This window comes from Manis pentadactyla, chromosome 10 (assembly GCF_030020395.1).
Source record: "Manis pentadactyla isolate mManPen7 chromosome 10, mManPen7.hap1, whole genome shotgun sequence".
NCBI classification, from domain to species: domain Eukaryota; kingdom Metazoa; phylum Chordata; class Mammalia; order Pholidota; family Manidae; genus Manis; species Manis pentadactyla.
The window spans coordinates 48755255-48827343 of NC_080028.1; the positions used below are offsets into that span (position 1 = coordinate 48755255).

The 72089-nt window shown below is 37.7% G+C and overlaps 1 pseudogene; it reads left to right on the forward strand.

Moving 5' to 3' along the window:
• The first annotated feature begins 19836 nt into the window (after positions 1 to 19836).
• On the forward strand, positions 19837 to 40879 carry LOC118931230 (olfactory receptor 6C2-like; annotated as a pseudogene).
• Positions 40880 to 72089: the final 31210 nt, after the last annotated feature.

Sequence of the window (72089 nt, forward strand, 5' to 3'; positions counted from 1 at the left end):
GAGAGAGAAGCTAACAACATACATTTATCACCAAGAATGTGCCAGGCACTATGTCTGGAGATTTAGATAAATTTCCTTATTAACATATGCAGCAACCCTCTTTGAGTAGAATGTTACTCTCTCCACTTTCATGAGAAGGAAATCTAGAGTCAGATTGGAGTTTTCTGGAATATATATCTAAACCCCAGCTTTGTAACAAAAAGTTGATGAATCTTTAATAAATATAAATGCCCAAGACACTCAAACAACTGTTTGAATATTTTTGGTGAGATTTAGATATTTGTTTTTATACAAAGTTTACAAGTTCAAAGACAAATGAGGAAATAACTTTGTTTGTAATTCAGTTGGGCCCTGAACTCCAAGTCTTTTAAGTACTAAACCTTTGCTGTTTTTAATTTTACCTTTTTAACTTTATCATACTGAATATTCATTAAAAAGTCCTAGCCTTGAGACATGGATAGATTTTAGAATGTTTATGAATTCACTTAAATAATCCTATGGTAATTGTGTATGAAGAGGGCATGCAATTTCCTTCTAAAAAAGGAGCATTTAACACACAATATGTGTAGAACTCAGTACAACCCAGGCCAACTGGATGGCAAGTCAGAAAATTGCAAATGGAACCTGAAAGATACAGAATGTAGTCATAATATCATAGAGCTAAAAGAGGTGTCATAGATCATTTGTCCAATCTTGTACATAAAGGTAAAATCCTTTTACAAAATTAAGGAAGGTATCTATTTATCCAGGTTACTTTTAAAATTGCAGTTATAATATTTGATAGCTTTTAAGAATAAGAATATCTTTGCAACATAAATATAAATAAAAGTCAGAAATCCTTTGTAAATGAAAAAACATACACACTCTTGCAACCACATTTCAAATAGGGGTTTTCAACTGCTTACACATTTTAGAAATCAACTACATTGTTTATAAGAACTTTATTAGGAATTTCTCTTTTTTTCCTTCTTCCTCTTCTTTTCTGTCTCCTTCTTCAGAATGTTTTATGAACTAGATTGCAGATCAATTAGACTATTTCCTTATTGAGTTTATCATTAATATTTTCCCTAAAAGACAAAAAGAGAGAAAGGAAGAAAAACCCACAAATAAGTCAAAGAATATATATTCTCTCCTTTAGAATTATCATTCTTGGTAATGAAGAATTTTCTATACAGAAAATTAAAAATCAAGTGGATATGAGACAGGTTAACAGGAGAAAAAAAACCCTGAAGTTAAATTATGTACAATTTTTTAATAAAGTACAAAAAATGTTTGCTAACAGACCCCAATTTGAATTTGTTAGAAATTAATTTTAACAAAACCAATCAGAGATAGGAAAATGTCACATTTACAATACACACACACACACACATACACATAAAAGTAAAGACACATGCAAACTAATATCTGTGGAGATTTTATTTGCCCAGTTCCTAAAATCTCTGTGTCCCTCTCTATCTCTCATTTAATTTTCTCAGATGAGAAACTACTCCTAAGACTTTGAATTTCAAAGACTGACTATTAGGTCCTAGAGCAGATGGGGGAAGAAAATCTATATCACAAAAGCACAGAGAAACTATGCAAGTTTTTGTTTTTTAAAAAAGAATTTTATGGTAGTTGTTTTAATTTTCTTTATTTTCTTAAGTACAGGACAATTTTATTCCAATGTCCTGATCTTTTATTACATCTACAGGCACTTTGAAATGATGGGGAGGTCTAGAGATTGGTAAAAATAGGTAGACATTAAATTGTTTCTAGAGCTCCAACCTCTACCCTGTGGAGATTAGATTTGCAAAATAAGGACAGCTCTTTTTAAATCTTGAAGAATTGTTTTTCCATCTTCATAACAAAGACTGACACCTCCATCCATGTTGAAATGTTATTATTTCCCTCTGTGTACCTTTAACTAAGGGGAGAAAACTTATAAAACATTTCCTTCAGTCTCTATCAATGTGAACTTGACACTGATTTTTTTTTTTCATAAAGTTATTATATCCTTCTAAACATCTTGTCAGGTTTCAAGTAAATATGCTGGAACAGTAAATATTTCTGATAGTATCAAATAACCCCATGGAGCCAAGAGGCATCCTAAAAGAGAGTGCAAAACTATTTAGAAGATCTAGAGTGACTCCCAAAGATCACCAAGGAACAAACCTCGCCTTATGAGGCCCAGGCAGGCAGAAAGCCAAGTCGAGGTCCTAGGATGCAAAATGAGACAAGTCAGAGAGAAAGAGTTATTCCCAGGAGAGAAAGTATCAATAAACAATGGGTTTGGATTTGCAAGGGAAGGGACATCATGAAACTCGATTTCCCTCCTCTGCTGTTCCCTGGATATTGTCATCAGTTTATCATTTATAGGAGGGAGGAACAGAAAGTTTAGTTATCAGTTTCCTCTGGGAGGGGTTTGTGAATGGTCACTAATAATTAGAACACCTCTACAAATTTGAGGGGAGGTCCTGAAAATTCAGGTAAAGAGCTATATTAAAAGAGCTTCTGCTGTCCATGGGGCATAAAAAATTATGTTTTTGTTGAGTAGTTTAGAATAAATCTGCAAAGGACATTGCATAACAATGGCTGAAATTGGCAGAGCAAATACAGAGCCCAGCAAGGTGGAAGCAAAACAAGCACAACCTCTGGAGCTTTGGTTAAATTCCTTCTCTTGCTTTCAGCATGTATACGAGTGACCTGTATTCTTTGGGTGTAGATTTAGGTTGGTGTATTATTTATAAATATATTGGGAAAGGAAGTGAAAACATGTAGATGGGCCAGATTTTAAAAAGGGAAATTTATGTTGGATATGGACATTACTTTGTGTTCTAAGCCTAATTTCTGTTCTTTTATCTTATCAAGGGAATTCCTAAGGCTAGCTGTTACAATACAACAATAGAAAGCTCTCTAAAAAGAAAAATGAGATCACATACAAAGGAAAGCCCATTAGGCTATCATCAGACTTCTCAGCAGAAACCTTACAGGCCAGGAGAGAGGGGCATGATGTATTTAATGCAATGAAGCAGCAGGGCCTGGAACCAAGATTACTTTATCTGGCAAGATTATCATTTAAATTTGAAGGAGGGATTAAACAGTTGCCAGGTAAGCAAAAGTTGAGAGAATTTACCTCCCACAAACCATCTGTACAGTGTATTTTGGAGGGACTGCTATAGAAGAAAGTGTTAATAAGGTTTAATAGCTGTCACAACTGGTGATAAAACCACAGTAAAGAAAGTAGAACAGCTAATTATTACTAAGCAAATGCAAAATTAAATAAAGTCTCCCCAAAGTCAATCAAGGGATAGACAAAGAGTACAGAATATGATACCTAATATATAAAGAATGTAGGAGGAAGAGAAAGGAGGAGAAAAAAAAGAACCTTTAGATTGTGTTTGTAATAGCATATTAAGTGAGTTAAGTTAAACTCTTAGATAGTAAGGAAGTTAACCTAGAACCTTTGGTAAACATGAATCTAAAGTCAGCAATGGCAGTAAGTACACACTTATCCAAAATCACCCTAAACGTAAAAGGACTGAACGCACCAATCAGAAGACCTAGAGTCACTGAATGGATGAAAAAACAAGACCCATTTACATGCTCCCTGGAAGAGACTCACTTTACACCCAAAGACATACACAGACTTAAAGTGAAGGGATGGAAAAAGATATTTCATGCAACTATTAGGGAGAAATAAGCAGGAGTTGCAGTACTTGTGTCAAACAAAATAGACTTCAAAACAAAGAAAGTCGCAAGAGACAAAGAAGGACATTACATAATGATAAAGGGGTCAATCCAACATGAAGAAATAAACATTATAAATACCTATGCACCCAAAACAGGAGCACCTAAATATGTGAAACAAATACTAACAGAATTAAAAGGGGAAATAGAATGCAATGCATTCATTCTAGGAGACTTCAACACTCCACTCACTCTGAAATAAAGATCAAGCAGACAGAAAATAAGTAAGGACACAGAGGCACTGAACAACACATTAGAACAGATGGACCTAACAGACATCTAGAGAACTCTCCACCCAAAAGCAGCGAAATACACATTCTTCTCAAGTGCACATGGAACATTTTCAAGAATAGATCATATACTAGGCCTCAAAAAGAGCCTCAGTAAATTTAGAAAGATTGAAATTGTACCAACCAGTTTCTCAGACCACAAAGGTATGAAACTAGAAATAAATTACACAAAGAAAATGAAAAATCGCGCTAACACATGAAGGCTTCACAACATGCTCCTAAATAACCAATAGATAAATGACCAAATAAAAACAGAGATCAAGCAATATGTGGAGACAAACGACAACAATAATTCAACACTACAATATCTGTGGGATGCAGCAAAGGATGTGCTAAGAGGAAGGTGTATTGCAACACAGGCGTACCTCAGGAAAGAAGAACAATCCCATATGAGCAGTCTAAACTCACAATTAATGAAACTCAAAAAAGAAGAACAAATGAGGCGCACAGTCACTAGAAGGAGGGATATAATAAAGATTAGAGCAGAAATAAATAAAATGGAGAAAAATAAAACAATAGAAAGAATCAGTGAAAGCAAGAGGTGGTTCTTGGAGAAAATAAAATAGATAAACCCTAGCCAGACTTATCAAGAAATCAAGAGAATCAAGAGAGTCTACTCACATAAACAAATCAGAAATGAGAAAGGAAAAATCACGATGGGCACCACAGAAATACAAAGAATTATTAGAGGATACTATGAAAAATTATATGCTAACAAACTGGATAACCTAGAAGAAATGGACAACTTTCTAGAAAAATACAACCTTCCAAGGATGACCCAGAAAGAAACTAACAATCTCAACAGACCGATTACCAGCAATGAAATTGAACTGGTAAAAAACTACCTAAGAACAAAACCCTGTACCAGATGGCTTCACCACTGAATTTTATCAAACATTTACCCATACTCCTTAGTTTTCCAAAGAGTAGAAGAAGAGGGACTACTTCCAAACTCATTCTATTAGGACAGTATTACTCTAATACCAAAACCAGGCAAAGACACCACAAAAAAAAGAAAATTACAGACCAGTATCCCTGATGAACATAGATGCAAAAATACTCAACAAAATATTAGCAAACCGAATTCAAAATACATCAAAAAGATCGTCCATCATGATCAAGTAGGATTTATTCCAGGGATGCAAGTATGGTACAACATTCAAAAATCTGTCAACATCATCCACCACATCAACAAAAAGAAAGAGAAAACCACATGATCATATCTATAGGTGCTAAAAAAGCATTTGACAAAATTCAACATCAATTTATAATAAAAACTCTCAACAAAATGGGTATAGAGTACAAGTACCTCAACATAATAAAGGCCATATATGATAAACCCACAGCCAACATTATACTTAACAGTGAGAAGCTGAAAGCTTTTCTTTTAAGATCGTGAAGAAGACAAGGTTGCTCAGTCTCCCCACTTCTATTCAACATAGTACCAGAGGTCCTAACCATGGCTATCAGACAACACAAAGAAATAAAAGGCATCCAGATTGGCAAGGAAGAAGTTAAACTGTCCCTGTTTGTAGATGACATGATATTTTACATAAAAAACCCTAAAGAATCCACTCCAAAACTACTACATCTAATATCTGAGCTCAGCAAAGTTGCAGGATACAAAATTAATACACAGAAATCTGTCGCATTAATATACACTAATGATGAAAAGCAGAAGGAGAAACCAGGAAAACAATTCCATTCACAGTTGCATCAAAAAGAATAAAATACCTAGGAATAAACCTAAGCAAGGAAGTGAAAGACCTATACTTTGAAAACTACAAGACACTCATGAGAGAAATTAAAGAAGATACCAGTAAATGGAAACACAACCCAGTCTCTTGGATAGGAGGAGTTAATATTGTCAAAATGTCCATCCTGCTTAAAGCAATCAACAGATTCAATGAAATTCCTATCAAAATACCAACAGCATTCGTCAATGAACTAGAGGAAATCATTCTAAAATTCATATGGAACCACAAAAGACCCCGACTAACCAAGGCAATCCTGAGAAGAAAGAATAAAGCTGGGGGGATTATGCTCCCCAACTTCAAGCTCTACTACAAAGCAACAGTGATCAAGAAAATTTGGGACTGGCAGAAGAACAGACCTGTAGACCAATGGACCAGATTAGAGAGCCCTGATATAAACCCAACCATATATGGTCAATTAATATTTGATAAAGGAGCCATGGACATACAATGGGGAAATGACAGCTTCTTCAACAGCTGGTTTTGGCAAAACTGGACAGGTACATGCAAGAGAATGAAACTGGATTATTGTCTAACCCCATACACAGAAGTAAACTCAAAATGGATCAAACACCTGAATGTAAGTCTTGAAACCATAAAACTCTTAGAAGACAACATACACAAAAATCTCCTGAATATAAGCATGGGCAACTTCTTCCTGAACACATCTCCTCGAACAAGGGAAACAAAAGCAGAAATGAACTCATGGGACTACATCATACTACACAATTTGTGTATGGCAAAGGATACCATCAACAGAACAAAAAGGCATCCTACAGTATGGGAGAATATATTTGTAAATGACATATCTGATAAAGGGTTAACATCCAAAATATATAAAGAACTTACAAGCCTCAACAACCAAAAACCAAATAACCCAATTAAAAAATGGGCAGAGGATATGAAGAGACAGTTTCCAAAGAAGTTCAGATGGCCAACAGACAGATGAAAAGATGCTCCGCATCACTAATCATTAGGGAAATGTAAATAAAAACCACAATGAGCTATCACCTCACACCAGTAAGGATCGCCACCATCCAAAAGACTAAAAACAACAAATGCTGGTGAAGATGCAGAAAATGGGGAACCCTCCTACGCTGCTGGTGGAATGTAAAATAGTTCAGGCATTGTGGAAAGCAATATAGATGTTCCTCAAAAAACTAAAAATAGAAATACTACTTGACCTGGGAATCCCACTCCTTGGAATTTACCCAATGAATACAACTACTCAGATTCAAAAGACATATGAACTCCTATGTTTACTGTAGCACTTTTTAAAATAGCCAAGATATGGAAGCAACCTAAGCGTCCATCAGTAAATGAATGGATAAAGAAGATGTGGTACATATACACAGTGGAATACAATTCAGTGATAAGAAAAGAAACAAATCCTACCATTTGCAACAACGTGGATGGAGCTGGAGCACATGATGCTCAGTGAAATAAGCCAGGCAGAGAAAGACAAGTGCCAAATGATTTCCCTCATTTGTGGAGTATAACAATGAAGCAAAACTGAAGGAACAATATAGCAGTAGGCTCAGAGACTCCAAGAAAGGACTAGTGGTTACCTAAGGGTAGGGGTGTATTAAGGTAGGTGGGGAAGGGGTAGAAGGGGATTGACTGGTACTATATTGTGTACACATGGAGTGGGGGGTCACATGGAAAACAGTGTAGCACAGAGAAGGCAAATAGTGAATCTGTGGCATCTTACTTCACTGATGGACAGTGACTGTATTGGGGTATGGGTGGGGACTTGATAATATGGGTAGATCTAGTAACCACATTGTTTTTTCGTGTGAAACCTTCATAAGAGTGTATATTAATAATGCTTTAATCAAAAATTTTTTTAAAGAAGAAAAAAGAAAGCTCTCTGAAAAGATTTTGTCTTTTATCTATAGCCATTTCAAAGGATCCATCTTCTGGCCATTTATGAGTAAGATCTTAATGGCATCTCAAACCTATATACCTTTTATGAAAAGAACTAGAGGCAACTTTCCAGATTTAAATATGCACACAAGAAATGTCTCTGAAAGGCATAGATGAAGCAGCCTCCATGATCCAAATGTTCACTCCCGCAAAGAAAGCAAAGTGTTTGTAGCACATGTGGTAAGGATAGTGTAGTGTAAATGGTGTCTCCATTCTCCCATAAAAATGTGAGATGACTCTAGTCAGTGACCCAGGGATCTGTGACACCAGGCAGACTCTCCTGGAAGGGGACTTTTCCAACACTTACAAGCAATGAAGCTTGGGATGACAAAAGTCCCTGGGAGTGGGACCTCTTATGATAAACTGTTCTGAGAGCTGGGATAGTTGGAGCCTTCTGATCTATAACTTGTCAGACGCTCCTCCAGATGCATGCCAGTAAGTGCATCCTCTGGGCCACAGAGACTAGAGATAATGCTTTCACCAGTCACAAAGCAAACCTCTCAGGACATAGCAAGACAAAATGTGACCTTCACCCAGTTTCTTCATACATCCAGTTATTTCAACAGCTTTAGCTAAGCCTTGGACTCTCAGAAGCCAAACTAATACCTAGGATGGTGTGTCCCAGGGTTGGGATCATGTAATGTTTTACTGTCACCTCATTGCACAGAAGTTTTCTTGAAATCAGTGGGTGCCTAGTGTCAATCTAACCCATTCCGTGACTGACTTATCCTGAGAGTCTTTGAGTTAGATGGTTGCTCTGACAGCTCTTTAGTGCTCGACCTGTGCCCACCAGTTTTGTGGATTTGATTTCCAATGTGTCCTCTAGCCATAGCCTTTACCCCACATACACATTTAATAATGAAAGAAAAGACACACACTAAGAAAACACATCGTCTCTGGGAGGTAAAAGTCAGCTTATCCAAGTGTACTCAACCAAATTTACAAAGACTCACCAAGCCTGAGGAGCTAGTTCCACCAACATTTTCTCCTGCTAATTTAAATTTAGAAAGTGAGAAAAAGGACTCTCACCATTCTTGTTCCATCAGACCCCCACAGATAGAAATTCTGGGCGCCTAACATGGTAAGAAATCTTACCTTCCTCTGGCTGTCCATCAGATATCCCAGAATCTCTCAACTGCAGCAGCCTTGAAGCAAGCAAAGTTCAGCAAGATATCCTGCCAAGTACACCGCCTGTGGGGGAGAAAGGATTTTCCCCACCCTTCAAGGCTCTTCCAGCTGGTCTAAGAATTGAATTTACATGAGACAGACTAACAGGAGAAAAAAAAGCCAAATTTTAATTATGTATGTATGGAGAATCCATAGCCATGAGATTCAAAAGATAGTCATGGAAAATGAAGTACAGATGTGATGCTGAACTGAGGAGGAGGGGTGGGGTCTGGGGCTTCGCAGGAAAGGAAGGCAATTCACGGGCATATGAATGAGTGAATGTCTGGTACCAAACACAGGTTTGCTGGGCAGAAACGAGGGGACATGGAGAGGAATTTTAATAAATACACTTTGCTAAATTCCTCCCGGTCTACCATGCCCAGTTTATATTATAATGTAGTTATCTGTGGTCATAGCTCTATTCCTGGAGCAGCTGCTCCATCTAAAATCTTTTATGCAGTTGGGGCAGTTCACAGGGATGGAGGTCAGGATCTTTCTGAGTCTTTTGGGTTTTGACTGCTTTTAGCTCTGACATCATTTTTGTGCCGAAGTGGCACGTAGTGGGATGGCCTGCCTGTGGCCCCTACGTCTTTATCAGCAACAGTGGACTGCTGGTGATAATTCTCTTTCCCAGGATGGTCAGCCTTTTGACTGTCTTTTAAAATCTACTATATATACCTAACATTTTTTTACCACTTTATGTTTTATTTCTTTTTCTTAGTTCCTGTGTCAAAATTTATACCTCCCCAGAATAATTATGTATTACTCCTGTAATAGTATCTTCCCACTTTGATTTTAAAATGTAAAATTTTACTTAGTCCAGAGGGTTTTTCTGACTATTAGAGTCATTTCCAAAAAAGTGGGAAAGGATTTAGGGTAATTCATGATACCTTCTGTCTAAAACTGCTTTCTGTTTATTGGATGCAATGTGTTCTTTTTCACATCTGTTCTTTGCAATCAGCATCCTCATAACTTTTTCTTTGTAACTAGTAAATGGAAAAATATCTCTCTAGGAAGATGTAATCAGACAATAAGAATTTGATAGCTAAAATGTGGCAAAATAATGGCCATATAGTAAAGATTTTTTTCTTTCTAGAGATTTCATTAGTCTTCTTTTCTGAACTTACACATTGCTGTATTGAATTTATATAATTAATAAAAAGGCCATGGACAGGTTAATTTGCATGTTTGAATAGGTACCCTTTATACAATTTATATTGCTATACCAGAAAAAAATTAAAACAATCATAAAGCAAAATAAGTCAGACTACTTATAAATTTCTGCTTTGTGAAAAATAAAAATTCCAAACTCTAAAGCACTTACCTTAGTGCCTATATTTTCCTGTATTTTCTTGTAGGGTATATGAAGGGAGTAAAAAGAACTACTAATGGATTATGGATGTTGAAGTCTAGATAATATTATTCTATCAAGAAATGGAAAGAAAAATGACTTTTAAGTTCCCACTTCATGTAAAAAGATGGAATGTATGCTGTACTTCTGTAAATTTACCACCTTCCACCTCACCCTTATACGTAAATTTAAACCTAGGTCAATGTTCTGGACTTGGGTCCTGTAAACTACTGTATTGATTTTGTCCCCAGTAAGGTAAGTTCTCTAGCTTTTACTGTAACTATTTCCAAATGATCTCACATCATACAGTGAAATACATTATTTTTTAAATTTACATTTGGAAATGGAAATGGAAAAAATCCAGAAATATCTCATAAAATTGTTATTATCATATCCCCCAAGTAGGGAGATATTTCTCCATTAATTTCACATTCTAAAAATGTGAGTGTTCCTTTTATCATTTAATAACTATGTACTCAAGAGATTCTACTGAGAAGAGAAAAGAAACAAAATAACACAAAAGAAAACTTTCCCATGAGATTAATGCGCAGAGGGCACTAATGATATACAACAAAACCAACTTGTATAGCATATTGCAATAGAATGTGATGGTCAGTACACACAAGGACATATGAATTTATTAAATATCTGTAAGGGGACAAGAGCAATAGGTGGGTCATGATCATCATCATTATGTTATTCAATATTCAACTTTAACATTTCAAGTTAGAGGTATAAAATCCCATTATATTTACCACATTTAGGAAATTATTTCACTCAAAAAATCCTTGTTGAGATGTTTGGAAAGTTACTCATTTTATTGTGTGTTGTGGCATGTGCCAAGGTAATTGATTTGGGGTTAGGTTGCCTGAGTAAATAAAGTCCAACATAAGGAGAGCAGACCCAAAGGAAACATTACTGATTGAAATGAGATATGAGGCTGAGTGATGGTACGAGAACTGTATCCAAGAGTATAAAATACAGGACACTTCTTGTGGCATCAGAAACTAACGACGACAGACATTAGTAACTATAAGGCATTTCTCTCAGATATGTTAAAAACAAAAAGATTAGAAGAACAGATGTCTTAACCCTTGACTTAAACAACATATGAAAGAAATAGAAAATCTGTGATGTGGAACAGAAATGCGCCGTATTCCTTACATACCTGAGTAGAGTGGCAAAGGCTGGGTATTTACATGGACAAGGAGGTCATCAAGAGGCACGGAATAGAAGGAGGTCCATGGTTGGAAACTTCTGCCAGGGAACTAGCAGAGCTGTCTTTCATGAAGATGGCATTCTTCCAGGCAAATAGGCATTGCTTCTGATAATTCCTAATATGATAAACTATGAAATAAAACTATTACATGATTATCTGTAGCTCTGAATTACTCCTGATGGTAGGATTCTTGTAATGATCAAGGAACGATTTGCTAAATACAAACTTCAAGTTTTCCCATTAACTGAGTCTGGATGATTTAAATGTATACTAAAACAATTCTAAAATAAGGCATCTTATTAAGTATTTTAATAATGAATAACCTAGCCCTTCTGTGGACAACATGAGAATAAAAGGAAATATTAATTGTGTCATAGTTGAAAAGAAAGGAAATATCTGAGAAGAGTAAATATTATTTTATCAAATTGAATTATTGTAAAAAGTAAGAAAACATTAATAAGTGAATAATTTGTAGTCAAAGGATAGAAGAGCATTGCAGCTATGCAATAAAAGCAGGGTTAGTAAAGTTAAAGTATGAACTTTCTAATAATAGCACATAAATGAATGCATAGTTCCTTTTCTGTTGTCTTTGAAATATCAGCATATATTTCATTTTAGAAAATCTAAATGGAAGACTGTCTAGTTCCTCTCCTCTGAACAAATTTCAATGTCCAAGGAGAAGGGAGGGGGATAGAATGAGGAGGTAAGTGGATTTATTTGTTCTTTGTTAAGTTTTATTCTTTCCCAGGTTGTTTATGTATACTGACATAAACAATTGTGTAAGTTCAGGTTGTACAACATGTTGATTTGATACACTTATATATTGTAAAATGATTACCACAGTAACATTAGCTAACACCTGTATCAAGTCACACAACTGCCATTTCTTGCTTTGTGATGAAATGACTTCAAATCTACTCTCTTAGCAACTTTCCAGTATATAATACCATATTATTAACTATGATCATCATGCTATACATCCGATCTCCAGAAATTATTTATCTTATAACCAGAAGTTTATACCATTTGACCAACATCTCCCTATTTCTCCCAAGGCCCAGCCCCTCCTAATCACCATTCGACTCTGTTTCTATGAGTTTGGCTTTTTAAATTCCACCTATAAGTGATATCATAAGGTATTTGTCTCTTTCTGTCTCATTTAGCTCACTTAGCATAATTCCTTCAAAGTATATCTACATTTTCCTAAATAGGAGGATTTCCTTCTTTGTCATGTCTTAGAGGTATTTTATTTATATATATCACATGTCCCTCTCCATGCATCTGTAGATGGACACTAAGGATATTTCTGTATCTTGACTTCTGTGAATAATGCTCCACTTAACACGGGGATGCAGATCTCTCTCCAAGATCCTGATCTCATTTTCTTTAAATATATATATATCGAGAAGTGAGTTCACTGAGTTTTCTTCTGCTTGGTTTAGTTTATTTTTGAAAGTTTTTGTTGAATTTTTCAGTTTAGTTATTGTGTTTTTCAGCTCTAGGAGTTTTTCATGATGGTTTATTTTTCTCGACTGGCTTATTTAGTCCATGAGACCCAAAAGAAACATTACTAAGTGAAGAGAAATACGAGTTAAGTGATGGTGTATTCTGAGGTTAAGGATGGTGGATAAGAAGAAACTAAGAGGAATCTGGATTCTAGGTGACTGTTAGTCTACACCTAGACTTGTGCATAAATATGTTTTCTGCTAAATGCAGATGACTGTAACCCGGACTGATACTCTTACCTCTCTCTGGATGTGGGCTGTAACTGAAATATCTCCATCTGTGGAAGAAATGCCCTGCATGAACTGCTTACGTTTCCACATTCGTCTGTGTTTGTCCGTATGCATATTACTTATATCTCAGAGTCTCATTCTTTGCAAAAAGTCCCCTTACCTTGGTATAGGATTCTTGGTTGGGTTGCAGATATACTTGGTGCTGAAGCTACAGTGATTTAAAGAGTTCCTTTACAATTGCTAGAAAGTTATTCTGACTTTCCACTTGTGTTTTCAATTTGTCTTTTTCTCTGTGTCTTAAAGGCCAGACATACAAAGCCTTAGCCCCCCACATTATTTTTAATTTTTCATATTTTAATTAAAGATTTAAAAAAAATTTTGTATCATTAATCTACAGTTACATAAAGAACATTGTGTTTACTAGACTTCCCCCTTCACCAAGTCCCCCCCACAAACCCCATTACAGTTACTGTCCATCAGCATAGTAAGATGCTGTAGAATCACTACTTGTCTTCTGTGTTGCCCAGCCCTCCCCTTTCCCCCACCCCCCACATTATACATGCTAAAGTCATATTACCCCCTTTCTATCCCCCCCACCACTTTTCCGTCCCTACTCTCCCACCCTCCCCGTCCCTTTCCCTTTGGTAACTGTTAGTCCATTCTTGGGTTATGTGATTCTGCTGCTGTTTTGTTCCTTCAGTTATCTTTTGTTCTTATACTCCACAGATGAGTGAGATCATTTGGTACTTGTCTTTCTCCGCCTGGCTTATTTCACTGAGCATAATACCCTCTAGCTCCATCCATGTTGTTGCAAATGGTAGGATTTGTTTTCTTCAAATGGCTGAGTAATATTCCATTGTCTATATGTACCACATCTTCTTTATCGATTCATCTACTGATGGACACTTGGGTTGCTTCCACTTCTTGGCTATTTTAAATAGTGCTGTGATAAACATAGGGGTGCATCTGTCTTTTTCAAACTGGGCTGCTGCATTGTTAGGGTAAATTCCTAGAAGTGGAATTCCTGGGTCAAATGGTATTTCTATTTTGAGCTTTTTGAGGAACCTCCATATTGCTTTCCACAATGGTTGAACTAGTTTACATTCCCACCAGCAGTGTAGGAGGGTTCCCCTTTCTCCACAACCTTGCCAACATTTGTTGTTTGTCTTTTGGATGGTGGCGATCCTTACTGGTGTGAGGTGATATCTCATTGTGCTTTTAATTTGCATTTCTCTGATGAGTAGCAATGTGGAGCACCTTTTCTGTTGGCCATCTGAATTTCTTTGGAGAACTGTCTGTTCAGCTCCTCTGCCCTTTTTTAAATTAGATTATTTGCTTTTTGTTTGTTGAGGTGCATGAGCGCTTTATATATTTTGGATGTCAAGTGTTTATCGGATTTGTCATTTATGAATATATTCTCCCATACTGTAGGATGCGTTTTTGTTCTATTCGTGGTGTCCTTTGCTGTATACAGAAGCTTTTCAGCTTGATATAGTCCCACTTGTTCATTTTTGCTTTTGTTTCCCTTGTCTGGGGATATATGTTCATGAAGAAGTCACTCATGTTTATGTCCAATAGATTTTTGCCCTATGTTTTTTTCTAAGAGTTTTATGGTTTCATGACTGTTATTCAGGTCTTTGATCCATTTCAAGTATACTTTTGTGTATGGGGTTAGACAATGACCCAGTTTCATTCTCTTACATGTAGCTGTCCAGTTTTGCCAACACCAGCTGTTGAGGAGGCTGTCATTTTCCCATTGTATGTCCATAGCTCCTTTATTGTCTAATAATTGACCACCATATATGTTTGGGTTAATATCTGGTCCCTATCCTGTTCCACTGGTCTGTGGGTCTGTTCTTGTGCCAGTACCAAATTGTCTTGATTATTGTGGCTTTGTATTAGGGCTTGAAGTTGGGAAGCGAGATGCCCCCTGCTTTATTCTTCCTTGTCAGGATTGCTTTGGCTATTTGGGGTCTTTGCTAGTTCCGTATGAATTTTAGAACTATTTGTTCCAGTTCGTTGAAGAATGCTGTTGGTATTTTGATGGGGAATGCATTGAATTTGTAGATTGCTTTAGGCAGGATGGCCATTTTGACAATATTAGTTCTTCTTAGTCAAGAGCATGGAATGAGTTTCCATTTTTTAGTGTCCTCTTTAATTTCTCTTAAGAGTGTCTTGTAGTTTTCAGGGTATAGGTCTTTCACTTCCTTGGTTAGGTTTATTCATAGTATTTTATTCTTTTTGATGCAATTGTGAATGGAATCGTTTTCCTGATTTCTCTTTCTGCTAGTTTATCATTAGTTTATAGAAAAGCAATAGATTTATGTATGTTAATTTTGTATCCTGCAACTGTGCTGAATTCAGATATTTGTTCTAGTAGTTTTGGAGTGGAGTCTTTAGGGTTTTTATGTACACTGTCATGGCATCTGCAGATAGTGACAGTTAGACTTCTTCTTTACCAATCTGGATTCCTTGTATTTCTTTGTTTGTCTGATTGCCATTGCTAGGACCTCCAGTACTATGTTCAATAACAGTGGGGAGAGTGGGCATCCCTGTCTTTTTCCCGATCATAGGGGAAAACCTTTCAGCTTCTCACTGTGAAGTATGATGTTGGCTGTGGGTTTGTCATATATGGCCTTTATTATGTTGAGGTACTTGCCCTCTATACCCGTTTTGTTAAGAGTTTTTATTATGAATAGATGTTTTATTTTGTCGAATGCTTTTTCAGAATCTATGGAGATGATCTTGTGGTTTTTGTCCTTTTTGTTGATTTGGTGGATGATGTTGATGGATTTTTTAATGTTGTACCATCCTTGCATCCCTGAGATGAATCCCACTTGGTCATGGTGTGTGATCCTCTTGATGTATTTTTTAATTTGGTTTACTAATATTTTGTTGAGTATTTTTGCATCCATGTTCATCAGGGATATTGGTCTGTAATTTTCTTTTTTGGTGAGGTCTTTGCCTGGTTTTGGTATTAGGGTCATGTTGGCTTCATAGAATGAGTTTGGAAGTATTCCCTCCTCTTCTATTTTTTGGAAAACTTTAAGGAGAATGGGTATTATGTGTTCTCTATATGTCTGATAAAATTCCGCAGTAAATCCATCTGGCCTGGGGGTTTTGCTCTTGGGTAGTTTTTTGATTACTGCTTCAATTTCGTTGCTGGTAATTGGTCTGTTTAGATTTTCTGTTTCTTTCTGGGTCAGTCTTGGAAGGTTGTATTTTTCTAGGAAGTTGTCCATTTCTTCCAGGTTTTCCAGCTTGTTAACATATAGATTCTCATCGTATTCTCTAATGATTCTTTGTATTTCTGTGGGGTCTTGAAAGATGCAACAGTGGGAACATTTCCTTAAAGACATGAAGATTCAACAATAACATTACCCGCAGTGTACTTCAAAACAGTGAAACACATTTGGCATGGATCCAGACTTCTCCTTATTTTGTTCTTATGAAATCATGAAAGACCATTTTCTTCCTTATTACTTCTATTTAGATAAAAAGAGAAATATAGTAAAAGAAGGGAAAATATAAACACAAAAGTACACTTACTTTTAATATTCTGAATATATAATCTCAATATTTTTTGTAAATATAAATGCTGTATATGAATAAGTTAAAAAATGTGATTGCCTTTCTTTAAGGACAAAGACACCCAACCACTGAGAATTTCACATGGCTCTACCTAATATATTCCTATATTTTGACAGATATTACGCAGAACACAAATATATAATCAATGTCATATTTCAATCTCATGTATTTCTTTATAGTAATAATCAACTTCTATGTTTATAATGATGATAAACATAGAAATATATTTTACATGTTTTATAACTTCCTACTTTCCTTAACAATATGGCATGTACTTTTCTTGAAGAATTTATGAACATACATCATTATTTTGAGTGTGCTACTTTATCTTTTAGGTTATTCCATCACATTTTCAAATGATTGTAAATTACAAAATTAAGTGCTAATTTTTCTATTATTAAAATAACTATGATATTTAACTGTATGGTTATACAAAAATTTTAAATTCATATTTTCCTCATTTAAAATTACTAAACAGTCACAAGAAGCATTGTTATAAAAATATATATTTACAAAAATTCAAATTCTTAGAATTATAATTTCAGTTAAAATATATTCATATTTTGAGTGTTATTATATTATTAATATGCTTTCTAAAATGTAATTATCCCCTGATATACTGAGCTACAGCTCATGGATTACCTGTATTTTCCTATTATGTATTTCTAGTCATTGTATTAATTTAATTTTTAAGTTAAATTAAAATATAAATAAAGGAATCACAAATCTCAAGTGGACAATTCAACAAATATTGCAGTGAAAAGAGCATGCAACTGTCAGGAAAAGGAAAGTGATATAGATGGAAATATGGCCACACAAAGGAATGAATAGCAACAGAAATAATAAAAACATTGATAAAAATATTTTATTATTTAAAAAAATGATTAACAAATAATAAAATGGAAACAAACAGTAATTGTAATAATGTAAAATATATAACAGCAATAACACAAATGTGAAATTGTCAGAAATGGAATTACATTGTCAGGTTCTTTTATTGCCTCAATGCTATTTGAAGTTAGTCTGGTAAATTGAAATTACATAGTATCACCCCTAAATCAACTAGAAACAAATGTTAGAGCTACTAGTCCATCACAGGAATGTCCTAATACCATAACCTGTGAATACATTATCTTAAATGTCAAATAAAAATTAGGGTTGTAAATAGAATTCAGGTTACCAATCATCTGCCTTTAGAATAGGGAAGTTCTCCTTATTATCTAGGTGGGCCCAAAGCAGTAGCAAAGATCCTTAAGTGGAAGAGGGAGGCATAAAAGGAGAGTCAGAGGGTATTTGACCACAGAAAAACAGTCACAGATAAACAATATTATTTACTTTGAAGATGAATAAAGGGCTTGATTACTTAAACAGTGTGGGAGCCTCTAGAGTGTGAAGAGTCAAGGAAACGGATTCAGCCCTGGAGCTCCCAGAATGAGACACCTTGATTATCATCTGAGTGAGACTCATGTTGGATATCTGACCTAAAGAATTTTTAGATAATAAATGTGTGCTGTTTCAATCCACTGTGTTGTACAGCAGCAGTAGGGAAAGTAATAAGAAGATAAATTCAAAACATAAATTTTCACTTAATCCAAAGTAGGCATAAGAAGGAGAAAAATGAAACAAGTAACAGATGGTACACATAGAAAACAATTAGCAAGATGACAGATTTAAGATTGGACATATAAAAATTGCCTTATGTGTAACTAGTCTAAATACTCCCATTAAAAGGCAGAGGTCATCATACTGAATAAACAAGCAAAACCTAACTACATGCTGTGTATAATAAATTCATTTTAAGTATAAAGAGACAAATGAGATAAAATTAAGAGGATATAAATGAATATAACTTGCTAGCACCAATCTAAAGAATCTGGAATTGCTATATTAATATTAGACAAACTAGATTTCAGAGCAAAATTTAATTCCAGAAATAACGAAGGCAGTTTTATGATTAAAGAGGTCAATTTCTTAAAATGGAATAGAAATTCTCAGATTTTATGCTCTTAACAGTGTTTCAAATTACATGAGGCAAAAATTGATAGTATGTAAAGAGAAATAGACAAAATACAACTATAGTAGCATATTTAAATACTCCTCTCTCAATATTGGCAAACACATAAACAGAAAATCAGTAAGGATATAGAAGACTTGAGCAATACTTTAAACTAATGGCCAATGGATAGAACAACTAAACAGAAGGTCAACAAGGAGGTTGAAGACTTGAAAAACTCTTTAAACTATTGAGACTTAACAGACATCTATAGAACACTCCTCCCAACAGAATACACCTTCTTTTCAAGTGCACACTGAACTTTTGACAAGTTAAACCAATCCTGGGCTATAAAACAGTTCTTGGTAAGTATGAGAGCATTCAAATCGCACATAATGTATTCTCTGACAGGAGTGAAATTAAATTGTAAATTACAAGGGAGATCTCCAGAAAATCGCTAGATATCTAGAATCTGAATAGCACACTTAAAAATAAGTCATGTTTCAAAAAGGAAATATAGGGAAATTGTAAAGAAGATGGCTTCACTGGTGAATTCTACCAAGCACTAAGAGAATTAAATGCCAACCCTTCTCAACATCTCCTAAAAATATGAAGAGAAGGGACTGTTTACAAATTTATTTTATGAGGTTAGTATTACCCAAATTCCAAAGCCAGATATGTTACTACAAGCAAAGGAAACTATAGGCCAATATTTCTGTTGAACATAGACACAAAAATGCTCAACAAAATATGAGCATGAGAAATTGAACAGCAACTTAAAAGGGAGCATGTAACATGACCAAGTGGGGTTTATCCCTGGGATGCAAGAGTATTTCAACATGAAAATCAATATATATGATTAATAGAATGGAGGATACAAATCACATGTATATCTCAGTAGATACAGAAAATGCCCGTGACAATTTCAAATGCTTTCATGATTAAAATCACTCTAACTGGTTATAGAAGGAAGTTAGTTATCTCACATAATAAGGCAACATACATGAAACCTACAGGTAACATGATCCTCAGTTGTAAAAAATGGAGACCTTTCCCTCTAAGATCAGGAATAAGATAAACATGCCTACTCTTGACACTTCTGTTCAAAATAGTATTGGAAATCCTAGTCAGGGCAACCAGGTAAGAAAAATTAATTAAAGGGGATGTAAATAGGAATGAAAGTAGTAGAATTATGTGTTGGCAGATGACTTAGCCTTAGCAAACTGTAAAGACTCCACTAAAAGCTGTTGGAACTAATAAATAAATTCAGTAAATTACAGGACAAAAATAAAAATAAGTTGTACTTCTATACACTAACAATGAACTATCTGAAATGGAAATTAAGAAACCAGTTCCGTTTACAATATCATTGTGTTTTTTCATACATTCACAGCAGTAGTATATATCTCCTTTTGGGTTCCTGGACCCAATTCCTGTGTGTGTGTGTGTGTGTGTGTGTGTGTGTGTGTGTGTCTTCCCATGCTGTGTGTGTTTTCCCATGCTGTGTGTGTGTGTTCCCATGCTGTGTGTGTGTGTGTGTGTGTGTCTTCCCATGCAAAACACCAGGCAATCATCCAACACCAGCAGGTATCCAAGAATTCAACTCAATTCTGACTTTCTGCCAGGAGACAGCACCAGATTCCCCAGGCTAATGACTCCATCTTGCAAGACTGCCATCCACTCCCCAATCCAGATGCCAGTAGCAAGCCCTAGGCTGTTCCTTGTGCTTTTGACCAACCAGCAATAAACTGGATGTTCCAGTGACTTCCCCCTTCGGTTTGATGAATTCGCTAGAGTGACTCACAGAACTCAGGAAAGCATGCTTAGCAGTTTAATAAATGATGCCATAAAGGATACAAGTTAACAGCCAGATGAAAAATACATAGGGCAAGATCCCAAATAAAGGAGGTTCTCTTCTTGTGGAGTTTGGGGCCTGGCTTGGTGGCATGTGGGCGTGCTCTGGTTCCTCAAGTGTGGAAGTTTTCTCAAGAAGCAGGATGTGAGAGTGGGATGTGCTCTTCTCATGGGTTTTTGTGAAAGCTTCATTGCATAGTCATGATTGACTGTATCTTTTGCCATTGGCTGATTCAAACTCTAGTCCCAACCCTTCGGTGGGGTCCAAAAGTCCCTCATTAACATGAGAAGACACCCATCTCACCTTTAAGTCTCTGCCATGTTTTCAGGAACTATAGATAGAGACCAAATATACCTGGGTAATATATATTTCTAATCTGAGTGACCAAATATGTATCTCTTTTAAATCATATCACAGTAATCTATAATAATAAAATATTTAGGAGAAAACTTAAAGAAATGAAAGACTTGTACATTGAAAATTGTAAAAAACAGTTTTTGAAGATATGAAAGAAGAAAAATAAATGGAAGACATCTTGTGTCTGTGGATTGAAAGATCTAACACAGTAAAATATCCATACTACCAAAGTGATTTATAGATTCAATACACTCTGCATCAAAATATCAATGTCATTTTTCACAGAAATAAAAAAATTATTGAAATTCATGTAAAACCACAAAAGATCCCCAAAAGCCAAAGCACTCAAGAGAACAATAACAAAGCTGCAAGCATAAAACTTCCCTATTTCAAAAGTACAAAAATGTATTCTGCATCATAGCTGAAGGTTGATTTAAAGGAAATAACAAATTTATAATAAAAGTAAAATGTATAATAAAAAATATATTTAAAAAATTAGAGAGTCAGAATTAGCTTGGGGTATTCAATTTTTTTATAGCAGGAAAATGTTTTTTTAAAGAATCACAAAGTTTCAGCTGTTAGGATTGATTTCCAATTAGGAGAGAATGCACCAAAAAAAAATTAGATATTCCCCAATTATACAAACTTATAACTATTGAGATAAAAAGAATCTTCATATTTTATTTGTCAAAATAAATTTAAAAACAACACATAAAGGATACTTCATATTTGTGAATATACCAATTAATGTGAATATATTTATACAAGAAATGTATGGAGGGTATAATCTGAGACACTGAGAGTGGTTATTAAGTTTAATTTTCCTAGTTTTGTTATCTTAATTTTTAAATAATAAAAAGCAATTACTTAAGGTAAACATATGTTACTAAAGGAGAAAATGGGTAATTTGTATTCTGTTACAGCATTTAGCAGCTATAGATGTTATTGAATTAAAGGAGGAAAAGGTAGGCTTGCTCTTTTTCATTTGCTTTTTATTTTGTGTCAAGTCCTATGTTGAATAATGTTGTGGAATTTTCAATTCTCTGAGGACATTGTCCCCATTGCTGCCTGTTTCAGAATCTTTGCCAAAATATTACACAGAAGATTCATAAACGACTTTGGAGCCTAATTCATCTGGGGTTTGTGTCCACATATACGCCTATGCGAACCTTTCCTCATCCTTCTAGTCCCAGGAAGTACAGGGATAAACACCAAGCTGAAATCAATATGGCTGTGGTCTTTGAGAGACTTAGAGAATTATTTTTTTTAAGAAACAGTTTGATATGTTTTACCAAAAGTAGAGAGATATGAATAGTTAACTGAATTGTGCTAAAAAGAAATTAAAGTTTATAATTTTGAATTGATTGAAGACTTTGTTAGGGCTGGATTTGTATATCAACAAATAGTAGGTCACCTTAAAGTAAGTGAAATGAAGGACTTCTTTAAACAACCTTGAATTGGAAATCGTCTGCTGACAAAATTTGCATTTCTGCACTCTATCTAAAGTGTTCAGTTTTCTAAGAGACAAAATAAGGAAAACATTAATCTACTATAGTGTCAATATATTTTCAAGATATTTAGGAGCAAGAACAAGGCTTACAGTTTCCAGGGTTGGGTAAGGCACAGTTGTGTTAAGACTAAAGGAAAGAGAGGTCGGTGGCCTCTGTATGTTTCCTTTTCTGTATCTTTAGTCTATTATCTACTTAATTATTTTAATTGCTCAATCTATTGTTACTCTTCATGTAATTTATTGTTAGTTGTGTGATGCTCATATTCTTGGGAGTGCCCAGCTCATCCTAAAACATGGAACAAGGGTCATCCCTGCATCCCTTTACCAAAAAGCCTGTAAACTCTTGGAAGAATTACTATGGGAAATGGTCAGATGGTGAGTACAGAGTATCTCCCACTTCTGAAGAAAAGGACTACATTAAAGCAATTAAGCGAAACCCTCACATAGCCAATTAATTAGAATTTATATAGCAAATGATGTGGGGTTTTATTTTCAATGTATTTATGGCCTTAAACAAGCATTGGTGAACAAAATCATTTAGCAGGCAATAATGTAGTTAGTTGGTGTTAACTGAGGAATAACAAATGACCAGTTGATGATCCAAATCCAGAATTCAACAGTTTTAAACTCTGTTGTTAATATGTTTCTGACAGGTGTATTGGGGAAGCAGGAATGGAATCCATAAAAGCAAAACTGTTTCTCTGCCAAACACAGGATCAAGTCAGGTAACACTTTTTTTGCCTTCATGCAGGTTTTATATGTATTCTGAATGTGTAGTCAGGTGACAGTGTGACTCAGGAGCCCTCAGAGCATTTCCTCCATCAAACATAAAAGCCACCAAGAATCCCATAAACTAGAGTCATAGATACAGGAAAAGTAAGAGTTGTCAGAGTATTTTTAACACTGAGTTCAGTTAATAAATAATATGACTTGATCTAGGTCTGAGGGTAAATATTACCTTGAATAAACTCTATATCTTATTCTCCTTGCTCTGTGGTTATTACATTAAACAAGACAAAAAAATCATGTTTCCAATAATTTTTTCACATCCTCTATTAAGCATAGAGTGTGACAAAAACACATAAAGAGTTCTTAACATGGCTTGGGAGATTTGGAAGGACTTCTCTGAAAAATCCAAGTAGAAAAAAGGAATGAATCACCAAGAACCAAGTATAGGTCAGAATCGGTAAATGGATGTAGTAAACTGGAGGGAAAAAACATAAATGGTTAGATGAAATTTTTTTCCAGACAGGTAGCCCACATAGGATGACTTGTGCAGTGGAACAGGGTCTTCAACTGTGTTGGTAGATGGATCTAGAAGCATCTTGTGTCACAAACACATCTCATATGTTTTTAATTTATTCAGGAAAAAAGGTTACAAGCAGATAGTGACACTGAGTAAAATTTTGTTTAGTGATAAGGGAAATATTCTTAAAGGGGAGAAATGTGCTATGAACCAATCTATTGCAAAGTACAAATTAAACAGACAGTACACATTTAAAAAACTATCATTGAAAATAATCTTTTCTTTGGACTATATTATTCAAAAGATCCATAAAAAGTTTTTTTTTGAACACAGGTCATGACCATTTAGTACACTATAAAATCTATTAGATGATATTTGTATTTATTTTTAATAAGATACATTAGAAAATAAAACATCAGAGAGCAGGGCACTGAAGGGTTATTAGCATTTTACTCACATTTTTGTTATAGATATATATGTGTGTATTTGTGTGTGTGTGTAAATATGTACACTGGGCTGCTATATGAAATGTCTGTCTTACCATACGTTGTAGTAAAAACATTTGAAAGCCAGGTTTCTAACCAATCGATGATAGGCTATCAACAGAGTTGAGCATATGAATTAGTTAAAAAATTCATTATTAAGTAAAATAAAATACATTGCTTGGCTTTTCTGAACAAAATCCAATGTAACACATTTTTTTTCCCACCATCTTCTCACATTTTAATCCCTCACTATTACATGCAGATTGGGCAAAAGTCAGGACCCAGGAATGAGAAACCACACATCCTCACCACTTTCATCCTCCTGGGGTTGACAGATGACCCTCAGCTACAGATTCTGATTTTTATATTTCTGCTTAACACCTACATGTTGAGTGTAACTGGAAACCTGAGTATCATCATCCTCACATTAGTGGATTATCACCTTAAAAAACTGTGATGTACTTTTTTCTCCAAAATTTTTCCTTGCTAGAATTCCCATTTACTTCTGTGTGCAATCCTAGATTCATTTTTTTCTTTTTCCTTGGAAAAATTCAACATTTATTTACGTGGCTCCTAGTTATGCACCAGCCACTACTAATGGAGGGGGTAATAAGTTCAGCTTTGGGGAGGTAAACAGTGAATTCAAACCATCTCAAAGGAAGGGGTGCCAGAAAAGCAGACAGCTCCGCTTTAGGACAACGCAATCATGTAGTCATGTTAAAGGAAGGGTTGCAAATTTTTTCATATGCTTCAGAACTTCACAGTTCTGGTGTCTGAGGCTTTAGCAGTCCTGAGCAACCCAGTCCTCTGAAGTCAGTTCAAGCCCACTTAAATAAAGAATAGGTATGCATTCCTAGATTCTTGTACAGTATATCAACAGGTGACAGGACTATTACCTATAATGCTTGTATATGCCAACTATTTTTTACAGATGTTTTTGCAGTAACAGAATTTTTTCTCCTGGCCACCATGTCCTTTGCTCGAGATGTAGCCATCTGCAAACCCCTGCATTACATGACTACTATGAACTACAGAGTCTGCAAAAAGGCTTGTCTTCTGCTGTTGGATGACTTCTTTGTTGATCATATCACCACCACTTACCTTGGCACTGGACCTGGAATTCCATGCCTCTAATGCCACCGACCACTTTGCATGTGATGCTAACCCTATGCTGAAGATCTCATGCTCAGATACATGGCGCACAGAGCAGATGGTTATTGTCTGTGCTGTGATGACTTTCCTCATGACTGGTGTGTGTGGTTCTGTCCTACATGTACATCATCAGAACAATTCTAAGACTACCCTCTGCCCAGCAGAGGACAAGAGCCTTTTCCACCTGCTCTTCCCACATGATCGTGGTTTCCATCACCTATGGCAGCTGCATCTTTGTTTATATCAAACCTTTAGCAAAAACTAAAATGGCCATTAAAAAGGGAGTGTCAATACTCACTAATTCCACTTCCCCCATGTTAAACCCATTTATTTACACTCTGAGGAACAAACAAGTGAAACAGGCCTTTAATGACTTAGTCAAAAGATTTACATTATTCTCAAAGAATGAGGGGAACATTGATGTCAGTGTCTCTAAGCATATTTTCTTCAGTTTCTATGGAATTTTCTCTTTTCCCAGTCTGGGCGTGGCCTTCCATTCAGTACTGATGCTGGTCAAGTCACCCCTTTCATCACCTTATAAAGAAACCTCTTTGAGATGATAATCTTGATGAAGATAAGTGAGAATAGGTGTTTCAGGAAATCTAAACATGATTTCTTAATATTTCCTTACCAATGCTGAAAGGATTGGGAAATTTATCATAAAATATTAGTGCCATGGTGCACATCATTCTTCCAAATAAAACACAAACAAAAAAAGAATAAACAAGAAATCTCCTATCTTAAATAAGAAGAGAAATAATATTGAAAAGAATCAATAATTTTCTAAGTGTAACAAGGAAATATTTCATGAACCTAAGATACATTTAAAACAAGGAATAAGTATACGATTTAGGATTTGAAAGAAGCATTTACTACTGAGCAATCTTTAAAATCCCAAGATTCACGTATTTTACTGACTGGATCCAATCCAATATAAAAGTTTTTTAAAGATTGTGAAAGGGACATGAATTCAGTTAAAATGAAGAGAAAAATGTATTGGTATTTCCTGTTATAGATAAATCTTCTAAAGTTACATAAAAGAGATTGATATTGATGTACCAAATGAAATGTGAACTCTTGAATGTGGAGTATTTAAGCAATCAGCTGCTTGACCAAGAAAACTAATACAGGACTAGAAGAGTGATAAATTCATAACCAGTAAGCCAAATATTCTGGAATAGAAAAAAAGAGAAACAGAATATAATGTGAATATCAATATCGATGTGATCATTTGCTTTATTAAAAAAAACCAAAATGTCATTTTAAAGGCAAAATTATGCACGTGTGGGGTAAATGAAAGTGTTTACCCAAAGTTTCCATAATTTCCCTCCTGTCTTTAGTCCATTTAAATAGCAGTGGGTGTTTGCCACAGCAGACACTCTCCTGTCAAGGGGTGGAGAGAAAACGGCCATTCTTTCCTCCCCTCCATTCCTGGTACCTAATTGGTGTGGAGCACACCAGTCTCCAAGGACCCATCCATGGAGATCCTGGTGGAAGGGGCAGTCTGCGGGATAGAGCGTGAGCCACAATCAGAAGGGATGGATGCAGTGAGGACTGGCTAGCAACCTCAAGCAAGCTGCGAGCAATAAGACCTCCTCCCAACTTGCCCTTCCTCGTGTCCTCTATGTGTTTCTGCAGATTTATAGGGAACTTGCCCAGGCCAGGGGAACCCCTTACCCCCAGAACTATAGCACCTAACGGTAATACCCTAAAGAAAGATCAGCATTTAATTACTTGTTACATTCTGTACCAACTTTCACCTCTATAGTGCAACATACTAAAACTTTTTCTGATCCTTGTTCTCTTACTTCAGGCCACTTCTCTTATCATGGCCCGGGTAGGCAGGAATTTTCCCTCCATTTTAAACCTTCCAATCTCTGAGGGTCCTCCAATTTAAATGACATTCCTGCAAAGAATTTTTTGCTGACCTTGTCTTATGATTTCACTATGGACCACCAGGCCTGGGTTAGTCTGATACATTCACACTAGTGTCATCACTTACTCACTGCTTTCATACCCTACCAATGTTTACTTGTTTTCATTCTACCGTCAATGGAAAATGCCCTGGAGAATGTCTGCCTCGTATACCAAATTCTTGTATGATTTATGCTTGGCATCTAGACAAATATTGCTTGCATAATAAATAATTTTCCAATATGATGATTTGAAACTTCTGATGATACAAAATGGAACTATTATGTGAGGAGAAAAAACAAAGAATTAACATTTGACATTAATCTGTGAACAAGAGATAAAAAAAGGCATGGATGTAAGTAACAATCCTGTTAAAATATTTATTTCTAAATATCTGAAGGAAATAAAAAGTAAGCAAGAATTTGTGGACAATGTGTAATATTGATAATCCTAAAAAGAACCCTACAAGGGTTATATCTATAGTCAAAATTTACACTGAAGAAATGTGGAGAAACAAAAGTTTAGAAAAGTGAATTACTGCTAGCGAGTAGTAGAACTAGGACTCAAAACTAATTTATTGATTTTTTAAAGGAACTATTTATTCAAGTAAATGTGTCTGACTCTCCAGACATGCTTTCAAGGAAACTCACAAGAAATACTTATCGGTAGTAAATTTGAGGAAGACTTATTTCATTAACAAAGTACAAAGAGAAAAGTAAAATATAATGCATTTATATGATACACATTATGAATATTAATACTAATAATGTAATGATATAATGATAAATGATATTAATTTCTATAATGGATGATATGCTATAAATACTGTAACATTAAATTTTAAAAAGTAAGGTTACCAGTATATAGAAGTAAAGAGCAAGTGGAATTGGAAAAAGAAGTAAAAGTCAGAGAGGTGAAAATAAAAAAGAGCCTGGTAATGTGGATATTCAAACTCACTGAGAAAAGCCTTCCCCCAGGCATTTTTCTAATTGCTAATCACCTGTTCTATGCAGAGCTTCCTCATATGAGCCCATTAAGAACCTGGAGGGCTCTGAATCGATTTCTCAAAATTTAAGAGTACTTGAGAGAAAGGTTCTCCAAGTTTCAGCCCCCAACTTGGACCAGAAATATTTAGTGGCCTTCCACGTTTCAACCAGAAGAAAGCATCTGAGCAGGTATCCTCACCCTATGGCTGTGGTTCAACTTCAGATTTCTGAGATATTTAGCTGCTCTGATTCTTTGATTCTACCATAACCTATGCTATTAATCCATCAGCTTAAATCTAGGCAATATATATGCTTCAATTAATATTTGACCTTTGCTTTTTTTTTCCATGTGGGAGTTCCCTAGCCTAAATACAAGACTAAATGAAGGGTGTAGATTTCAGCTTCTGAATATCAAGTCATCAGTGATAACAATGGATTTAACTGCTGTCACATTACTGATTTCTGACTTCTTTAACCAATGGTGAAAAATCATTTTCTATTCAGGCCTGGTTTATTATCTGGGCTTACAGCTTGGTCACATATGTATAGGATATCCGTGATATTAGTTTTCTAAACCACAGCCTGTCTACTAATTGCTATTATTTAATCACATATATTCTCAATGTGAGTTTGGAACAAATTGAGAAGTAGACACAGGATTCAGATGAGTACGAATAGTTGTTTCATTCATGATAAACATAGATTGAAGAAGCTGACTAAGATGAGGGAGGTTCCCTAAATTGGCTTGATTTTCCTGCCAAGTTAGAAGCTGGACATTTTTGAAACAATAGGTGAGGACATTCTGCTCCAGCCATCTGACTCAGAGGCAAATAGAGGTGAGAGGGCACTGTGCTTGTCTTACACATAGCCAGTCATTAGTAGTGATTTTATTCCAATCTCAAGCAAATAAATTTTGTAGAAATTATTCAGTAACCTTGTTTTTGAAACTGTTTGTTAGTAGGGTTTTTAAACATTTATAAAAGGAGATAAGATACAATAATAACCAGATACTGTTTGGTTTAAATCATTATCAACATATTAACATTACTTTTCTCTATCACCCTGGAATGTTTTATTTCTTGGCTGCAGTGGGTAAAGTTGCAATATTTACAGAATCTCTTGCCTGGCCTTAGTGAATGTCCATGTCAATAGGTGTTTCCAAGGGGTGGAGAGAAGTAGGGCATCTCCATGTCAATAGGTGAATACAAAGGGAGTGGGGAGGGAACATGCACCAGACCAAAGAGGTTTGGTGGGGTTCTTTTGCGGGAGAGGTGCCTTCAGCCCTGGAGATGGTATATCATGTGACTGGCCATTTGCCTTTGGCATCCCCAGGGAATGATGAAGCTGATAAGATGTTTATCCCCAAAGGAGTACACTGTGTACATTTCTCCCATCCCTGAGTATATTTTGTGGTTAGATATCCAGCAGGGCCTGTGGCTACAGACCACTGCAGGTGAGTTCAGACTGAAGGTTATGTGTGGTAAAGGCAGTTCTGAGAGGACATGCTAAGCACCCGCCTGTAGCTCTACCTATACCTTGGTGGGTGACAAATAGAAAGCAGTATAAATTGCCTGGGGGACACAAGGAATTTGGAGAAACTCTACAGGATTTGGAGAAAGTAGGCATCATAAAGCCCAATTACGACCCATTTAATTGCCTGGTCTGTATAGTGAAAAGCCAGATAGTTTCTGGCATACGACTGTGGATTACAGGGAATTGAATAAAGTCACACCCCCTTTTCATGCTGCTGTCCTCTCTATAGCAGTCCTTATGGTCCCACTCAGTCGTGAACTAGGGAAGAATCATTATGCTGTGGATCTTAATAATGCTTTTTTCTCTACTGATATAGATCAGGAATGTCAGGAACAGTTTGCCTTCATCGGGGAGGCCGGCAGTGGACAATCACTGTCCTTCCATAGGAATCCTCCAAAGTTCCACCATTTTTCACAGACTTGTAACCTCGGACTGGGCTGCATGGAAAAAACCACAAATGGTGCGACTGTATCACAGCGCTGATAATATGCTCACGTCTGATTCTCTTGAAGGTTTAGAAAGGGCAGTTTCTAGACTGCTGCAACATCTATAGGAGAAAGGATAGGCTGTGAACAGCATCATGGTCAGGTAGCTACTTTGTCAGTAAAGTTCTCAGTGCTTTTCTTTTTTTTTTTTTTTAGTTAATTATTTTTTATTGAAGGGTAGTTGACACACAGTATTACATTACATTAGTTTCAGGTGTACAACATAGTGATTCAACATTTATATACATGACAATTCTAGGTACCAGCTATCACCATACCAAGCTGTTAAAATATCTTGACTATATTCATTACATCCCGGTTACTTATTATTTTACCATTGGAAGTGTTTACTTTTTTTTTTTTTTTGTGAGGGCATCTCTCGTATTTATTGATCAAATGGTTGTTAACAACAATAAAATTCTGTATAGGGGAGTCAATGCTCAATGCACAATCATTAATCCACCCCAAGCCTAATTTTCATCAGTCTCCAATCTTCTGAGGCATAACAAACAAGTTCTTACATGGGGAACAAATTCTTACATAGTGAATAAGTTCTTACATGGTGAACAGTACAAGGGCAGTCATCACAGAAACCTTCGGTTTTGCTCATGCATTATGAACTATAAACAGTCAGTTCAAATATGAATACTGATTTGATTTTTATACTTGATTTATATGTGGATACCACATTTCTCTCTTTATTATTATTATTTTAAATAAAATGCTGAAGTGGTAGGTAGATACAAGATAAAGGTAGAAAACATAGTTTAGTGTTGTAAGAGAGCAAATGTAGATGATCAGGTGTGTGCCTGTAGACTATGTGTTAATCCAAGCTAGACAAGGGCAATAAAACATCCACGAATGCAGAAGATTTCTCTCAGAACAGGGGGGGTGAGGTTCTAAGCCTCACCTCTGTTGATCCCCAATTTCTCACCTGATGACCCCCCTGTGACTGTGCCTGTCTTAGGTTGTTCCTCCCTTGAGGAATCTTACCCGTCTCTGGCTAACCAGTCATCTTCCGGGGCCATACAGGGAAATGTAAAGTTGGAAAGTGAGAGAGAAGCCTTATTGTTTGAAATGGTTAGCTTTTTATTTCTTTGCATATTTATGCCCTGTGGCTTCTATGCCCAGCATTTGTCTTGAGGTATCTTTATCACTTGGAAGAATTATGATATTCGGTAAATTTGATATGAGGCACGAATTCTATTTAAGGGTTGTAATTAGGAAGGAAGAAGAAAAGCTATAGAAGTAGCAGGCGGAAGAAAACATGGGAAGATTGATTATTTCTTTGACATATCTTCTTGTAGAGTAACTTCAGCATGTATAGGTTTTAAGCTACTAATTAAATTCTGCACACACATTAACATAATAGGAGTATAGTTACATAACCAAAGCATACCTGTAATTACCAGCCATCTTCAGTGAAACCAAGAAAACAAGTTAGGCACCTTAGGCATTTGTGAAAACTTATCTATGATATGGTGGATATAATCCAACTGAACTTGAACAGTCTGAGAGAAATCAGACAAAACCCATTCCTGGGGAATGTTCACATCCCTTATGTTCTTTTAACAGTAAATAGTCTGTAGTTCTAAGATTTTGGAGCGCTACAATTTGCACTTCTCCTAATTCTTGATTGAGTTCCAACAGTATAGATCCAGTCAAATTTGTTGTTTTAGTGTATGCACAGGCCAGCTTAGTTATCTCCTTCCTCATTCCCATGGAAAATCCAGGACCTGGTGGGATGAGTGCATCTACAGCTGTAGCGGTGCATGGATCTTTATTGGGGTTTTTGATGATCATCTTCTGGTATGAGTCTTCCAGAGAGTGCTGATGTTGGAAGTTCTTTTTCATATCGTATCGTAGTTCATTTTCGTGGTAGCCCAATTAGGCTTTGATCCTCTGTATAAACACAAACAGACCCTTTGCCTACACTTTTATATGCCCTTTATACCCTTGTGTAGAACTCATTAGAGGTTACCGGTTACCACATAGGAACTGCCTTTTTTTTTTTTTTTTTTCTGGTATCACTAATCTACACTTACATGACGAATATTATGTTTACTAGGCTCTCCCCTATACCAGGTCCCCCCTATAAACCCTTTTACAGTCACTGTCCATCAGCATAGCAAAATGTTGTAGAATCCCTACTTGCCTTCTCTGTGTTGTACAGCCCTCCCTTTTCTCCTACCCCCCAATGCATGCTAATGTTAATACCCCCTACTTCTCTCCCCCCCTTATCCCTCCATGCCCACCCATCCTCCCCAGTCCCTTTCCCTTTGGTACCTGTTAGTCCAGTCTTGAGTTCTGTGATTCTGGTGCTGTTTTGTTCCTTCAGTTTTTCCTTTGTTCTTATATTCCACAGATAAGTGAAATCATTTGGTATTTCTCTTTCTCCGCTTGGCTTGTTTCACTGAGCATAATACCCTCCAGCTCCATCCATGTTGCTGCAAATAGTTGGATTTGCCCTTTTCTTATGGCTGAGTAGTATTCCATTGTATATTGTACCACATCTTCTTTATCCATTCATCTATCGATGGACATTTAGGTTGCTTCCAATTCTTGGCTATTGTAAATAGTGCTGCGATAAACATAGGGGTGCACTGATCTTTCTCATACTTGATTGCTGCATTCTTAGGGTAAATTGCTAGGAGTGCAATTCCTGGGTCAAATGGTAAGTCTGTTTTGAGTATTTTGATGTACCTCCATACTGCTTTCCACAATGGTTGAACTAACTTACATTCCCACCAGCAGTGTAGGAGGGTTCCCCTTTCTCCTAAGCCTCGCCAACATTTGTTGTTGTTTGTCTTTTGGATGGCTGCCATCCTTACTGGTGTGAAGTGATACCTCATTGTAGTTTTAATTTGCATTTCTCTGATAATTAGCGATGTGGAGCATCTTTTCATGTGTCTGTTGGCCATCTGTATTTCGGTTTCGGAGAAACGTCTGTTCAGTTCCTCAGCCCATTTTTGAATTGGGTTATTTGTTTTTTGTTTGTTGAGGCGTGTGAGCTCTTTATATATTCTGAACGTCAAGCCTTTATCGGATGTGTCATTTTCAAATATATTCTCCCATTCTGTAGGGTTCCTTTTTGTTCTATTGATGGTGTCTTTTGCTGTACAGAAGCTTTTCAGCTTAATATAGTCCCACTTGTTCATTTTTGCTTTTGTTTTCCTTGCGCGGGGAGATATATTCAAGAAGAGGTCACTCATGTTTATGTCTAAGAGGTTTTTGCCTATGTTTTCTTCCAACTCTCTGGAATGTGTTAGGTTATTTTTTTCTTTCACAGTGGTATTGATGGGTTTGACAAGGCGTTCAGGTAACCATCGAGGTCCATTTCCCAGTGTATCATATACACAGGCGTGTCCTCTGCCCCAGATAAGAACTGGGTCGGGACCGTGCCACTTGGAGATAAGCGGATCTTTCCATAGAACTTCTGCAAACTTTGTTTTGGTTTCAGGGTGCCACAGCTTATCTGCTACAGACTTACCATTATCATCTAATTGTAGAAAATTAAGTGTGAACAAGGCATGATTGAGGAGGTTCTTTGGAGAGCCTTTTACAGGATACACAGTATTGGTTTTGAGTTTATTGATCATACCTTTTAAAGTTTGATGAGCTCGTTCAAGTATTCCCTGTCCTTGGGGATTGTAAGGGATACCTGTGATGTTTTTAATTTAAAATTGATGGCAAAAATTTTGAAATGCTTGTGAGGTGTATCCTGGTCCATTGTCTGTTTTAATGATTTGAGGTTTGCCAATAACAGTAATGCATTGAAGAACATGGGCTATAACATTTTTGGCAGCTTCACCACTGTGGAGAGTGGCAAATATAAAACCACTGTAAGTATCAATGGTCACATGAGTATATTTAAGAGCACCAAATTCAGAAATATGAGTAACATCCGTCTGCCAGATTTCATTAGGGAGTAGGCCTCTTGGATTAACTCCTAAATGAGGAAGGGGCAGTGAGGTAACACACCCCGGACAATTTTTAACAATTTGCCTAGCTTGTTCTCTGGTGAGTTTAAATAAAAGTCGAAGAGTGTGAGCATTCACATGATGAAGAAAATGGTATTGACTAGCTTTGGTGACTGCATCGGTCATAATAAAATACATAAAGCGGGTATTTTTATCTGCAAGGGCATTACCTTGGGAGAGGGGACTAGGGAGGTCGGTGTGGGCTTGCAGGTGGCCTATATAGAAAGGGGCTTGTCTAAGTAATATGTAGGTTTGGAGTTGTTGAAAGAGGGAAATGGCGTTGGTAGAGGGTTTAATGTAAGGAACAGTTTCTAAAATAGGAATTGAATATGCTATGTAGGCACTGTCGGTATACAGATTAAAAGGGATTTGGCTCAGCATTTTGAAAACTTGTAAAATAGCAAATAATTCTACGAGTTGAGCTGATTTAAAGGGTGATTGGATGCTGTAACTCTATGAGCCAATAACATAGGCAGCAATGCCAGAGGAGGAGCCATCTGAGAAAACTAAAGAGGCATTTTCTAAAGGAGTGGATGAGGTTCTTTTTGGGAAAATAAAGGGATGTAGTCGTGAGAATTGGAGTTTATGTGAGGGATAGTGATTATCGATTTTACCTTGAAAAGAAGCAAGGGATATAATCCAATCATCTACATTTTGGGAAAGCCAATCTGTTTGCTCTTTTGTGTAAGGAATGATGAGCTGATCAGGATCTCTGCCAAAATGTTGGCAGCTTTTCTCTCTGCCTGCTTTTATGATCTTTGCAACTAATGAAGGGTATGTGATAAGGACTTTAGGTGGTGAAGAGGGCAAATGGATCCACAATAAAGGATTACCTTGCCATAAAACTCCAGTAGGAGTGTGTTGCGTATTACAGATGATGAGAGCGAAGGGCCTGTCATAGGATAAGAATGTAATTTGTTGTTGTTGTATAGCTGTTTCAATAATGTTTAAGGTTTCCTTCGCTTCAATGGACAATTTCCGAGGGGATCGGGGATCAGAATCTCCTTGCAGTATATCAAAAAGGGGTTTTAACTCTCCAGTAGTTAATTTGAGATAGGGTCTAAGCCAATTAATATCTCCCAAGAATTTTTGGAAATCATTCAATGTTTGTAAGTGTGATGTTTTTAATTGAATCTTTTGGGTAGTGATTTTGTTTGGAGTTAGTTCAAAGCCCAGGTAGTAATAGGGATCTGTTAATTGAACTTTGTTTGGAGCAATTTGGAGACCGAAAGAGGTGAGACGGGTGGTCAATTCTTGACTACATTTCATGACTTCAGAGTTGGATGCCCCAGCCAGGAGGATATCATCCATGTAATGAATGATATAGGTGGAAGGCCATCTGGACCTGAGGGGATCTACGGCTTGAGCCACAAATTTTTGACACAGTGTGGGGCTGTTCGCCATACCTTGAGGGAGGACTTTCCACTGGTAGCGATGCATTCGCCCTTAGAAATTGGTGGCAGGAATACTAAACGCAAAGCGTTCTCTATCTTGGGGATGGAGAGGGATAGTAAAGAAACAATCTTTAAGATCAATGATGATCTTAAAATAATTAGCTGGGATGGCTATGGGAGAGGGGAGACCAGGTTGAAGGACCCCCATTGAGAACATGGTTTTGTTGATTTCTCTGAGGTCCTGGAGGAGCCTCCATTCTCCTGATTTCTTTTTAATTACAAATATAGGAGTGTTCCAAGGAGAGATGGTGGGTTCTAAGTGTCCAGCAGTTAATTGTTCCTGTACTAACTTAGCAGCTGCTGTGAGTTTTTCTTGATTTAAAGGCCATTGATCTACCCAGACAGGGGAGTCTGATTTCTACTTTATCTTATCTGCGTGGGGTACAGGAAAGTCAATGGCCATCATGGAAAATTTTTACTCCCTAATCCTGAACGATCAGTTTTGGGTATGACAATAAGGGGTTCTTTTATGCCTTGACTATTTTTTCCTAGGCCCTGGCTGGGCAAATAGCCTTGGTTAAGCATTTGTTGGGCAATAACATCATTTGGGCTGGCCATGACAAGTTTTAATTGGGATAAAATGTCACGTCCCCACAAGTTAATGGGTAATCCAGCTACTATGTAAGGTTGGACTTGTCCGGAATTCCCTTCTTTATCTCTCCAGGATAAGATTTTAGAACTTTGTTTGGGGTTTGTGGATTGGCCAATGCCTTTGAGATGGGTTACAGTTGTACTACAGGGCCAACTAGGAGGCCACTGTTGGGCTGATATTACTGTAGCATCTGCTCCTGTATCAACTAATCCTTCAAAGGACTTGCCATCTAGTTGTAGGGTTAGCAATGGCCTTTCGGTGGTGATTTGTTGTACCCAATAAGCATCAGAGGAGCCAAAGGCAGCATTTAATCTGAAATTTTTATTATAACTTTTATGTGTTGAATCTAACGGGAGTAGTAGGAGTTGGGCTATTCGTTTCCCTTTTGACATAGATATTGGACCCATAGGAGCAGAGGCTAGGAGGGTAATTTGTCCTGTATAATCATTGTCTATAACTCCTGGTATAATATGGAGGCCAACTAATGCAGAGCTCCCTCGTCCTAAGATTAGACCAAAGGTGCCTGAAGGTAAGGGTCCATAAGTTTCTGTGGGGAGCAGCTGGACCCCTTGGTCAGGAATTAATATTGTGCTGGTGGCGGAACAGAGGTCCAATCCTGCACTTCCCGGGGTGGCACGGGAGAGGGAGCTGATGTCTGCGCAGGGAGAAGCTGCTGCTGTTGAGCTGGGGGAACGAACCTGATAGCCCCTTGGTTCGCGCTTGATGGTGGGGCCAGGGGCTGGCCCCTCTGGGAGTTTCCCTGGAGTGGTTGAAGGGGTGTGCCTTCAACAGTTGTCTTAGAGCGGCACTCTTTAGCCCAATGAAAACCGCACCGACATCTAGGGCAAACAGTTTTTGGGGGAGCACGGGGCAGGGGAGCACGAGGCGGGTGAAGTTGAATCTCTGCCTGACACTGGCGGGCGAAATGTCCTGGCTGATTGCAATTAAAGCAAGTTTTTTGTTTATTACTATCTTTATTAATATCTTTTAGGGCCATCCCTATGGCCAGTCCAATTGTATGTGAAGTTCCTATCCCGGAACAGAGTTTAATATAATCAGAAAGACTCCCACAACGGTGAGGTCTTATGGTCTCTTGACAGGTCGGATTAGCATTTTCATAAGCCAGGTGTTTAACAAAGGCACTTTCTGTTTCTCCTCCCCCAACTAGTCGCTCGGCAGCATCTGTTAGGCGACTAATGAAGTTGCTGTAAGGCTCGTCAGGCCCTTGGCGGATTTTTGCTAGGGAGGTAGTAGCGGAGCCTTTAGGGGGAAGGCGCCGCCAGGCTTTTAAGGCTGCATTTTGGACCTGAGCTAAAAGGCCAGTGGGGGAAGGCTGCTTGGGCCTCATTTGTTTCATAAGGGCTTCACCCGAGTAATTTATCTCTCGTCCATGAGCGCGAGGTTTTACTTTCACTATTGCGCTGTGCAGTCTCACGGCAATTTTCTACAAAGTCAGTACGCCACAAGACATACTCTCCCCCGGACAAGGCAGCTCGCGCTAGAGAAAGCCAGTCATTAGGGGTCAGCCACCGATCGCTCAGGCTTTCAATTAAGGCTAATGTGAAAGGAGCTGTGGGGCCATAATTGGTAAGAGCTGCTTTTAAATCTTTTAAGTGTTTAAGGTTTAGGCGGCGGTATTTTTGGGTTTTAGCTAGGTTTTCTATATTATTCTTAGGCTCTTCATTGTCTGAAGGCTCCCCCTCAGAATCCTGCTCTTGGTCTGGGGTATCTGGGTCTTGGGAGTCTGGGACGTTCTCGTCCTTGCTCTCTTCTATGACTTCCGGGGGTGTTTCTGGGCGGCGACCGCGGGTGACTGGAAAGGCAAGGACTGGGTCTTTTGGTTTTGCATTCTTTATAGGTTTTTTGGGGAGTGAGGGAGGCTGCGCGGGGCTCAATGATGTCACCTCAGCCTCAAGGGCTTTGATCTCTTTAATGAGCTGAACATGTTCACGTTTTTGCAACAAAAGTTCTTTAAGTGAAGATACTTCTTTGGTTAGAGAGATTTTCGCTTGCCGGATGGGGTCAGATAAAAGGGGGGTGGGTAATAAGGAGGCTCTAGAGCAGGGATTTGAAGCATAGGTACACATTGGGGGGGAATAGGTTTGTATGGGGGAGGCTTAAAGTGTCCATTAGTGGCACCATAAAGGACTGGTGCTGTGAGACGCCAGGGGTTTTCATGATCATGAGAATGAGCAGCTTGGTTTCTTAATGTCTCCTCATTTTCTGGGCTTAAATGATTGTCTTGACGTCTTAAGGACGTGAATGTGGGGTAAATGGAGGGGATTTTGGGGGAATCAGATTTGCTAGCTTTACTTTCAGGTTCATCTTGAGGATCTGGAGCATTTTGTTCAGATTGGGGCTTAGGAGTTTCTTCAAGAGAAACAGCGGGATCTTCAGGGATATCTACAGTTATTGAAGGGCAAGTAGAGGGTGGTCGGGAGTTTTCTCTAAGGGCTATTTCTCCTGTTTCTATAACATTTTTGATATCAGGGTCTTGTGAATGAACTTTAAAGATATCATGAATAAGGTTCCAAAAGGAGAATGCTGAGACAGGGATCTTTTCAGGGCCAAAGGTCTGGTAAAATCTTGGAGGGCATCACCAACTCTTTCCCAGCGTTTACAACTGATAGTGCCCTCTAGGGGGAACCAAGGACAATTTTCATGTAGGAAGGAAAAAAAGTGTCTTAAGATCCTTTTTCTTAACCTTTACACCTCATGTCCTGAGAGAATCCTTAACTCCGTTAAGAAATACCTCGTGGGAGTTCAGAGAATTGCCCATCACTATGGTTACAACCTCTGCTCTAACTAAATTTGAATCTCTCCAAGTCAGCCGCGACGACACCAATGTCTTGAGTCAGTGGAGCCACTCTCATCAGCTCAGACGAGCCCTTGCTTACGTAGGACAGCCGGCAGGTATAATCCGCCTGCTCGGACCCTCTAGGGCAGGGACTCTGTAGTCAGAGTCCCCTGGGTATGCCTTCGAGGTGAAGGGCCGTCAGCCCAAAGTAAGCACAAGGTTTTCAGAGAGGAACAACCAGAGGACAAAACAAGGAATAAATCGCGGCAGGAGACTGGAGGGAAGTGATAAAATCAATCAGACTACTAAAATTGAACTCACAAGAGTAATTTTGAAATCTTGCTTGGGGGATGCGTCTACTCACCTCTCACGGATCTGTATTACGGACGGGTGGGCCGCAGTGATCGTCAATGCAGAGTCGGCGTCAGGCTCCTACCCGCGCGACGTCTCAAATGAGTGCCTGGCCAGGACTACGAGTAGATGTTTCAGCAGGGGTCCCGTCGAGCCCCACGTTGGGCGCCAGACTGCCCCGGCCCGCGTGGCAACTTATTCGGGGGCTTAGCCGGAGACGCCTACAGAAATGAAACAAGCAAGGGACACAGAGGAAGACCAGCAAGACAGGATGTCTGATCAAGCTGGCGCAGTTTATTGTTTGCAGGATCAATTTATACAGGTAGCGAGGAAGGGGTGGGTCAGGTGATTGGACCTTAGGTGGTGCCGGCGGGAGCGTGTGGAGGGGTGATGGGGCCTTGGCTGGTGCCGGCGGGAGCAGAGAACCCGGAAGAGAAACAGGGAGTTCGCCATTTTGTGGGTGGGGGGTCCTTTGGTCCCCGGCAGATCCCCACCTTAAAACAGCCATGTACTTTTTTTTGCAAAATTTCTCCTTCTTAGAGATCTCATTCACAACTGCTTGCATTCCCAGGTACTTGTATAACATAGCAACAGGTGACAAGGTCATTGCCTATAAGGCTTGTGTCGTTCAAGTGTTTTTTACTGACCTCTTTGCAGTAACAGAATTTTTTCTGCTGGCTGCTATGTCCTATGACCGCTATGAGGCCATTTGCAAACCATTGCATTATGTGACCATCATGAGCAGCAGGGTCTGCAAGAGACTTGTTTATTGCTGTTGGCTGGCTGGATTGTTAGTCATAACCTCCCCACTGAGTCTGGGGCTAAATCTGAAATTCTGTGACTCAAACGCCATTGATCATTTTCTCTGTGACACCTCTCCCCTGATGAAGATATCATGTTCAGACACATGGTTCATGGAACAAACTGTTTTAGTTTGTGCTTTGCTGACCCTTATTGTGACCCTTATATGAATAGTTCTGTCCTATGCTTATATTACCAAGACAACTTTAGGATTTCCTTCTGCCCAGCAAAGAAAAAAGGCCTTTTCCACCTGTTCTTCCCACATGATTGTGGTTTCCATCACTTATGGCACCTGCATTTTCATTTACATGAATCCTGCATCCAAAGAAGAAGTGACTATTAATAAAGTGGTTTCACTGCTCATTTCTTCCATTTCACCTACCCTAAATCCATTTATTTATATACTGAGAAATAAGCAAGTGAAGAAAGCCTTCAAGGACTCAATCAAAAGAATTGTGTCATTCTTAAAAAAATAAAACAGCACTGAATAAAAAGAGTTAAAATAAAAGGTGAGTGTCTTTCAAACCTTTCTATTGAAGCTTATTACATTTGTCTTTTAATAATCTATATTTCAATTGTTATGCTCCTCAGTTCCTCTTTAGATTTACTTACACTATACCTTATTCAACTCATTTCTTTCCTTTGCTATTTAATCCACCTCTTGTAGGAGATTTGTCTCAGTAAAGAAAATCGAAGCATATTTGTCATAAATTCATTTTAGATATATGTGACCCCATGTAACTTAATTTTATAACATAATAAAAAACAGTCTCTCATGACACTGGTAACTTATTATAGAAATAAATAAACGATTACTCAAATGTCCATAAAATACTACAAATATTCAAATAGGAATTGAAGTTTTATGATAAAATACTGAATGGAATGAATGAAGGCATGAGGGAATAAGACAAGGAACCATTGAGAGAGAAGATAGTGGTATCTCTAATACTCTAAATGCACAAAAAAACTATGCTAGATAAAATGTCACAAATATTCTTTTGAAATCACAGGTAAGAGTAAAGTTTAAAATGTAGGCAATCGTAAGGTATCAGATACAGAACAATTAGAAATGAGGATAAATAACCCCATCTATCATCTGTGGATTCCCAAGAAACAAAGGATGGAGAGGAGCAAGTTGTTGACTTATGGGTTACAGGGACTTGAGCTGAATGTCCATATGGAGGTGGGAGGTGAAGTGTCAGGATCCACGTGGTGAAAGCACATAAAACTAATAGGATAAAATAAATTCAAGACTTTAAAAGTGTGATTTAGGGGGAAATAACTGCCCACTCTCATGAAAAAACAATTTCCTCTAAAAGAGTTTTCTGTTTTTCTTGAGTTATGAACTGTGGATGAGGAAGTGGGAAATATCATGTACTACTGTCTATTTAAAATGGAGCTTTATACTCCAAATTGTATAAAAATAATTTACTAATGCTACAAATAAAGAATTAAATAATGAATCCAAATATAAATCTCTGGAAGTTAGAAAATACATATGGAATGAGATGAGATAGAGATACTTCATACCAATGCATATAAAACATAAAAAAGTTATACACAGAAGTAAAAAAATTATGCAAACATTAATGTATCCAATTACTTTATAAAATAATAGAAACAAAAATAAAGCAATTACTGCTCATTATAAAATTTTTAAAACCCATAAAATTAGTCCAAAATTTGTAGAATATGGATTTTACTAATGATAGAAAATCAAATTTTAAAATATAGAAAATCTAAAAGTTGATTCTTTTAAAAATTTCAAGAAAATTGATAAATTTCTATCAAACATGAATGAATATGAACAAAGGGCAACATATTTAAACTTAAAAATCAGAAAGAAGACATAAACACTAGTTCAGTAGAAATTAGAAAAACTTTATGGATGGATATACTATCATGATTCCACAACAACAACAAAATAGGTAGACCTACAGCTAATGAACAAGCTTTTAAAAATTCATCAAGATGTGGAAAACTTAAACATCAATTTCCATATATTTGGGAAGACAAGATTAACCATTAATGAGGCAAAAGGACCAGACTACTTTACAGTGAACCATGGTAAACAATAGGTAATCTCATCATGACTTCAGTTATCCAAACAGTAAAAAATTCTCCCCAGTGAATTGTATGAAGACATCTTAATGTTTTGACAAAAATACCATTGAGACATTTTAAGCCAAACTATTAAAGTACCCTGATGAGTATGGGTGACTACTTCAGCAGAACCCTACAAAATAGCTAAAACTTCCACTATGATCAGTTAAGATTTATTCTAATTATACAAGGGCAAAGATAGATCATATAGATAGATAAACTATAGATTATAAGCAGGTGACAGATGATAGATAAATGTATACATATTTGTATATAAATATATATATACACATGTATATATACATATATATATATATATGAATTTCAGCCTGATTTTATTGTAATAACAAAGTGAAGAAAGAACATTATATGATTTTGATTAATAAGTTCGAACTATCAATGGATAAAAATCAGCAATTTATCCTAAAAATTTCAAATAAAATGAGATTTTGATGAGCTATTAAAATGAGATTAAAAATATAAAGAAATACAAATTACACAACTATTTTAAACAATAAAATACCTGTACTTAATTAAAATCAAGAAACAAATAAAGATGCTCACTTTTATCACTGGTATTCCACATCCCACTGCTAATATTTAAAATACAATAATGTATATAATAAAATAGTTGAGATTATTATCAGAGGGAAGTTATGAAACTACCCTGTTTAGAGAATCTGCAAGCCATTTATTTTCAAATTTTTAAATATTTGAAATATAGATGTGACTTGTGAGTGGCATCTTAATGTTGTGTATATTTTAACTGGCAATGTTTTTACATTAAAATACATAAAATTATAACATGCACTTAAATGGAGTCAATGAAATATATTATTTACCTCCTGAAAACATTATGTACCTAGAAAACAACAAAACCTAACAGGAAATTAATACATCTAATAAGAAAATTAAGTAACTTGAATGAATAAAGGGGATATTCAAACAAATATAAGTTGGCAATATTTATTTTGTGTGTGAATATAAAGTAAAAATTTCTCATTTCAGTTTTCTAGGTATCTAAAGCAATTATTAAATAAAAAGAAGTTTTCCTACTAACTTAAAATTTTCCCGTGCTTACATAACTGGCAATATAAGCCCCTACACATCAAAGCTATCAATATGACTGCTGGAGAATAAATCACATTATGGATGCAACTATATTATAAATATAAATTTGCCCACTCAATATATAAATTTAACAAAACTCTGTAATTAGAATCAACTTTAAAAATTTTTCTAATCTTATAAATTATCTCTGAGTCACTATGGAAAAAATAAATCTCATGAATGTACAACACATACATGAAAAATGAGTATTACTGAATAGAAACTTGCTTATATAATACCAAAACTTATCTTAATCAATTAAATCAAATTTGGTGTTGGCATAGGAGAACATAAAGTAATCAGTAGAGTGGCTTAGATTATGAAAGTATAGATTTACAAATGGCTCTTATTTTAGTCAAAGGTTTATTTTGCTAGTTATGCAAAAGTGGGAAAATTTTAGTTTAGTAGGAAAATTATGTTTTTTAAATAACCTTAAGTCACAAAAGAAGACACAGAAATGATAGTTTTACTTTTTATGCACCCTAAAACAGCTTATACTCTAAATGGTTTAAAATCTTTAACATAAAAATACACAAGCAAAACCTTACTAGAAAACATATGATACCACAGTAACATAAAGGAATCAGAAGTTATCCTACTTAAGAATTTAAAATGAGAAAGTGACAAAAGAAAGGGTACCCATTTAATAGTATGTACATTAACCATTTTGACAGACAAGACACCACTAAAATTTTTATAAGTGAAAAAATACTGTTGAATTGTATAACCCTGACAGACAGTGAGATGGTTTCTAAAGTTTACAAGTTCTTTTAAAAGAACAATGAAAATTGAAAAAAAGTCTAGGTAAAATTAAGCAAAAAATAGAAACAAGCAAAAAGGTATAACAATTGTATATATGTACACAGCCAACAGAGAAATGCCGCATGTGCATAAATGCTGATGTAACCATTGGGCTACATCTGAAGCAGGTTTCTTTCTAGCCAACTCACTTTGGCCAAGGGTCTGCTTCATCATTCCCTGGGATGCCAAAGGCAAATGGCCAGTCACATGATATATGGTGACTGTCTTAGTCTGACCAGAGGCCAGTAGGTCTTGCCACAACTCTTGTCCCAAAAGCAGATGGTGACCAACATCCAGTTGTCATAATACCATATCAGTGATCACAGGGTCAAGCACTGAAGACAGTCTAACCATCAGTGCAGACAACTACAGTGGAGGGCTCCTCGGTGATGATGAGCCATACTGCCTGTAACTCGGACCACTGACTGCTTTGCCCTCTGTGTCCTCCATCCGTATTTTCTCCAGCTGAGGATGGAAAGCCACCACCTTCCATTTTGAAGGCAGCCCATGACTGGAGCCGTCTGTGTACCAAGCATCTTCAGGTATAGGGGCTTTTCCTTCCCACTAAAGACTGTCTGCTACCAATCACTTTTAAGCAATTTCTTCCTATTTTCCACTGGTATATGTCACTGACTCCAATAGGTGTTGGATTTCTCCACTTAAAGGGATAGTGGAAAGGGTGCTGTGCTGCTGAAAATATGAACCCCATTTGGACGGTGCAGGCATCTTGGGCATGCCACCCCATGGCCTTCGGTTCCAGTCTCCCACACTTCCCGCAGTGAGATAGGTGGTTATTTCCTTGTCAGAGCTGTTCCAGGGATGAGATCTATAGCCAGCAAGGTGTGGTTCAGAGCAGTCAGTGGCTTCTCTATCAAGGTATACCATACCTCCTCTCCGTTCCATAGTTGTGACAGGAACCCAGTTGGTTGGCATGTCCATTCAAGCCATGGCCAAAGGCCCTACCGCGTTCGCCCCTTGTGGCAGTGACGACAGCGATACGTACACAGACCTGGTTCACTTCAGTTGTTTATTGTTGCTCGGAAGGCCGGGAGAAGGTGAGTGAGAAGAAGCAACAGCCGGAGGGAGCGAGTGAGAGGAAGAATGAGGGGAGAGAGGGAGACAGAGAGAGTGAGAGAGTGAGTCCTTCTCTTTCCTGCTTATGCCTTATATAAAGGAAGCTGGCCCATGGTGATCAAGACCATGCGTGACCTTTAAGCTGATTGTTAGCATGCCTTCTGCATGAGCTGAGCACGAGCACGGAAGCATGGGGCAAGCCTATAGGAGCAACTTCCTTATGCTAATGCCACCAAACCAGGCAGGGTGGCGCCCAGGAAGCGGGCGCCATCTTAGGGCATTGGTCAGCTAGAGTGGAAGGGCGGTGTTCAGCCATAGTGGGACTCAGCCTCAGCCGTAGGCCGGCCCCTACATCTCCCCCTTTTATGTTTTTTAACACAATGAGGCTCGGGGACCATGCCTGTCTTAGGTTGTCAGGGAGGTGCAGCATCCTTACCCGTCATAGGGCAACAGACAGCTAAGGTCTGCGCCCTGTCTTAGGTTGGTATGCGTACCTCTGATCTTACCCATCTTTGACTACTGGTCCAACATATTGAGCTACACCCTAGGGGAGATGCCTTCTTCTATAGCTGCCATGGCCTGCACCAGAGCCATCCGCACTTTCCGATGTTGCCGTTGCATGGAACAGAACACCCATGCCTGACCAGGCTTTGGTGGCATTTAGCACGGCTTCAGCATACTGAGCTACAGACAGCGCCTCTACCTTTTAGGAACTAGCATTCCATATTTCTAGCCGTAGCTGAGTGGTGAGCACGTCAAACTCACTGGACCAATTGGTGGATAACATCTTGCCTAATTCCCTGGACAGATTGGCAGCTTTAGAGAGGTTATGAAAAGGAATGCCAGCAACACATAGAGCTGTCAAAGGGCAGATATGGGAGATTAAGTGTAGAAAAAGGCGGGAAAGGTATGTGCAGTTTCAGTCACCGGGAGTGGTATAGGCCAAGCCTTCACCAGACCCCATAGTTCTCTGGGTTCCGCTATCGCCTGCTGAAGGATCAGTAACAGGATGAGCATCAGTGGGGTCGGCATCTCGCACTTCCGGTTCTGGTCTTGCCACTCTCCGTGTCAGGCGTTCAGGCACCCAGATGGGATTGTTTCGGTCCTGTGGGAAAACACAAACAGAGCCTCGGTTCCAGATTAACACTGGATCCGGGCCTTTCCATGATCCTTCCAATACATCCTTCCACATAACTGCGGGCATGTCTTTAGGCCTGGAACGGCGATTATGCCGCTCTGCTGCACTGTGGCCATCTTTGTCCAATGTCAAAAAATTTAAAATGAATAATATGATGTTAAGTTTGTCTCTGGGGGATCTGAAGTCTGCCCCCATTCCCCCTTTTTGTTTATAGAGAGAATTTTTAAGGGTCAGGTTGGTGCGCTCTACCACGCCTTGCCCTTGAGGATTATAGGGAATGCCCGTGGTGTGGGTGATATCCATTGTTTTTAAAAAGCTGAGGAGCGATTGGGATGTATATGCTGGTCCATTGTCAGTTTTTAAATGTTTGGGCTTTCCCCAGGCCGAAAATGCCTGGAGGCAGTGAGATATGACATCTCTAGATTTTTCTCCTTTATGGCAAGAGGCAAAAATGATGCCTGACCAGGTGTCTACAGACACATGGACATATTTCATCTTACCGAATTCTGGAATATGGGTAACATCCATTTGCCAAATGTGATTGGGGAGTGGCCCCTTTGGATTAACTCCTTCTGAGATGGAGGGTAGGAGTGTGACACACCATTTGCAACTGACTACTATGGCTCTTGCTTGGTCTCTAGTAATATTATATTTTAAGTGAAGGGTGTTTGAATTCACATGAAATTGTTTGTGAAATTGTGTGGCTTGTTCTAAAGGGTCAAATATCGCTGAGATGTTAGACTCACGGGTCAGGGCATCGGCACGTCTGTTTCCCTCAGCAATGGGTCCTGGGAGGGAAGTGTGGGCTCTTACATGTCCAATAAAGAAAGGTGTTGATCGATCCCAGATCAGTTGTTGTAGCTTTCTAAAAATACTGGCAATGGGGGAAGACTGGCTAATATAACTTACATTCTCTAAGATGGACACAGCATCCATTACATACTGACTATCTGCTAAAAGGTTAAAAGGTTCCTGTGAGAAAAGCGTAAAGGCTTGTGCTACAGCCAACAGCTCTGTTTGTTGGGCTGAAGTGATTGGAAAACTGAATGTCCAAGATTGGTCACCAGTGACCACAGTCCCAATGCCATTCTTTGACCCATCAGTGAACACCACCTTGGCCTTGGGTATGGGATTACATCTTGTGTTTTTAGGAAAGATGATGGGATTAGAGAGGCAGAACTGTAGCCAAGGATGTTTTGGGTAGTGGTTGTCAAAGGAAGCATTGGTGATGGTGTAAGCAACAGCCCATGCATCACAGCATGCAGTAAGACATTCAATCTGCTCAGCAGTATAAGGTGTTATTATCATGTTTGGGGGAATCCCAAATGTTTTTATAGCTGTCCTGATTCCCATGATGATCAAATCAGCTATACTCTGAGGATACCATCTTAATGTTTTTCCTGGAGAGTGGGCCAGATATACCCAGAGAATTGGCCCTTCCTGCCAAAGTACCCCTGTTGGGCTATTATTACTGGGTATAACTATAAGGAATAGCAATTTGCCATAGTCTATTCTATCTACCTGGGCAAGCTGCAAGCGGGACTGGACTAGGCTCAAGGCTTCCTTGGCTTGCTTACTGAGAGAGCGCGGAGATGATAAATCAGAATCGCCCTTCAGTGTCTCATATAATGGACTGAGCTCTTCATCTGTAAGCTTTAGGAATGGCCTTACCCAATTTATATCTCCAAGGAGTTTTTGAAAATCATTAAGGGTTTTTAATTGATCTGTTCTTATGGTTATTTTTAAAGGCCTAGCAATAGTATCTTTCAATTTAATTCCTAAATACTGTTTGGTGCAAGTTGCCTGTATATTCTCTGGTGCTAGTTCCAGGCCCCATATCTTAAAGTGTGCTTGCAAGAAGCAGAGGGCTTCTTCTACTTTACTATTCTTTTCATGACATAAGAGAATATCATCCATATAATGATAGATAATTACATCAGGTAACCTTTTTCTAACTTCTGCCAGGGCCTCATGCACATACAACTGGCACATAGTAGGGCTATTTGCCATGCCTTGTGGCAACACTTTCCACTCATACCGCTCATCTGGGCAATCATGGTTGATGGCTGGTACAGTGAAGGCAAACTTTTTACAGTCCTCAGAATGAAGGGGGATGGAAAAGAAACAATCTTTGATATCTATTACAATTGATTTCCAATCTTTTGGCAGGGCCATAGGCAATGGTAAACCTAATTGCACTGATCCCATGAGAATCATCTGATTATTTACAGCTCTTAAATCATGCAGCAATCTCCATTTCCCTGATTTCTTTCTTATGACAAATATGGGTGTATTCCATGGGGAAGTAGAACTTTGAAGATGCCCTGCGGCAATTTGCTCTTGCACTAATGTGTGGGCTGCTTCTTTTTTCTCTCTGGTAAGGGGCCACTGAGGAACCCACACGGGCTCCTCCGATCGCCATTGTATTTTTAACTGTTGTCTTCCCTCAATGGCCCCAAGGAAAAACCCAGTCCTGGGCCTCCAATCCTACTGGGTACCACTCCTGAGAGTGGGATAGGTGTCTCTCTGCCAGTCAGGTTTTTTCCTATGCCTCCGGCTCCTGTATAGCCCTGCTTCCTCATAATGGACTTTGCCTGATTACTATAGAAGGTTTCTGTTGTTAGTTTAAGATTCATCTGGGTCAGTATGTCTCTTCCCCAGAGAGACACCAGTATGCTCAGCACATAAGGTTGAATTACTCCCTCATGCCCTTTCGGATCTTTCCAGGGGAGTGTGGCAGCACTACATAATGGGGCTTGAGCTATGCCCAGCCCTCTTAAAGTCTGAGCAGCTCGGTTTAAAGGCCAATCTTTCGGCCACTCATCTTCCCTTATAATGCTGCGATCTGCTCCTGTGTCTAATAGTCCTAAGAAGTTCCTATCTCTAATCTTTAGGACAAGCATAGGCCTGTCTCCCAGCTCTAATGTGAGACAGGTCAGAGGGGCCCCGGATGATCCAAATCCTGATTGACCTCTTTTCATGTTTTTATGCCCATATTGTCTATGCTTACTAGGAAGCATAAGAATTTGAGCAATGCGGTCTCCAGAATTAATGGCTGTAACGCCTCTTGGGGAGGAGACCATAATCTTTACTACTCCCTCATAATCTGGGTCAATAACTCCTGGGTGTACTATTAATCCTGCTTTAGTTGTGGAACTCCGGCCCAATAGAAGTCCCACTGTCTCTTTAGGCAATGGTCCTTTAAAGTCTGACTCTACTAACTGGACTCCCATCTCGGGAGTCAGTACGAGTCTGGTGGTGGCACGGATGTCCACTCCTGCACTCCCTGAGGTGGCTCTCCTTGGTTCTTCAACTCCAAGCTGGATCCTTGATCTGTCAGATGAAAATGTGTCCTGGGAATTTGTTGGATCACCCCATACATTTGAGGGCCCTGAGGTGGGGGGCCCGGCCTCCCGTTTTCTGCCTGCTGCGGGGGTAGTGGGCGTCCCTCCACATCAACTACTGATCTGCACTCTCTTGCCCAATGGTTTCCTTTTCTACATCTGGGACATAATCTCGGTTGTGGTTGGATGTTGGTTACACTGGCTCCTCCTCTGCCTAATTTCGGGCAATCTTGCTTTAAATGACCCATCTGCTTGCAATAGAAGCATGCCCCGGAAGGGGTAGCCCTGCTGCGTGCATTTTGCAGTCCCTGAGTTATGGCTGCAGCCATTACCTGTCCTTGCACTACAGTGTCATTGATGTCCATGCAAACTTTGAGGTACACATTTAAATCTTTATTTTTCCAAGGCCTGATAGCCTCTTTACACCATATATTTGCTTGCTCATAGGCCAACTGTTTTACTAGGGGCATTGCTGTGTCAACATCTCCAAATATACGGCCTGCGGTTTGCATCAGCCGTGCCAAGAAGTCTGCATAAGGCTCATTTGGTCCTTGGAGTACTTTAGATAATTGACCCTGTAAATCACCAATGCCCTGGAGTGTTTTCCAGGCCTTGACAGCTGCTGTAGCTATTTGCATATACACAGCAGGAGGGTAATTTATCTGATTATGCTGTCCTAAGTAAGGTCCTGTGCCCATTAGCATCTCTAGGTTCCACTGATTGTTCCCTGCGGCAGCGTTGCGCCGGGCAGTGTCTTGTGAAAGCTCTGCCCACGCAGTTTTGAATAGCAGGTATTGACCTCCAGTAAGGCATGCTCTGGCTACATTAGCCCAATCATCTGGTGTTAGATTCTGAGTGGCTAATGACTCCACTATGGCCACAGTGAACGCTGCTTGCACTCCATAGGTGGTGGCAGCTTCCTTTAGGCTTTTTACAAGCTTAAAATCTAGGGCTTGATGGTATCTTTGCTGGGTGTTTGGATCTTCTATTACTGGGAAGGCTGCATTCCCCTCCATGGTTAGCCATTCCCTCCATCTATTCTTGCCCAATTGTTCTTGGCACCTCTGGCCACCAGAACATGTGTAACTCTGGTAAAGGGGTGGCTCTGCTCTATAGGTTGGAGAGCAAAATGGATAATTTGGGGCGGTTGGCACAATCTCTTCTACCTTACTGCTCTTATTGGGGAGAGGGGCTGAACTAGTCTCTCCTTCCTCTCTGCTTATTCTCAGTTGGCTCAGTGAGGGGTACAATGTGGGCCGATGTCCTCTCTGAGCAGACCTAGCCTCTAACTCTTCTCCTGATAATTCTTGGTCCTCTTCCTCATCAGAGGATCCCCCCTGTGTAGATTCTCTTTCAGATGCTCTCGCAGAGGCTCTTTCCTCTTTCACTTCCTCAAGAATCTCCTCTCCCTCCCTTATGGCTTCTCTACAACTAGGTTTATTCTCCTTTAGGCAGCTCTTAACCAGCCCCCATATGGGGAGCGTCCCAGCCAGGAGCGGCTCCCTGCGATCTGCGTTGCGCAGATCCTCGCCTAACTTTTCCCACACGGGGGTAGTGATTCTTCCTTCATCTAGGAACCAAGGAGCATGCTTCTCCACCGTGTGGAGGAAAGCCTTGCGGTTTTTGTTTTTAATGAGGTTCCGTTGGCCCTCAGGAGTGCTCTCAAAGGCTCTTCTACTCTAATTCTAGACACTTCAGGTCCCATGTTAGCGATTAAAGGATAAAAGGCTACTCCTAAGTTTATGGGTAAAGGGTACTCTTATCGCTAACCTGCATTCGTCACTATACCGCGAACTTTCCTTGCTTCGTCGCTATCCCGCGAACATTCACTGGCGCCCTAACTTTTCATAACATTTTTGACAAAACAAAACAGTACAACAAAGAACACTATGACGGACAGACAAAACAGAAATCCCCACCACAGCCGCTTGCTATCTCCTTTCCTACTTCTACTTTTGCTTTGCTCGTTGGTCCACTCACCCTTCTCCTCTGAGGCGCCTTCCTGAGCAATCCTTCCGAACGGGGTCCACAGGTACTGCTTCAGGGTAAGAAGCTCTATGGCGTCCGCGTCCGCCAGTTTCTCCTCTGGGTGGTTGGAGAAAAATTCCCGGGTTTCGGCACCAGATACCGCGTTCGCCCCTTGTGGCAGTGACGACAGCGATACGTACACAGACCTGGTTCACTTCAGTTGTTTATTGTTGCTCGGAAGGCCGGGAGAAGGTGAGTGAGAAGAAGCAACAGCCGGAGGGAGCGAGTGAGAGGAAGAATGAGGGGAGAGAGGGAGACAGAGAGAGTGAGAGAGTGAGTCCTTCTCTTTCCTGCTTATGCCTTATATAAAGGAAGCTGGCCTATGGTGATCAAGATCATGCGTGACCTTTAAGCTGATTGTTAGCATGCCTTCTGCATGAGCTGAGCACGAGCACGGAAGCATGGGGCAAGCCTATAGGAGCAACTTCCTTATGCTAATGCCACCAAACCAGGCAGGGTGGCGCCCAGGAAGCGGGCGCCATCTTAGGGCATTGGTCAGCTAGAGTGGAAGGGTGTTGTTCAGCCATAGTGGGACTCAGCCTTGGCCGTAGGCCGGCCCCTACAGGCCCCATCCATAACCATCTTTGGTTACATGAACATCTAGCTCACAGGGCCGTGATGAGTAAATTACTCAAGGCCTGTACAGCCTTCACTGCTCACTTAGCAGCAATAAAAGCAGCAACTGTGTATGTTTCATCCCGGTCCTACCTGATGCCTTTCATACCAACTGGTATAAGGGCTTCAGAATTGGTGCAAGTGCAGGATAAATACTCTCCAGTAGACCAAGAGACCCAGAAACTAATGTAATACTTCCACAGTGGTAGGGATAGGGAAAGCCTGGACCTTGTCTATGACTGCTTCAGAAATAACTTTAGTTTTACCCAACAAGAAAAGCACTGAGAACTTTACTGACAAAGCAGGTACCTGACCGTGATGCTGTTCACAGTCATCCTTTCTCCTATAGATGTTGCAGCAGTCTAGAAACTGCCCTTTTGAAATCTTCAAGAGAATCAGACTTGAGCATAATATTATCAGCGCAGTGATACAGCCGCACCATTTGCGGTTTTTTCCATGCGGCCCAGTCCGAAGTTAGAAGTCTGTGAAAAATGGTGGAACTTTGGAGGATTCCTATGGAAGGACAGTGATTGTCCACTGCCGGTCTCCCCCATGAAGGCAAACTGTTCCTGACATTCCCGAACTATATCAGTAGAGAAGAAAGCATTAGTAAGATTCACAACAATGATTCGTCCCTAGTTTATGACTGAGTTTGTCTATAAGGGTTGCTATAGAGGGGACAGCAGTATGCAAAGGGGGTGTGACTTTATTCAATTCCCTGTAATCCAGTCATATGCCAGAAACTATCTGGCTTTTCACTATCCAGACCAGGGAATTAAATGGGTCGTAATTGGGCTTTATGATGCCTACTTTCTCCAAATCCTGTGGAGTTTCTCCAAATTCCTTGTGTCCCCCAGGCAATTTTTCTGCTTAACATTCGTCACCAAACAAGGTACAGGCAGAGCTGCAAGTAGGTGCTTAGCATGTCCCCTCAGACTGGCCTTTACCACACATACCCACAGCCTGAATTCACCTGCAGTGGTCCGTAGTCACAGGCTCTGCTGGTTATCTACTCGCAAAATATATTCAGGGATGGGAGAAATGTACACAGGGTACTCCTTTGGGGATAAACACCCTATCAGCTTCATCATTCCCTGGGGATGCCAAAGGCAAATGGCCAGTCACATGATAAACCATCTCCAGGGCTGAAGGCACCTCTCCTGCAAAAGAACCCCACCAAACCTCTTTGGTCTGGTGCATGTTCCCTCCCCAATCCCTTGGTATTCACCTATTGACATGGAGATGCCCTACTTCTCTCCACCCCTTGGAAACACCTATTGACATGGACATTCACTAAGGCCAGGCAAGAGATTCTGTAAATATTGCAACTTTACCCACAGCAGCCAAGAAATAAAACATTCCAGGGTCATAGAGAAAAGTAATGTTAATATGTTGATAATGATTTAAACCAAACAATATCTGGTTATTATTGTATCTTATCTCCTTTTATAAATGTTTAAAAACCCTACTAAGAACAGTTTCAAAAACAGGGTTACTGAATAATTTCTACAAACTTTATCTGCTTGAGATTTGAATAAAATCACTACTAATGACTGTCTATGTGTAAGACAAGCACAATGCCCTCTCACCTCTATTTGCCACTGAGTCACATGGCTGGGGCAGAATGTCCTCACCTATTGTTTCAAAATGTGCAGCTTCTAACTTGGCAGGAACATCAAGCCTGTTTAAGGAAACTCCCTCATCTTAGTCGGCTTCTTCAATCTATGTTTATCATGAATGAAACAACTATTCATTCTCATCTGAATCCTGTGTCTACTTCTCAATTTGTTCCAAACTCACATTGAGAATATATGTGATTAAATAATAGCAATTAGTAGACAGGCTGTGGTTTAGAAAACTAATATCATGGATGTCCTATACATATGTGACCAAGCTGTGAGCCCAGATAATAAACCAGGCCTGAATAGAAAATGATTTTTCACCATTGGTTAAAGAAGTCAGAAATCAGTAATGTGACAGCAGTTAAATCCATTGTTATCACTGATGACTTGATATTCAGAAGCTGAAATCTACACCCTTCATTTAGTTTTGTATTTAGGCTAGGGAACTCCCACATGGAAAAAAAAAAACCAAAGGTCAAATCTTAATTGAAGCATATATATTGCCTAGATTTAAGCTGATGGATTAATAGCATAGGTTATGGTAGAATCAAAGAATCAGAGCAGCTAAATATCTCAGAAATCTGAAGTTGAACCACAGCCATAGGGTGAGGATACCTGCTCAGATTCTTTCTTCTGGTTGAAACGTGGAAGGCCACTAAATATTTCTGGTCCAAGTTGGGGGCTGAAACTTGGAGAACCTTTCTCTCAAGTACTCTTAAATTTTGAGAAATCGATTCAGAGCCCTCCAGGTTCTTAATGGGCTCATATGAGGAAGCTCTGCATAGAACAGGTGATTGGCAATTAGAAAAATGCCGGCGGGCAGGCTTTTCTCAATGAGTTTGAATATCCACATTACAGGGCTCTTTTTTATTTTCACCTCTCTGGCTTTTACTTCTTTTTCCATTTCCACTTGCTCTTTATTTCTATATACTGGTAACCTTATTTTTTAAAATTTAATGTTACAGTTTTTATAGCCTATCATCCATTATAGTAATTGATATCATTTATTATCATTATTATATCATTGTATTATTAGTATTCATAATGCATATCATATAGATGCATTACATTTTACTTTTATCTTTGTACTTTGTTAATGAAATAAGTCTTCCTCGAATTTACTACCGATAAGTATTTCTTGTGAGGTTTCTTGAAAGCATGTCTGGAGAGTCAGACACATTTACTTTAATAAATAGTTCCTTTAAAAAATCAATAAACTAGTTTTGAGTCCTAGTTCTACTACTTGCTAACAGTAATTCAAACCTTTTCTAAACTTTCATTTCTCCACATTTCTTCAGTGTAAATTATGACTACAGACATAACTTGTAAGGTTATTTTCAAGATTATCAATAGTACACATTTTTAACAAATTCTTGCTTGCATTTTATTTCCTTCAGATATTTAGAAATAAATATTTTAACAGGATGGTTACTTACAGCCATGCCTTTGTTTATCTCTTGTTCACAGATTAATGTCAAATTTTGCTTCTTGTTTTTTCTCCTCACATATTAGTGGTCATTTTGTATCATCAGAAGTTTCAGATCATCATATTGGAAAATTATCTATTATGCAACCAATATTTGCCTAGATGCCAAGCATAAAGCATACAAGAATTTGGTATATGAGGCAGACATTCTCCAGGGCATTTTCCATTGATGGTAGAATGAAAACAAGTAAACCTTGGTAAGGTATGAAAGCAATGAGTAAATGATGACACTAGTGTGAATGTGTCAGACTAACCCAGGCCTGGTGGTACTTAGTGGAATCATAAGACAAGGTTAGCAAAAAATTCCTTGTAGGAATGTCATTTAAACTGGAGGACACTGGGAATTTGGAAGGTGAAATATGGGGGAGAATTCCTGCCTACCTGGGCCATGATATGAGAAGAGGCCTGAAGTAAGAGAACAAGGATCAGAAGTTTTAATATGTTGCACTATAGAGGTGAAAGTTGGTGCAGAATGTAACAAGTTATGAAATGCTGATCTTTCTTTAGGGTATTACCGTTAGGTGCTATAGTTCCGGGGTTAAGGGGTTCCCCTGGCCTGGGCAAGTTCCCTATGCATCTGGTGAAACATATAGAGGACCCTGGGAAGGGCAGGTTGGGAGAAAGAGGTCTTATTGCTCACAGGTTCCTCAAGGTTGCTAGCCAGTCCTCGCTCCATCCGTCCCTTCTGGCTGTGGCTCACGCTCTATCCCGCAGGCCGCCCCTTCCACCAGGATCTCCATGGATGGGTCCTTAGAGACTGGTGTGCTCCACACCAATTAGGTACCAGGAATGGAGGGGAGGAGAGAATGGCCGTTTTCTCTCCACCCCTTGACAGGAGAGGGTCTGCTGTGGCAAACACCCACTGCTATGTAAATGGACTAAAGCCAGGAGGGAAATTATGGAAACTTTGGGTAAACACTTCCATTTACCCCACACGTGCATAATTTTGCCTTTAAAATGACATTTTCTTTTCTTTTAATAAAGCAAATCATCACATTGATATTGATCTTCACATTATATTCTGTTTCTCTTTTTTTCCATTCCAGAATATTTGGCTTACTGGTTATGAATTTATCACTCTTCTAGTCCTATGTTAGTTTCCTGGGTCTAGCTGCTGATTGCTTAAATACTCCACATTCAAGAGTTCACATTTCATTTGGTACATCAATAGCAATCTCTTCTATGTAACTTTAGAAGATTTATCTTTAACAGGAAATACCAGTACATTTTTCTCTTCATTTTAACTGAATTCATGTCCCTTTCACAATCTTTAAATAACTTTTCTATTGGATTGGACCCAGTCAATAAAATATGTGAATCTTGTGATTTTAAAGGTTCCTCAGGAGTAAATGCTTCTTTCAAATCCTAAATTGTGTACTTATTCCTTGTTTTAAAATGTATCTTGGGTTTATGAAATATTTCCTTGTTACACTTAGAAAATTATTTATTCTTTTCAATATTATTTCTCTTCTTATTTGAGTAAGATGGGAGATTTCTTGTTTTCTCTTTTGTGTGTGTGTGTTTTATTTTGAAGAATGATGTGCAGCATGGCAATATTTTATGATAAATTTCCCAATCCTTTCAGCATTGGTAAGGAAATATTAAGAAGTCATGTTTAGATTTCTTGAAACACCTATTCTCACTTTTCTTCATTAAGATTATCATCTCAAAGGGTTTTCTTTATAAGGTGATGAAAGGGATAACTTGACCAGCATCAGTACTGAACAGAAGGCCACGCCCAGACTGGGAAAAGAGAAAATTACATAGAAACTGAAGAAAATATGCTTAGGGACACTGACATCAATGTTCCCCTAATTCGTTGAGAATAACGTAAATCATTTCACTAAGTCATTAAAAGCCTGTTTCACTTCTTTGTTCTTCAGAGTGTAAATAAGTGGGTTTAACATGGGGGAAATGGAGGTAGTGAGTATTTACACTCCCTTATTAATGGCCATTTAATCTTTTGCTGAAGGTTTGATATAAACAAAGATGCAGCTGCCACAGGTGATGGAAACCACGATCATGTGGGAAGAGCAGGTGGAAAAGGCTCTTGTCGTCTGCTGGGCAGAGGGGAGTCTTAGAATTGTTCTGATAATGTACATGTAGGACAGAACCACACACACCAGCGTCATGAGGAAAGTCATCACAGCACAGGCAATAACCATCTGCTCTATGAGCCATGTATCTGAGTATGAGATCTTCAGCATAGGGTTAGCATCACATGCGAGGTGGTCAATGGCATTAGAGGCACAGAATTCCAGGTCCAGTCCCAAGCTGAGTGGTGGCAATACGATCAACAAAGAAGTCATCCAACAGCAGAAGATGAACCTTTTGCAGACCCTGTAGTTCATAATAGTCATGTAATGCAGGGGTTTGCATATGGCTACATATCGATCAAAGGACATGGTGGCCAAGAGAAAAAATTCTGTTACTGCAAAAACATCTGTAAAAAATAATTGGCATATACAAGCATTATAGGTAATAGTCCTGTTACCTGTTGATATACTGCACAAGAATCTAGGAATGCAGGCTGAAGTGAATGAGATTTCTAGCAAGGAAAAATTTTGGGGAAAAAAAGTACATCGCAGTTCTAAGGTGAGACTCTAATGTGAGGAAGCTGATGCTTAGGTTTCCAGTTACACTCAACATGTAGGTGATCAGTAGAAATATCAAAATCAGAATATGTAGCTGAGTGTCATCTGTCAATCCCAAAGGATGAAACTGGTGAGAGATGTGTGGTTTCTCATTCCTTTGTCCTGACTTTTGCCCAATCTACATGTAACGCTTGAGGGCACTAAGATCTGAGAAGATGGTGGGAAAAAAATGTGTTACAATGGATTTTGTTCAGAAAAGCCAAGCAATGCATTTTATTTTACTTAATAATGAATTTTAAAATAATTCATATGCTCAACTCTGTTGATAGCATATCATCGATTGGTTAGAAACCTGGCTTTCAAATGTTTTTACTACAACATATGGTAAGATAGACATTTCATATAGCAACCCAGTGTACATATTTACACACACACACAAATACACACATATATATCTATAACAAAAATGTGAGTAAAATGCTGATAACCCTTCAGTGCCCTGCTCTCTGATGTTTTATTTTCTAATGTATCTTATTAAAAATAAATACAAATATCATCTAATAGATTTTATAGTGTACTAAATGGTCATGACCTGTGTTCAAAAAAAAACTTTTTATGGATCTTTTGAATAATATAGTCCAAGGAAAATATTATTTTCGGTGATAGTTTTTTAAATGTGTACTGTCTGCTTAATTTGCACTTTGCAATAGATTGGTTCATAGCACATTTCTCCCCTTGAAGAATATTTCCCTTATCACTAAACAAAATTTTACTCAGTGTCACTATCTGCTTGTAACCATTTTTTCCTGAATAAATTAAAAATGTGTGAGGTGTGTTTGTGACACAAGATGCTTCTAGATCCATCTACCAACACAGTTGTAGACCCTGTTCCACTGCACAAGTCATCCTACTTGGGCTACTTGTCTGGAAAAAAATTTCATCTAACCATTTATGATTTTTCCCTCTAGCTTGCTACATCCACTTACTGATCTTCAACAGCTGTTTTACATAATGAGATATTCTCCTTTTGTTCATCTACTTGGCAAGAAGGAATGCAAAAAGGGGGCTTCATGTCAGGTGTTTTGAGCTGGAATTAATGCATTGAATACCTTGAGTCACTCTTGGACTCTAGTTCATAAATATAACTCAGATATTACTGAAACTGATCATGGCTTTTCACTTTGCCCAATTTGAACAAATGAAAATATTCAGAATTTTGTGGAATTTAATTTTATGTGTAGGTGTAAGCAATTTCACATGGAAGGGGCAAAGTTGTAACCCAACCCACTCTATCTCAGCTCTTCCTCCTAGATCCCCTGTTTCTGTCACTCAGTGTTACCAGTTTTTTCCACCAAAGAGTTACTGCTTATATCTCATCTTCCTGTCATGGTTTTAATATAAAATTTTATCTTTAAATCAGATTATATTGACAACTGCTTAATAATATTCTATTTCTAATTCCTTCTCCATATCATTTATCCTAGGCAATATCACAGTTTATATGATGCTAAACACCATTTTAATTGGTTCACTATTGTTTAAATTTTTCAGAAACTTCTAGTTTTTAAATTTGAAATTCATCCTTTTAGCAGTCAGGAGTTTCTAAAATCTGTGTTCAGCCTCATTAATCCAAACACTTCCTGCAATTCCTTGACATTAACCCTAATCCAAAAACTAAGCTTTTTCACATGACAGTCACTCACTTGAAATTTCCTTCATTCTCCCCTATGCAAACTCTATTTATGCCCTATTCAAATGTATGCCATTTTCCAGAGCCCCTCTCAAATCTATTCTCCATTTCCCTCCCCTCATCTTCTCTGCCCAAAATGATTTTTTTCTATTTCTATAAATCCCTTTAGGTATTATTTTAATTCCACATATTTTGTCATTTTCCCACAAGGTTTGAATTTGTTTATGTTCTATATACATATTAATTTTTTCTCTACGATTCTCCAAGGTCAAATATTTTTGACAAAGGAACCATTTAAAAATGTTCTTCATAGGGTTACATGGAGAATAAATAGCTCTATACAAAAAAAAAATGTTCTTCATAATACATACCAGTTTATCATCTCTATATTAGTTTTCAATTGTAGAAATTGATTCGACTGCATGACCTGAACTAATTTTATAAGAAGTCTCATGTAGCCCAATAACATATGATTATGGAAGCTTTTAATATTTATAAATTATTTCCTTAATATACTCAACTTTTCTCCAATAATTCTAATGAAACCACATTCTCCCTTCCTAATTAGATATCATCTAATTTGGTATCACCTAGACCTCACGCTACAATTGTTCACACTATTTCTCCTGCTTCCGTCCAAGACCTAACATCATTCTTTTCATTTACTCATTCAACAATTACTGAGTAAACATTATATACCAGGTACTGTTTTATCAACAGATAGGACAAGATTTCAGGTCTTACAGAGCTTGTATTTCAGTATTAGAAAGGAAAAAGAGGGTGCTTATATGAAAGCAGGACCTCCTAAATTCATCCTTTCCCTTAGTTTCTAGAACCCTTAAGTACAGGCCTTGTTACGAAATAAAAATTAATATATTAACATTATGAGGTATGTCCAAGGAACAACAAAACCAACTAGAAGATCTCCCAGTGGCCAAAGCTGGGACGATTTTGGTAACAAAATAAATGGAATAGTATTAGATTACAATCCAAAGTGTAAAATAAATATCTATGAATCCATACTGATAAAAATAAATGACTGAATAAGCTAAGGAGAAGAGAAGAATCTCCTATTGCAGAAGAATTCAAAATAACTTATAAAGATAGTTCATCCTAAAGAAAGGGAAGGCTTTACAGTGGAGAGACTGACAAACACTGTCTCAGTGATCCAGGTCAATAACAATAATAAGTCAGGTTAATGGTATGTATCCCTGACATCATGTGATAAAGGTTCCACGTTCCCTCTGTGACCTTCCCAATAGCATCAGGCCAATTCCAACAGTGGGACATCCTGTGAAGTACCTGACCCTTAACTCCTCAAAACTGTCAAGGTCTCAGATACAAGGCAAGTGTGCCAAACCGCCACAGCCAAGAGAAGCCTAAGGACGTGTGACAACTAGATGTAGCACAGTGTTCTGGCTGCATCCTGGAGTAGAAAAAGATATTAGGTGAAAACTAAGGAAGTCTGAATAAACTATGGGCTTTATTTAATAGGAATGTATCACTATTGGCCCATTAATAGTAACAAATGCATCATACTAACAAAAGATGTTAAGAGAGGAAACTTGGCATGTGATGTATGGGGACAATATATTTATTCTATCTAATTTTTCTGTAAATCTAAAACAGTTCTTTAAAGAAATAAGGGCTATGAAAAAATAAACACAATCCTCAAGTTAAATGACAGCTATTATCTCCATGCTGAGAAAAGTATATGGCTTCTTAAATAATGGATGAGAAAGAAAATGTAAATATCTCCTTTGCAGGCTGCTGAGGGCAGGGATGCCATTCAACCACACTGTTCCTTCTCTCTGGTTCTTTTCCTTAGCCTGCTGATGACCCGTTTGATGCTCCCGTTGCAACTTTCTTAACAATCTCTCTGGAGTGTCTCTTAAACATCTATTTAACTTTTGTCTTTGAAAATGTCAACAAAAGCCTTTATTAGTCCCTCAGAAGCAGGACCCCCAGGGAATGTATTGTTTGTCAGCACAATTATCCCAAAGTGGCTGCTCTAAAGATAAGAGAAAAAATTTGTTACTTTAAATATTAGAAACCTCCAAAAAAACGAATGTGTCTCTTGCTCAGATAATAACTTCTCCTAGGATTAGAAAGAGCCCAAGAAATTCTCTGGTCTTCAAAGCACGTTTTGTTCAAAATTTGATAAATACTGAATGTCTGCCCAACATTTGCTAAGCAGTATTGAAAATACAACAAAGTAAATCTTCCCCAGATAAACAATACAATATATAATATACACGACCATGAAAAGTTACTACAATAAATTGTACAAGGCAATATGTATTGATGTGGTAATAAGTGGCACAGATTATGTGTGCCATCAATACATACAGGAGAGCTCTATGGTCAAGTGAAATAGCAATAGTGTTCATGCAGCTTATTATATGCCATGCATTGTTTTAAATAATATGCCTGGAAATTACAGAATCTATTAAAAACCATATATTGCTATTATTATCCATATATTGTTATAAGTAATTAATAAGAACATACTGCCATTATCAGTCTTGTATTGGAAAGGAGACTGAGGCATGGAACCTAAGAAACAGAATTAACAGACAAAAGCTTAAATTTGAACCCAAGTTTTAAGTATTCTGGATCAAGAGTCCATGCATCTGACCAGAACACAATACTGCTTCCTATTCAGGCAGGCCCTGTAAGGAGATGAACTCTCCTCAGACTCAGAAAAGATTTAGAAAGGCGAAAAAGTAAGCAAAGAGCACTTCTTACAAAAAAACAATTTAAAAAAATCAATGAAACTGTGCTTCAAAACTCTTTGAGCAAATCTTTCTACCTGGGCAAAATAGTTAGGGAAGATACAACAACAAAAAATGATATTTACTGACTGATTAATATACAATTCCATACCAACCATATTTCAGTAAAAGAAATTATATGCCAACAAATTGGACAACCTATCAAAACTGAATCATGAAGTACTGGAATATCTAAACAGACCAATTGCTAGTAAGGAGATCGAATCAGTAACAAAAAACCTCCCAGCAAACAATATGTGAGGATCACACAGCTTCAGTAGTGAATTCTACAAAGCATTTAAAGATGAATTAATGGCATTCCTTCTCAAACTATTCCAGAAATAGAAGAGGAGTGAACACTCCAATCACATTTCTTGAGAACAGTATTACCCTGATACTATAACCAGGCATAGAAATTACAAGAAAATAATATCATGGTCCAATATCCCTGACAAGCATAAATGAAAAAATTCTCAACAAAATACAAGCAAGCCTTATTAAAAGCATGTTAAAAGAACATATACCATGGCCTAGTAGAATTTATGCACTCAGTGCAAGGATGGTTCAGCATATATAAATCAATCAATATAATAGGCCACATTGAAAGAATGAAAGAAAAAATCATATCATCTTATAGAGGAATAAAAGTCATTTGACAAAATTCAACACCCATTCATGATTTAAAAACAGCTCAACTAAGTGGATGTAGAATTGTGTCATAACATAATGAAGGCCATATACAGCAATGTCATAGTGAACATTCTAATGAAGGAATAAAATTGCAAGCCTTCCCTCTAAGATCCTAAACCCGTATGGGACCACAAAAGACTCCAAGTAAACAAAGCAACCCTGAGAGAGGAACAAAGTGGAGGCTTCACACATCCTGATTTCAAACTACAAATGTATAGTAATCAAACAGCACAGTATTAGCATACAAAACAGACACACAGGAAAATGAAATTGAATAGAGAGCCCATGCACATGTGGTCCATTAATTAACAATAAAGGAACCAAGAATATATAATCAAGAAAGGGTAATCTCTTCAATGGTGTTGAGAAAACTCAATGGTGTTGGACAAACGTCAATGGTGTTGGACATTTCTTTGGAGAAATGTCCATTCAGGCTCTCTACTGTTCTTTTAATCAAATGCTTTTTTCTATTGAGTTGTATGAGTTCCTTACATATTTTGGATATTGACCACTTATCAGATATATGATTTGCAAATTTTTCTCTAGTTCTGTGGGTTGTTTCATTGTGGTTCTGATTTGCATTTCCCTGATGATTTATGATGTTGATCATCTTTTCATGTACCTGTGAGCCATGTGGAAGTCTTCTTTTAAAAATGTTTGTGTAGTTCCTCTCCCCCATTTTTTAATCAGTTTTAATTTTTGTCATTGTTATTGAGTTGAATGTGTTTCTTATATATTTTGGAATTTTTGAGGATCATCCATACTGTTTATCTGGTATGGTTTATCTGGTACAGTTTCCAAAAATGTTCTCCTGTTCAGTAGGTTGCCTTTTCAGTTTGTTGATGGTTTCCTTTTATGCAAAATTTTCAGTTTGATGTCAAATCAATGAGTCCCACTTAGTGATTTTTGATTTTGTCACTGGTTTTTGTGTCATATCAAAAATATTATTCCCAAGACTAATGTAAAGGAGATTCTTCCCTATATTGTCTTCTAGGTGTTTTATAGTTGCAAGTCTTCTGTTTAAGTCTTTAATCCACTGCCAGTTAATTTACATGAGCTGTGTAAGTCAGGATCCATTCCACTTTTCTGTATGTGGTCATTCAGTTTCCCAACACCATTACTCAAAAGACTCCTTTCCCACTGAGTGTTCTTGACTCTCTTGTCAAATAATGTATATGGGGGCTTATTTCTGGGCTGTATATTCTATTCCATTGATCGGTGCATCTGTTTTTATGCCAGGACCACAGTGTTTTAACTGTAGCTTTGTAGAGTAGTTTGAAATTCAGAAATGTTATACCTCCAGCTTTGTTCTCTTTTCTGATGATTGCTTTTGCTGGTTCATAGAAAACCATTATGGTTTGATATTGAAATATTTCATTTTTATTAAATATTAGTAAACACTAACAAATATCATTATTAAATATTAAATGTTTAATAGTAAAAGTTTTATTAAATATTAATAGAATTGGTAAATATCAAGCAAAAATAATTTGAAAAAGGACCTAATTAAAAATATATAATGTATGAAGTATATGAAAAATATGAAGCCTTTTCAAAAAAATATAAATTTCTTTGTGAAATGTAACATGAGATTCTATGTAAAGAAAACATCATAAACATAAATAAAAACCAACAAATAAGTGGTAAAATATTTACAACATACATAACAATTAAGTTGTTAATATATAAGAAGTAATAAAAATTAATGCTTGGTTCTAGGAAATATAATAAGAGGAAAAAGATATTTGTACAAAACAAATTCTGCATCATAGCTGTGTAAGAATGAGAATAAGTTAGCATAAGAGTAGCCATCTTAAGGGCCTAGAAGCAGTTTTCTGAAGTTGTGACTTAAAAGAAAAAAAACTGGAACTGGGTAAGGCCTTGGAAAACAAGTTAATCATGAACTCCGGGATGGGGGCAGCTGTAGCCTTCAGTCAGCTAACCTTGGTCAGTTAGTCCTACATACCAAGCTTATCGTGCAGAACCTCCCTAACAATTGAAGAGTGGCCTTATCTTGCTCTCGCTTAACCCCAGGATGTATGTCTTGCAAAGATAATGTGCAGCTGTAGAAAATTACTAAGAGTTAAGTGTTTTGAAAATGCCATATAAACCCTTGGTTTTGAGTGTTCGGGGTCCTTGTTGATACCCGCTGCGTCAGGCTGACACTTGGACCCCAGCTAGCTGGTCTCTAAATAAATTCCTCTTGCTTATTGCATCAAGAGACGCCTTTCGTGAGTGATTTGGGGCGGCGTCCTCCTCTGGGGAAATCCAACAGCTGAATGTCGATTTAAAAAGTAACATAAATTTATAATAAAAATTATAGAATCATAATAAGCCTGAGGTAGTCATTTTTTTATAATAGTGAAAGTATTTTAAGAAAGCACAAAGTTTTAACTGTTAGGATTGATTTAAAATTATAATGGAGCACACCAAAAGTAAATGTTACGTATTCCCCAAGTGATTATACAAATTTATAAGTATTAAGACAAAAAGAATTTTTAGTTTTTGTCAAAGTGTTTTGAAAAATAACCCATAAAGGATATTTCATATTTGTGGATATACCCATTAATATGAATATATTTACATAGGAAATTTAAAGAAGGGTATAATAGAGACATTAATGGTGGTTTTTACCTTTAGGCTTAATTTTTCTATTTTTGTTATGTTAATTTGTTTAAATAAGAATTACTTTAATTAAAAATATGTTATCAAAGGAGAAAAGGGGTAACTGTATTTTCTTACAGCTATTAGTAGCTATAATGTTATTGAATAGAAAAGTAGGAAAAGGTAGTCTTGCTCTTTTTCATTAGATTTTTATTTTATGTAAAGTCCTACATTGAATATCATTGTGGAATCTTCAGTTCTCTGAAGACACCATCCCCACTGCTGCCTGTTACAGGATCTTTGCCAAAAGGTTACACAAAACACTGATAAATAACATTGGATCGTAATTCACCTGGGACTTCTGTGCACATACAAGCCTATGTAAACCTTTACTCATCCTTCTAACCCTCAGGATGTTCATGGACAAATACCTGACTTCAATCAATGTCTGTGGTCTTTGAGAGACTTAGAAAATTATCTTCTTTAAGAAACAAGTTTGATACATTTTACAAAAGTAGAGAGATATGAATAGTTAATTAAATTGTTAAAGAAACAAGAGTTTAAAATTTTGAATTGATTGGAGACTTTGATAGGGCTGGATTTGTATATCAACAAATAGTAGGTCACCTAAAAATAGGTGAAATGAAGGGCTTCTAGAAACAAACTTGAATCAGAAATCATCTGCTGACGTAATTTACATTATTGCACTCTCTAAAATGTTCAGTTTTCTAAAAGACAAAAGAAGTAAACATACAGTGTCAAACAGTAGGTTCAATTTATTTTCAAGATATTTGGAAGAGAGGACAAGGCTTAAAATTTCCAGGGTTGTGTAATGCACAGTTGTGTTAAGACTGAAGGAAAGAGAGGTAGGTGGCCTCTATATGTTTTCATTTCTCTGTCTCAGGTCTATTAGTCTATTTAATTATTTTAATTGCTTAATCTATTATAACTATTCATTTAATTTATTGTTAGCTGTGTGTTAGCTGTGTGATGCTCACATTCTTGGGAACGCCTGGCTCATCCTAAAAAAACAAACCAGGGTCATCCCTGCATCATCTGTTTACCAAAACCTGCAAACTCTCGGAGATTTACTATGGGAAATGGGCAGATGGTGAGTACAGAGTATCTCCCACTTCTGAAGAAAAGGACTACTTTAAAGCAATTAAGTGAAACCCTCACATAGCCAATTAATTAGAATTTATATAGTAAATGATACGGAGTTTTTTCAATTTACTTAAGGCCTTAAGCATTGGTGAACAAAATCATTTAGCAGGTATTAATGTAGTTCGTTGGTGTTAGCTGAAGAACAACCACTGAGAACTTGATGGTCCAAATTCATAATTTAAGAGTTTGAATCTCTGGTGTTAATATATTTCTGGGAGGTGTGCTAAGGAAGCAGGAAGGGAATCCATAAAAGGAAAACTATTTCTCTGCCAAACACAGGAATAAGTCAATTAAAACTTTTTTTGTCTTCATGCAGGTATTACATATGTAATGAGTATATAGTCAGGTTATGATGTAACTTAGGAGCCACTCTGAACATTTCCACCACCAAAAGTAAACGCCAATGAGAATCCCCTAAATTAGAGTCAGGGACATGGCAAAAGTAAGAGGTGTCAGAGGGGTTTCAAAATTGAGTCCACATAATGAATAATATAATTTGATCTAGGTCTGAGGGTAAGTATTACCTTGAATTAACTCTATATCTCAGTCTCCTACAGTCTGTGGTTATTACATTAAACAAGATTATAAAAATCCCGTTTTCAACAATGTTTTTAGATCCTCTATTAGGACACAAAAACATTCTTAATGTGCCTTGGGAGTTTTGGAAGAACTTCTCTTAATAGTTCAAGTAGAAATCAGGAATGAATGAGAAAGTGCCATTCAGAATCAGCAAAAAGATGGAGTAAGGGGGAGGAAAAAAAACATAAATGATTAGACGAAATTTTTTTCCAGACAGGTAGTCCATGTAGGATGACTCATGTAGTCGAACAGAGTCTTCAGCTTCATTGGTAGAGGATCTAGAAACATCTTGTGTATCAAACACACATCATGAGTTTTTAATTTATTAGAGTTAAAGAAATGGTTAGAAGCAGATAGTGAAACTGAGTAAAATTTTGTTTAATGATATGGGAAATAGTCTTAGGGGAACAAAAGTGCTATGAACCAATCTATTCCAAAGTGCAAATTAAACTGAGAGTGCACATTTTAAAACTATTCTGTTAGAATGTGTTTTGCTAGGACAATATTATTCACAGGATTCATGAAAAGTTAATTTTTAAAAAAAATACAGGTCATGACCATTTAGTAGACTATAAAATCAATTAGATGATATTTGTATTTATTTTTAATGAGATACATTAGAACATAGAATATCAGAGAGCAGTGCACCTAAGGGTTATTAGTAATTTATTCACATTTTTGTTTCATATGTATGTCCCTGAATATGTATCTATGTGGGTGTGAGCATATACAGTGGGCTGCAATATGAAATGTCTATCTTACCATATATTGTAGTAAAAACATTTCACAGTCTGATTTCTAACCAATCTAATGATATGCTATCAACAGAGCTAAGAGTATGAATTATTTTTAAATTCATTATTAAGTAAAACAAAAACATGTAAAATATATTGCTTGGCTTTTCTGAACAAACTCCATTGTAACACTTTTCCCACCATCTTCTCAGATCTTAATTCTCTCTCTTTACATGCAGATTGGGCAAAGGTCAGGACACAGGAATGAGAACCCACACATCTCTCACCAGTTTCATCCTCCTGGGATTGACAGATGATCCTCAGCTACAGATTCTGATTTTGATATTTCTACTGATCACCTACATGTTGAGTGTAACTGGGAACCTGAGCATCATCATCCTCACATTAGTGGATTCTCACCTGAAAACTGCGATGTACTTTTTTCTCCAAAATTTTTCCCTCTTAGAAATCTCATTCACTTCTGCCTGCATTCCCAGATTCATGTACAGCTTATCAACAGATGACAGGACTATTACCTATAATGCTTGTATATGCCAACTATTTTTTACAGATGTTTTTGCGGTAGCAGAATTTTTTCTCTTGGCCACCATGTCCTTTGATCGATACGTAGCCATATGCAAACCCCTGCATTACATGACTATTATGAACTACAGGGTCTGCAAAAGGCTTGTCTTCTGCTGTTGGATGACTACATTGTTGATCATATTGATACCACTTAGCTTGGGACTGGACCTGGAATTCTGTGCCTCTAATGCCATTGACCATTTTGCATGTGATGCTAACCCTATGCTGAAGATCTCATGCTCAGATACATGGCTCATAGAGCAGATGGTTATCATCAACTCTGTGATGATTTTCCTCATGACTCTGTTGTGTGTGGTTCTGTCCTACGTGTACATCATCAGAACAATTCTAAGACTCCCCTCTGAACAGCGGAGGAAAAGAGCCTTTTCCACCTGTTCTTCCCTCATTATTGTGGTTTCTATCACCTATGGCAGCTGCATCTTTGTTTATATCAAACCTTCAGCAAAAGATGAAATGGCCATTAGTAAGGGAGTAACACTACTCACTACTAACATTTCCCCCATGCTGAACCCATTCATTTACACTCTGAGGGAAGTGAAACAAGCCTTTAGTGACTTAGTCAAAATGTTTATATTGCTCTCAAAGAATTAGGGGAACATTGATGTCAGGATCCCTAAGTATATTTCTTCAGTTTCTATCTAATTTTCTCCTTTCCTGGTCTGTGCATAGCCTTCCATTCAGCCTGTTGCTGGTCAAGTCACTCCTTTCATCACCTTATAAAGAAATCTCTTTGAGATGATAATCTTAGTGAATAAAAGTGAGAATAGGTGTTCCAGGAAATCTAAGCATGACTTCACTTTTAATGTTTCCTTGCAATGCTGCAAGGATTGGGAAACATGTCATAAAATGTTAGTACAATGGTGCACACCATTTTTCCAAATAAAACACAAAACAAAACAAAACAAAAGCCCACCTTACTCAAATAAGAAGAGACATAATATTGAAAAGAATCAATACTTTTCTAAGTGTACCAAGGAAATATTTCATAACCCCCGAATACATTTTAAAACAGGAATAAGTATACAACCTAGGATTTGAAAGAAACATTTACTAATAAGGAATCTTAAAATCACAAGATTCACATATTTTATCGATTAGATCCAATCCTATATAAAAGTTATTTAAAAATTGCAAAAGGGACATGAATTCAGAGTAAATGAAGAAAGAAATGCACTGGTAATTCCTGTTAAAGATGAATCTTTCCCTGAAGTTACATAAAACAAATTCAGATTGCTGTACCAATTAAAATGTTAAAGCTTGAATGTAAACAATTTAAGCAAACAGATGCCAGTGAATCCAAGGAAATCAGTATAGGGCTAAAAGAGTGATAAATTCGTAACGAGTAAGCCAAATATCCGGGGAATGAAAAAAAGGGAAACAGAACATAATGTAAATACCAATATCAATGTGAGAATCTGCTTTTTTTAAATGAAAAAAAAAGTCATTTCAACAGTCCAAATTATACACCCATGGGGTAAAGAGAAGTTTTCAATAAGAGTTTCCAGAATTTCCCACCTGGCCTTAGGCCATTTTCATATCAGTGCCTGTACACCACAGCAGAGCCTCTGGTCAATCTGGGTCAAGGTGTGGAGAGAAAGTGGCCATTTTCTCCTCACCTCCATTCCTGGTACCTAGTTGGTGTGGAGCACACCAGTCTTCAAGGACCCATCCATGGAGATCCTGATGGAAGGGGCGGTCTGCAGTAGAGCGTGAGCCACAGGCAGAAGGGACAGAAGGAGCAAGGACTGGCTAGCAACCTCGAGCAAGCTGCGAGCAATAAGACCTCTTTCTCCCCATCTACCTTTCCTTCCCCATGTTCTCCTTTTGTTTCACCAGATTCACAGGGAACTTGTCCAGGAGAGGGGAAGCCCCCTTACCTCCAGCACTAACAGTATTTCCCTAAAGAAAGATCAGCATTTCATCACTTGTTACATTTAGTACTAACTTTCACTTCTATAGTACAACACATCAAAACTTCCTTTGATTGCTGTTCTCTTACTTTAGGACACTTCTCATATCACGGCCCAGGTAGGCAGGAATTTCACCCCCATTTTTCACCTTCCACATTTCCAGGGTCCTCCAGTTCAAATGATATTCCCACAAGGAATTTTTTGCTGACCGTGTCTTATGATTCCACCAATAGTACCACCAGGCCTCAGTTAGTGCAACTCATTCACACTAGTGTCATCACTTACCCCCTGCTTTCATTTTACCAAACTAAAATTTTAAGTTTACTTGTCGTTATTGTACTCTCAATGGCAAATGCCCAGGAGAATGTCTGCCCCAAATGCCAAATTCTAGAATGCTTTATGCCTGGAACACAGACAAATATTAGTTGCATAGTAGATAATTTTCCAATATGATGATTTGAAACTTCTGATCATGCAAAATAAGAAATAATAGTGAGGAGAAAAAACACAGAAGTAACATTTGACATTAATCTGTGAAAAAAACTTAAAAAAAGGCATGGCTATAATTAACAATTCTGTTAAAATATTTATTTTTAAATATATGAAGGAAATAAAATGGAAGCCAAAATTTGTTGAAAATTTATAATATCGTTAACCCTGAAAGTATCCCTATAACTTATATGTATAGTCATAATTTACACTAAAGAAATGTGGGGAAATAAAAGTTTGGAAAAGTGAATTATTGCTACCAAACAGTAGAATTAGGATTCAAAACTAGTTTATTGATTTTTGAAAGGAATTATTTATTTAAGTAGATTTGTCTGATTCTCCAGAGATGGTTTCAAGGAACTTCCCAGAAATACCAACCAGTATTAAATTTGAGCAAGATTTATTTCATTAACAAAGTACAAAGAAAAAAGTAAGATATAATGCATTTGCATAACACACATTATGAATACTAATAATATAATGATAATAATGATAATAAATAACATTCATTATTATAATTGGATGATATACCATGAAAAATAACATTAAATGTTTAAAAATAAGGTTACCAATATATAGAAATAAAGAGCACGTGGAAATGGAAAAAGAAGTATAAGCCAGAGAAGAGGTGAAAATAAAAAACAGTACTATAACCTCGATATTCAACCTCATTGAGC